This window comes from Barbatula barbatula (genome assembly GCF_947034865.1).
Source record: "Barbatula barbatula genome assembly, chromosome: 4".
Classification (NCBI taxonomy): Eukaryota; Metazoa; Chordata; class Actinopteri; order Cypriniformes; family Nemacheilidae; genus Barbatula; species Barbatula barbatula.
In genome coordinates, this window is record NC_136768.1 from 26,734,463 (window position 1) to 26,806,551 (window position 72,089).

Consider the following 72,089-nt stretch of genomic DNA (forward strand, 5'->3'; position numbering starts at 1 on the left):
AAAGATTTTAGAAAGTTTTGCTATTTTCCAAACGGTTCACTGCAGCAAGCCAGGTAGTAAATCTGTTTTGTTTTCATTTAAAAAAAAATTCATACATTTGAACATTAAGGGTAGATCTATGTTTTATGACTTTCAATGTATTTCACACTGATTTTACTTCTGTTTGTGCAAAAGCCTTTTATAAGTAACATACAGTAAAAATCCTAGTGTTAAACTCTATAAAGTAATGCATAGCGTTAATATTAAAATAGTGTCAGGAGCACTGCATCGCTACACAAAGAGCCTAAAGGTAACTTTTACACTGAAATGAACAACTTAGTAAATAGTGAATCAAATTTTACGTTGTTCATCATGGGCATAATGTCTAAACCTCTGCCCCCCCCTTTTGTTTGTATGATTCGCAATCACATTCCGGAGGGTCTGGAGTTTGCCCGAATGCTCCACCATTTTACGATGGCATTGTATGAAAACACTTTTCATGCAACTATTGGTGTGTCATGCGTAAAACAGTGTTTTAGTCAGCTGTGTAAACGCGGATTGTTTTGATAACGTTGTCGTGTGTACGTGAAACTTTTCATAAAACGCAAAATAAAAACGTTTCCGTTTTTCATCGTGTAAAAGTGGCCTAAGATGAGACGGTTTGTCATTTGAAGTCACCATTATGTTGATGAGTGTTTTCTTTAGTGAGCTCTTGACTCTACAGTGTTTTACTTCTCTTCCGCTGACTGCGGTAACTGCGTGTTTGCTGTAAAGAGTACATCTGCTGTATTGAGTAATGCGAGAGAAGTCTTAGATGATAGTATGATCATGGGTAAATGTTGTCTGTGTCCGAGTCCTGACTTGCTGAATTTGTTCACAGATTTCGGAGTATAACTCTTCCATCCCTGCTACTCTTTCCAAAATCTACTGTATTTAAGCCTGATGACCTTTAAATTAGTTGTTATTATGACTTTTGTAAGGTCGTCCTTACTGTGAAGGTAAGCGACGTCATCAGGTTTTGCATAAATGGTAATGAAAAGGAGTTTGCATTAGAAAAAAAACTGAATGTAGAGAGTATAGGATGATTCAAATACTCCTAAGAACACAGAAGCGTCAGTATGTAGGTAAAATGTGGTGATATATTATAGTAATTCGAAAGGGTTTTTCTTGACTTGGAATTTTTGTAAATGTATTTCATTATGTCACCATGAGGACATTTTTTTTGTTCCCACAGGTACATCTATCAACTACTGAAACGATGTTGCTTTTTATTTTTTTCTCAGGTCAGTGTGAATTTTTATTATAAAGATTTTAGAAAGTCTTGCTATTTTATATATTTTTACACATTCAGTTCCATATCTAATCACATAATATATTGAATATAAAATTACACATATTGTGACATAAAGTAAGTAAATATATATGTCACATATTTATAATATATAATATATAAAAAGCGTCAATTCCTCATATATTATTCAATATTTTGTCATATATGTACAGAATATTTTCTAATATACCATTATGCAATTGAATATGTTTTTAATTCATATATAAGGGAATATATTTTCTTTCCACACGGGCACACATCAGCTCTGAGAGCTCGAAGCGCTCTTATAGATTTTTTGCCATGCTCAATTCCATTTACTTTTGGCCGTATGTATAAGACTTGATTTAAAAAATATATATCAATAGTAGCGGTATCATTATAGATACACTATTGGAATTTTTAGATTGTTACATGTATCGATATTTTTGCACAGCCGTATTTGAAACATATATTTTATATTTGTGGAAACCATACATACACATGTGTTTAACATATCCATATATATATATATATATACACAGTGGCGGCACCAGGGGGGGTCTTGGGGGATCTCAAGACCCTTCCAAAAAACGCCTTGACCCCCCATCCCTTCCTGATTTAAAAAATATTTGATATATTAAAATATATATATCCGGGATAAAGATTTAAAAATGGTTCTCTTCAAACTACGCAGAACAATAATAATTAATAATTTAATCAACATATAAATAAAATATATAAACATAAGAATCAATGCGACGCCCCATGAACGTTGCTGCCGCTGCGCCTTGCGTCATTGCATTCAAGGCGCTGTCGCGAGCCCGCTAGAGCTGCGCGCACTTTATATCTTGAAGCTTAAAATTGATCGCTTTGTCATACCTAAAAAATGGCGGAAGAGACAGGTGAGCAGATGGAAAGAAATGGCGCCTCATTGAGCGCTACAGCGGACACGGATGGTGGGAATCCTGACGGCGGAGAGAATTTAACTGGGGATTTAATCCATGGCCCAGCCGAGAAACCAAGACAGCCTCAATTTAAATCATACCCGCGTCTGTCATGAACTGCTCCGAGACAGGCAGGTCAGATCCAAATGCAGCTTTAATAGAGGGTAATCCAAAGGCGTAATCCAGATAACAGGCAAGGGTCATACACAGACAGGCAGTCAAAACAAAGAAATAAACAAAACAAAGAAATAAACAAAACAAAGAAAAAAACAAAACAAAGAAACAAACAAAACAAAGAAACAAACAAAACAAAGAAACAAACAAAACAAAGAAACAAACAAAACAAAGAAACAAACAAAACAAGCAGGGACCAGAGGCAAAAGGGTAATCAGGGAATAAGGCAAGAAATCCAATAAACCAAAGACCAGGAACTAGGGAAACGCTCAGAAATGCAGTGTAGACAAAACAAGACTTCGCAGTGAGTGAATAAGTGCACATGGTATATATAGAGTGAATGTGAATGATATGCAGGTGTGTGTGAAATCAGTGCTGATGAGTCCGGGTAGTGGGTTATGGGAAATGTAGTTTGTGAGTGAATGATAAGTTTGATGTGGAGTGCCCTCTGGTTGTTTTCAAGGGCACTCCAGCTGGTGACCGTTACAGCGTCGTTCTTTTGGATTGTAAATATGTTATCTGTCATGTGCCGAAAATAGCGTAATGACATTTTTTTTTAAATCTTATATTATTTCATTAGGCTATAGAAAAACTATTAGGCAGGCAAATATTTTACTTTCTCTATTTTGTGTTCCTAGGTTTTATACTGCGATGCTGCTATTGTGTTATTGATTTTGAGTTATATGTTTGGTAATAAAAAGTTAAACTGGCAAATTTCAGGGTGGGGGGGGCATCATAATGGAATTATGCTTAGGGCACCATTATGGCTAGCAGCGGCACTGGGTGTGGATATGGCAATTAAAGTTCAAGCATATTGTTTGCAAACTACAATTGATTAATTAATTAAAAACAAAGTAGTTGATATGCTGTGTTGTTTTATTTGTTTAGTAGCATTAATATGCAGTTATTACCCGTGTCCACTGTATTTTCTGTTGGTTTTCATGAGACCCCCCTTTAAATGACCAGGATCCCCATTGACCCCCCCAATCAAAATTGTCTGGAGCCGCCACTGTATATATATATTTCTGTATGGGTCTAAACCTGACACAGTTCAGGTTTTGCTTCTATGCCTGTTGTTTTAAAATCACACAGAGAACATTTACAAATGTACAATCATATTTTGTATAACACTTTTCTCTCAACAGGACTTTGTCTGTTCATCCAGAGCATGTCATTTCAGTATGTTCTGATTCAAGAGCTGAAGACCTGGGATGAGGCTCAGGCTTACTGCAGACAGAATTACATTGACTTGGCCACTGTTCAAAACGCTGAAGACTGGACAAATGTACAAGATGCTGTTGAACGATTGCCTTTAGAAGCCTGGATTGGACTGAACAATGACATCAACAGCTGGAAGTGGTCTTATCAAAATGAGAACATAACATTCACCAGTTGGACCTATGCAGAGCCAAACAACTTCAATACAAAGGAGGAATGTGGTTCAATGTATTTGAACCAATGGGCAGATTTCCGATGCTTTAAACTATTTCCTTTTGTTTGTTACAATGGTAAGATCACTTCACATTTTCAAGCATCAACACACTCAGACAGATATGTATACATGTATATAAACATATATATGGAAAATATGTAATGCTCCACAGACCGTCACGGTGGCTAGTTAGGATGAACCCTCTCGGCTATGCGATCCAGCCACCTTAACCAGACAGCCTATGTGCTCTATCACGCTCAGCGGAGAGTGGCCACTCCACCCCCGCGCTGTCCAGCTCATTTGGGAGCAGTTCGGGCAGAGGACCTGTTCGCCTCCCTGGAAAGCTCCCATTGCCCGCTTTGGTACTCCCTGACCGAGGCCCCCCTTGGCACACAGCAGACTCTGGGACAAGCGGATGTATGGCTACCCCCCAGTGAGCCTTCATGGGACCTCTATGAAGGTTCTCGTGGGCCTTGGAAGACCCCATTGAGTCCCTAGGGGAAGCTGCTCTACCTCATCTCCCACTGGCGCTTGCCTCCATCAAGAGGGTGGGGGATCTGTATGTACTCTCTGTGTCCAACAAGTGCCTAGACTTGGGGCCGGAGAACCCCACATGGTTCTGAGACCCCTGCCTGGCTACGTGCCCACTCCCTTCAGGGACCAGGTGATGAACTTGTAGGCGACCTCCCCCTGCAATTCTAATTGCACCGCACGCAGAGCTTTAGAAGCAATTATTTGTCTGTTTTGGAGTCAGCAGATGGTAAGAGCTGTCTCCAAACAGAGATTGGCGCACTGGATCGTGGACGCCATCACTTTGGGGTACCAGTTTCAAGGCCTGTGCCCATTGAGAGCTCACTCCACACCCAGGGTGTAGCCTCCTTGTGGGCATTTGGCTAAGTGACCACCACCTGTACGGCCGTTAGTAAGAGCCCCTTACAGAAAAGTCACATGAGTTTCACACGTGATCACATGTTTTTTTACATGTGATCACGTGTGGCCACATGTGACCATGTGTGAATAACATGTGGAATTCATATGGACAACCTAACACCACAAACAGGCAACATGTGATCACACATGGGCAACATGTGATCACATGTTGCCCATGTTTTCACATGTGATCACATGTTGCCCACGTGTGATCACATGTGAAAACGTGGGCAACATGTCACCACATGTGGAAAAGATCTTACCATAGGTTATGACGTGTAGAGCACATGTGTAAAATTAGACTCTTTCTAAAGTGTAAATCACATCACAATACTGACCTTTCAGATTCACTCAGAAACACATTTTGTAATGTAAAACATATGCATGAATACATATGGAATCTGTATAAAGGCACAAATGCTGCAACGATTTTTAAAAATCTTTATTAAAATTATTGATTACAATATTGGCCAGATACATTTACATTTGGTATTACTAATACATTTCATACAATACAAAAAACATTATAAATTATTAACAAGCTACTGACCAAAAATGAAATAGTGACCAGAAACAGTTAACTTGTCAGAGTAATGCACTTAAAACTATTTAAAATTTAAGAACTGCAACAAATCCACACGAAACAAATAGTGCAGATGTATCACCGTGCTAAACGTGACGTGTGTGTGTGTTTAGATCTGTGTGCAGACCTAGGCTGAATGCGACTTATGTGTTTGTGTAGACCAGTGCTTAACGTCACTTGTGTGTTTGTGTTCATCTGCGCTGAATGTGCTTTGTGTTCATCTGCGCTGAATGTGCTTTGTGTGTTTGTGTTCACCTGCGCTGAATGTGACGTGTGTGTGTGTCTGTAGACTTCCACTGAATGTGTTGTGTGTGTGTAGATCCTGATCACTGTTTTCTACATCATGCCCATTCTCAGAGTCCATACTTGCACCTAGGCCATCACAGTTTGTATGTTCATCATGAGACTGCTGCAAAAAAGAAGATAGAGAATGTTTACTTTAAGCTTAATTTAAGCCATTATATGGGGAACCCACTTCATAAAATTAATAGTTTAAACCCCTCTTCCTCATCACTGTTCTCTATAATGTGCCCATTTTGTTGCTAAAACAGTTTATAAAGATAACTTTTTATTAAGCGTCACAACCACAACTTCTAAAAAAAAGAAACAGTATTTCTCAACAATTTGAATGGTAAAACACACCTTCAGTCCATAGTCCATAGTTGCATTTTGCATATAATGATTCGAATACAGCGTGTACAAATTAAATAACTTTGTAAAATCATTCATTACATTGACAACAGTTTTTCATCGTTTTGATATCGACTCGGTAGTATTTACGTGCAACTCGGGAAAACTGTAACGTTATTTTCGATTTCATTTGTCGAAAGCAACATGGCGCTGTTGACGTAGCTGCAAAGGGCTAAATCGACATTGGATCTATGCTAGCTGTTGTAGAACATTCTAAATGTGTCCCTGCGTGTTCAAAATTGGAGGGAGGCCAGTCAAAGTAAATCTTGAAGTTTTATTGATCAGAAGATTCAAAAAATACAACAGCCGTTGGGTTGCCTTAGACAAAGTGTCTTTACAGAAAACAACCCCGGAAAACAGTTCCGCATCATATTTATAGTTATTTCACGCCGTCTATCTTCTCTGTGGACCGGTGACGTGTTGCCTGGTATTAGTCCAATCAGCTCTCACCCCATCGTTCTCAGAATGTCTGCAAAACATTAAATGACAACCTACACAGCCCAATTCTACCCAGCAACAACATAGTTTAAAAGGTCAGACAATGGAATATTTGTGTGTGTACATTTTCTCCTTTTTTGGCGTTTCAGTTGCATGCATATATTCTGAGACTTCCGCTGTCTCCTGCTACTTCCTCTTATCTTTTGCATGCGACACCCACACTTCCTCTTTCAAGTGCGCTCAATATCAAACCTTAACTTTTCATGGTTAACTTCCAACACATTAAATGAGGTTAAGGGTTATCGTACGCAAGTAATAGAATAATAAAACACTTCTAAAAGTAATAATGCATATAGAATAATACTGCATATGAAGCATATGAATGAATAAAAGTAATAATGCATATGAAACATATTAAATGTAATAGCACTTCTAAAACATTAAAATCCCCACAGTCCCTCTCTTGACCTTTAAAAAAAGGTCACACATAATTGCATTCATCGTTGTCATCACCCTCATCATCGTCTATCAATTGGTTGTCTGACAAAAGTGGCATGCTGTAAGGGAGTGGGGTCAGGTCTCTCTTTTCAATTGCTGCCTACTATGACTCCTGAAATTATTAATAGGATCCCCAACAGCTTCCAGTTTTCCCACAGCTTCATCTCGTTACCCTCTCTAGTACTTTTAAAAGGAACAATAAAAACACTCTTGAATATTGAAATGGTTAAACACACGGTATACTTAACGAAATTATGCGATTAAGAAAATATATATATAGTTAAAATCACACAAAATGTACTTGACTGTAAGGAATAAGTGGTTATACGTTAATGAATATGAGAATATAAAAATCACAACAGCAATAATGAATATGAAAAATGATTGTAAAAAAATGATTAAAATATGAATGAGAATATGAAAATCACAACAGCAATAATGAATATGAAAAATAATTGTAAAAAATGATTAAAATATTCGTACCCCTTGATTATAATGAGTATATAGTTATCACTATCTGTACTCCTTCGAACACCTGTTTCAGTATGTTCTGGACTTTTTGAAAATCTAGTTTGTCCAATCCACACCCCAGCCGGGGTACGGACACACTCTTCACCTTATGTTCGACACACCAATTTCTCATCTGTGTTAAGCTTTTTGTGAGATTGTCATAGGTTGGTTTGTCCGTGCATTTTGCTTTAGTGACTAAGTGGAAAATAGTTCTACCGTCTTGCTCGTGAGTTACTGCACAGTCACCTGTTCTTTTGTTTTGCTGCTTCACTTTCTCCACTCCGTACCTGTTTTTAAATGTCACTGCAATACCTGCTCCGTATGCACAATCCTCACTTACACAATGTGCTAGAGGTTCACCCTGTGGGCTTGAAAAAATGTCACCTTTTTTACACAGAATTTGTAATGGCCCTGTGGTTGGTTCTGCTTCGCTGTTACCCTCCCTCTCTTGGACCTGAATCCTCAGGTCCACCGCAGTTTCAGCCAACGACCTGTTTGGTGGATCACAATTAACACAAGATGACAAATGATACCAGGTGTCGCCTTTCCCCAATAGGCGAACACAATGTGACGTCCTTGCTGTGACTTTCAGGGGTTCAGTCCAGCGTGGCTCATTCCACTTCCTGCGAAACTTCTTTAGGCGAACCCACTCTGACGGGGCCGGAATGGGCCCTTCGGCAATGTCAACTGGAGCCTGCTGGGAGAAATGTTTAATCATAGCAGTCAGTTTGTCATAATAAACACAGTGTGAAATTGGTGCACAGGCTTCTGGCTTCAGCGGCGTCGATGGTCCTGGAAATGAGCGACCTGTAAGCAATTCAAAGGGTGTAAAGCCAGTGATTCTGTTGACAGACGAACGTACAGACATTAAAGCCAACGGAAGAGCTGCAAGCCATGTCAATTTGGTCTGTGCACAGATTTTAGCCAATTTTAGTTTTAAATTAAGGTTCATCTGCTTTTGCTGCCAGATCTTCAGCATTGTTACCTTCAGTCAAAGGACCTTCTATCTTAGAGTGGCCAGTGCATTTAATTACTGCCACCTCCCTAGGGATCATCAGAGCCTCTAAAGGTCTCTGTCCGCATGCGCATGCTTAATTGGTCGACCAGACGATGTGATAAAGCCACATCGTCGCCTTAAGGGCATTTCAATATTTACAGCTGTGATAACATAATCAGAGTCAGAATAGATGTTCACACGGTGTTCACCAGCATGTTGCAAGGCTTTGATCACTGCTACCATTTCTGACCTCTGTGCTGACTGCTTCCCATCTAACCTTGCTGCATCCCTCTTAACCATTTCATGTCCTTCCTGCTCTACCACTGCATAAGCCGCTTTCAAACTACCGTCTGTGAATAATTTAATGAGTGCTGTGACAATTTTTTTAATTTGGGCAGTTCAAGTTAGCTGCATGGGCCAAATGGGACTCAAGGTATATAAACATGCGATCTTTTTTTTTTAAATGTTCAATTTAACACAACCTTGAGATTCTTCATGCCATGTGGCTTGATGAGGTGTCGCAATGGGGTTGTAAGAGCTACATATTTTGGATTTAATGTCTACTGTATCCTGTCAGGCCCAAAAATGGCAACATTTCTTACACCGTGGTTGGTTTTTGGATGACTCAGAATATCCTGCCTTGTGTTATAGTAAGCGTCAAGCCCTGTTAGGTGATCATGCGACCTGGAAATATAACATTAGGTCTGCATATCTGCAGCTTATAAAAATCCTTGGGTTAGTCTGTTGTAATAATATTGATACCCCCGGTATGTGAATGCCACACAGGGTTTACATTCTTCATTGGATATACAGGAAAAAGCGCTTGCCAAATCAATACATGTGAACCATTTGTTAAGTTGAGTGACCATTCATTATATAGTTTGGCGCTACACTATGGTCTAATACTACCCAATATATGTCTACGTCCCTCTCTTCCCCACATGAGGTGTGTTACCTGAAAGGTAACAATTTGCTTTGGTCCCATCTGGCTTCTGCTGAACACAATATACTAACTCAAATATAATTTAATCAGTATATGTTTCACTACTAAAGGGATTTGGGCGTTACAGGAATACAGGAATTAATGCGACAGACACTGACCTGAAACTTTCACTTGTAATGGTTTTAGTCATAGGCCATCTTTAATCACAACTTTGTCTGTGTGCCCTTTCAACATTGCTCCGCCCCATTCACCGGGCCCCATGTTAGGGTGCATAGGCGCCTGTAGGTTGGAGAATGACGAGAGATGTTGCCCCGGGTTATTTGGGGTGTGTGGTCCCCTGCCACGACCACTGGACCTACCTCTTTGGGGACCCCATCCCCCCTCAGGTAGTCCGTTTTGCTGACCTTGACCTTGTGACCAGTTGTGGACAATCTCTTGCCCAGTGTCCATATCTGCCACACGCATAACACTGATCCCTGCTCCGCCCGCCTCCCTGTCTTCCCCGTTCCCTCTTCAATTACCCCTTTGCCTATTGTTTTGTCCCCATGATTGGTTAAGGTTTGTGTATGGTTATAGTGCTTATGGGTACCCCTCATAGGGATGAGCACCATAGGGTGGGCCTGTATGTGGGGGTGGCTGCTGGGACATTTGTTTCACCTTCTGACTTGCCAGGATAACAAAGTCTGTAATAACAAAAATAGATTTTGACATTCACTTTTTCCAATACAAAATTATCAGAGCAATTTGATTCTGATGTTTTCCTTGGGGTCAATTTTATTCCACCTAAAGAATTTCAGGGAAATCACCCAAAAACAAAATATAATAATAATTGACAATTAAACTGAGAACTTTGAGTTGCATAACCTATAACACATGATGAATCAGCAAACTATAATAAAATATAATACAATTAATCTTTGCAGAAGTCAAAGTGTTTGTTTAAGAAAACTCTTTCTCTCTCTGTATACTGTATATATGCTCTCAGAACACCCATTCTACCTCTTCATCCAGCCACTGGCTTTATACATTAAACATACACCTAACTCTCATTGGTTTCCCATTAACACATACACAAATGCCTAAATGTTGCTGTTTTCTGTCTTTCGCTCCCTTTCTGGCACTTTCTCACTCGCCCTCTCTCTCTGTCTTACACACACACACACACACACACACACACACACACACACACCCCTCCCCTACACTGTCTCAAGCACAGCCACACACACACACACACACACACACACTCGTTCTGTCATGCGCAATCTTCACATAATGCTCCATTTAGCTCTTTCTGCCGCTGTTTAAACTTGCATGCGCTTTTTCCTCCATTTCCCTGATTTTTGTTGTTATCTTAATTAATACATTCTCCGATTCCTTCCATACAATTCTGACTCCATTGTAAAATTACCGGGGACACACCCGTATTCCTCACATTCTCTCTCAAACTCAGACATTCTACAAACTGATATTCAGTGCACAATACACAAGCAATATATACACTGTAATTGTCTTTCACTATTCTTTTAAAATAATATTCAATACACAATACACTCTAAATATACACAATTTACTTATGTTTTACTATACTTTTTGTATAATAATATTCATTACAGAATAAACTCTCAATATATACAGTTTACTTATTTTTGGCGTACTCACGACTGGTTACGTGTAGGCGTCCCAAAAGTATTTCCCAACAATAATTTTATCTTTTGGCGTACTCACGACTGGTTACGTGTAGGCGTCCCAAAAGTATTTTCCAACAATAATTTTATCTTTTGGCGTACTCACGACTGGTTACGTGTAGGCGTTCCAAGAGTATTTTCCAACAATAATTTTATCTTTTGGCGTACTCACGACTGGTTACGTGTAGGCGTTTCAAAAGTATTTTCCAACAATAGTTTTATCTTTAACTATTGTGACGCGGGCCTCTCACCCCGTCTTCAAATGTTCAAAACCAACAATAGTTCTCTTCTTAACTATTGTGACGCAGGAATCTAACCTCGTCTTCAAATGTTCAAAACCAACAATAGTTCTCTTCTTAACTATTGTGACGCAGGAATCTAACCTCGTCTTCAAATGTTTAAAACCCTCCTTTTATTCTGATCAACAAATATCAACAATTTCTATTTTGTAATCAATGACACGGATATACTTTTAAATTCAACACATGAATTTGGAATATTCAATTTGCAGAAATTAGTTTAAACAGGTTTTCTGCTTACCTTTTATATTGTCGGCCGTGTGTTGGACTCAAAGTTATCTCGTCCCAGTTCTCGGTCAATCCCCGACTTTTACAATTCTTCTAAATGCCCCTTTTCTCCAATCACGTCGGATGTCACCATCTGTAGAACATTCTAAATGTGTCCCTGCGTGTTCAAAATTGGAGGGAGGCCAGTCAAAGTAAATCTTGAAGTTTTATTGATCAGAAGATTCAAAAAATACAACAGCCGTTGGGTTGCCTTAGACAAAGTGTCTTTACAGAAAACAACCCCGGAAAACAGTTCCGCATCATATTTATAGTTATTTCACGCCGTCTATCTTCTCTGTGGACCGGTGACGTGTTGCCTGGTATTAGTCCAATCAGCTCTCACCCCATCGTTCTCAGAATGTCTGCAAAACATTAAATGACAACCTACACAGCCCAATTCTACCCAGCAACAACATAGTTTAAAAGGTCAGACAATGGAATATTTGTGTGTGTACATTTTCTCCTTTTTTGGCGTTTCAGTTGCATGCATATATTCTGAGACTTCCGCTGTCTCCTGCTACTTCCTCTTATCTTTTGCATGCGACACCCACACTTCCTCTTTCAAGTGCGCTCAATATCAAACCTTAACTTTTCATGGTTAACTTCCAACACATTAAATGAGGTTAAGGGTTATCGTACGCAAGTAATAGAATAATAAAACACTTCTAAAAGTAATAATGCATATAGAATAATACTGCATATGAAGCATATGAATGAATAAAAGTAATAATGCATATGAAACATATTAAATGTAATAGCACTTCTAAAACATTAAAATCCCCACACTGTCCAGGACAGCCTATCTTAAGTATTTTAAGCTGGCCACATTATTATTTTCACTCTCACTAAACTAGAGATATTCTTTATTATTTACCCTTAGTTGATAAAAGTTAATTCGCACGCGTGATTTAAATACATGTAAAAGTCGCTCGTGTGGAGTCCTAACGTTATATGGTGAAGATGTATTTCATATGCCAGACAATTAATTTACAATAGCCAAACCATATCTTGTGTCTGTGGTAAAGGCTCGTTGTAATCGCACAAATATCTGTAATATAACTTCCTCCTCTTTCTTGACGGCTCCATTTTGTGAAAACATAAACATCACCCGCACCTCACTGTTCTCATCCCGTCAGGTTGCGCTCGAGCAAACAAGAACTTGACTTTTGATTGGATGATCTGATTCACTCTGATCTGTTATGATTGGTTGCAATTAGCGCTGTAGTCACCATTCGTTGCTAAGGTAAATCTAGTCAGACAGAGACTACCGTAAGATACAGCTGCAACCATGTATGTGCTTATAAAATGGATTAAAGAAAATAAAGTAATGTTGAATGTTGAATGTTGAAAAATATGTTGAGTGATCCCAAGAGGATCGGCCTGGTGGAACACGGTGCATTGCAATGCCACCTAAAGGAGGTTGGAAAGCTTTTCCGGGCCAATGTTCTCCGTTTAAACGGTAAGTTATTATTTATAAATATTAACTAGCAAACACATTATGTAATTGCTTTTTTGTAGTTGTAATTGTATATTGGTGACGTAATATACTATAGTAATAAAGTACCATAGAGAAGTCAAAATAAATCCAGGCTGAATGGAAATAAGCCTGCTAATTATAACGTTAGAAGCGCGCGCTTACTCCGTTTCAGTCTCCAGTCAGGACTGGTCGTTTTAAATGACAGAAAGTTGTTCTGACAGGAAATTTCGTTTTTCTAGGTAAAATACATACTTCTAAACACACTAACTATTAAAACATATGACAGTGAAGTCTATGACGATGTTTTTTCAGCTTTATTGTATGCTTTTCTAGTTTTAAAGTAATAAACAATACTGGTATAGGGTTTGACAGGAAAATTATCATGGTAACTTTTGTCCAGTAATATGACAAGTCCAACAACCTTATCATTTTAAATAACTTTTTTGTTAATATTTGCGTTATTATTTACTGTAATTATTTAACTACAAAATGCTTTTATTATGCTAAATTAAAACTGCTATAATGTATATATAATGTTCAACATAAAAATGTATTAGGCCTACTCACGATAATGTGCAGACATTTTAATGCAGTGGTTGTGAATCCCTTCTTTATACAGAGAGCCTTGGGAAAATAAGAAAGGCAGAACGTCAGTGGATAGAGACAAACAGTGGACTGCATCAAAACCAGAGGTATGTCACACTATTATATGGCCGCCCCCTAAAATAATGAAAATCGAATATTCATTCCCCTTAAATAGGTATTCTCCCATTTTTTTGTCTCTTTTAATATATTTGTCTTTACTCCTTTTTTTCTCAATTGTTCTGCATTTTCAAAATGCTTTCTGTAGGACTTGCAGGGACAATCACTAAAGCAGTAAAAGATGCTTTTCAGGCAGCTCAGTGTGCCCCCTGCCACCCAGTGCCCACTTCTAGCATCCAAGAAGATTTTCTTAAACAGGTATAATATACATAGTCGGAAAAGGTGATATAAACTTTATACCATGTTGTTTTTGTTCACCCAAAATTAAAAGGCTGTCATCTAGTACTTACCCCCGTGTCATTCAGAATCCATAAGCCTTCTTGTCATCTGTAAAACAGAAATAATCATTTTTAAAGAAACAGATGAACATATTTAAATGTACTGTAATATCTTCTTTCATCTTTGCAGAACAAGTCAGTTACAGAGTTAATGAATCCTGTTGCCCTGGATTACACTCAAAGATGTGAGAGCTACAAAAAACTCACCAGATCTGTGATGGACTCTGTCTTCACGGTAGAAGAGATGACCAAATGCTCCGTCACAGGAAAAAAAGGGCTTGTTGGAGAACAAAAACCAAGCCTTGACCAACATAAAGTTAGGCTTGTAATAGGTGAGCCCACTTTAATTGCTCTGCAGGTCTAAAGATAGTTTAAAATAGCTTTTATACGATATCAAAACCTGTAATATGTAACATTGCAACATGTGATGGGTTTTCCCAGATGTCTGTTATTGTGTTGTATTTTCTTAGTTATTACGGCTTAAATCAAAACTAACCAACTGCAATGTGATTGATATTAATTGGAATGCACAATCAAAAAACATGATTCTGCTCTAATTTTTTATTTTCTTTTTGAATCCTAAAACAGGGAGCCTACTGGAGGAGATGCAGAAGACTAATGCACAAACACACAATGCACATACAAACACTCTATACAGTACTTGTACTTGGATTTTCTTGTTCTTAACACAATGTTCTTGCCCTCTACATGCACACACACAGACAGACAGACACACCTGTACACAGATGTTCTTTTTGCTCATTTTATGATCATTAGTTTTTAAGGATATTTTCAAATAAAATCTCAATTTTGTGCCTTTGGCAGTGCTGTTTAGTGTGTCATGTTTAGATGTCTTTCCACTCTACATCACAGCATGGGGCCTCCACTTTGCATACTACCAACAGCTTAACAATATAATGGCTTGCCCTTGGTGTCAAAGGTTATGGTATGATGAATGAATAAATACAAACATTACTTCTTACTCTGAAACAACTTAAACTAATTCTGCTTGCAGACCTATACATTTGTTTATTTTGTTTATTTAAGAAACATTGTTTTGTACTGTACACGCACCCACTTGAAGACACATGTCTTCATTTGTGAGCATAATCTTTTTTTCATGTAATTGTACAGATTAAAGGGTATGCTATGAGTTTATCTTTAATATTTAATTTAAGTTAATGGAATAATAATGGAATTTTACATGGGTAAAATGATCTTATTGGTTTTACATGTGTTTCACATGTGATCCCATGGGTTTCACATAGGAATATGCATGTGTTTCACATGTGATCCCATGGGTTTCCACATGTGATCCCATGGGTTTCACATAGGAATATGCATGTGTTTCACATGTGATCCCATGGGTTTCACATAGGAATATGCATGTGTTTCACATGTGATCCCATGGGTTTCCACATGTGATCCCATGGGTTTCACATAGGAATATGCATGTGTTTCACATGTGATCCCATGGGTTTCACATAGGAATATGCATGTGTTTCACATGTGATCCCATGGGTTTCCACATGTGATCCCATGGGTTTCACATAGGAATATGCATGTGTTTCACATGTGATCCCATGGGTTTCACATAGGAATATGCATGTGTTTCACATGTGATCCCATGGGTTTCCACATGTGATCCCATGGGTTTCACATAGGAATATGCATGTGTTTCACATGTGATCCCATGGGTTTCACATAGGAATATGCATGTGTTTCACATGTGATCCCATGGGTTTCCACATGTGATCCCATGGGTTTCACATAGGAATATGCATGTGTTTCACATGTGATCCCATGGGTTTCACATAGGAATATGCATGTGTTTCACATGTGATCCCATGGGTTTCACATAGGAATATGCATGTGTTTCACATGTGATCCCATGGGTTTCCACATGTGATCCCATGGGTTTCACATAGGAATATGCATGTGTTTCACATGTGATCCCATGGGTTTCACATAGGAATATGCATGTGTTTCACATGTGATCCCATGGGTTTCCACATGTGATCCCATGGGTTTCACATAGGAATATGCATGTGTTTCACATGTGATCCCATGGGTTTCACATGGATTTCACACAAAAACTGTTCCAAAAACACACATTTCCCATGTGCATTTCACAAGGGATTTTAACATGTTCTCATGGGATTTTAACATGTTTCCACACGTGAAATTTCACATGTGAAACTCATGTGACTTTTCCGTAAGGGGCCCCTCGTTCTGATGCCTTACTTCACCACTGGAGGACTACGATTCGCGGTTACGCTTTCTTGTGACTTGCCTAGGCCAGTCAGTGTCGCTCAATTTGGTCAAAATACACAAACAAATTATATACGAAGGTTTACCTGAGAAGGTCAAAGAGTTTTTCTAATGTTTTCTCTTTTTTGTCTTACTATGTATTAGTTCAGCAAAAGGCTAAGGTTTGTTGAAGTCAGTGGCATGTCAGAACTTAGCAGAGACTGAAGAATAAACTATGTGGAATATTCAGTGTAAAAGTAAATAACTTTATATCACATCTTATTACAGAGAATGGAGTGAATAAGTTTGTTTACGTCTCTACATGGATGACCTGGTATGATGCTCAGAGCTACTGCAGACAGCATTACACAGATCTGGCCACCATTCAAAACCAAAATGACAATGACCAGGTGATGCAATACACACAAATTGGAGTTGCATGGATCGGTCTGTACAGAGACACATGGAAATGGTCATATGGAACAAAAGCAAACTTTTCTGCTGTTAACTGGATGACTGGACAACCTGATATCACTGGGGCAAACAACCAACCTTGTGGAGTTATAGGCCCTGATGGTAAAATAAGAGATAAGCTCTGCTCAAAGGCTCTTCCTTTCATCTGCTTGACTTGTAAGTTTCATTTGTGACCCTACCAATCTTACAGTGTAATGCATTTTTTATGCATTTATATACTGTAGGTGGTAATGGTGTTTGTGGAATTATTTAATGGTGTGTTTTAAAAGATAAATGGGTTACCAGAAAACATATGTAAAAAGCTAAGGAATATCAGAAGTCTTTCTGACAGCATTATCTCTGGAAAAACTCTGGAATATCAGTTAATTTTATTGTGTTATTCACAGTTTTTAGTTCAAACAAGTATTGTAGTAGTTTACTGTAAAATACATACAGTGAGCTAGCAACAGCGTTACTGTAAAGAGCCTTGTACGATCTAAAAGTGTACAACACTCTTTCCATTCTTTCTGCGTTATTAAATCCATTTAAAAAGCAAACACTGATCACAGTAACGGTGGTTGATTTTTTACACCATTAAATGTGGTTACAAAAGTGATTCAATTTGAAAAAAGTGAATCACACCACAGTTTGTTTCAATTAAACCAAACGTGTGAACACACCAGGGGTCTCATTTATAAACGTTGCTGTTTTATAAATCTGAAACCTTTGTGCGTAAGCAAAATCTTCCTTTTGTGCCTGCCTGCACTTGAAGGACGAAATATATATGCAAAGGTTTATAAATGAGACCTCAGAACTATTCAAATAGCCTTGAGTAATACAACTTATAATCTTCCAACAGATTCAAAGAGACAAATTCTGAAAGTAGAAATACAAACTGGTCAGAATCTAAATGACGCTGCAGTTTTACAGGCGGTAAGTATTACATTTTGTCAATGTTCTACAAATTGACCTCTTTGTAAACAACAGTTTGTCCAGTCATGTCCGTGTCAAAACACAATTATTTTGTATGGATGTATGCAAGGTGGCTAGTTGTGTAGTTTCTTTAATCGTTCTGATTTCATTAATCATTAAAGATTGATTCTGTTTTCAGATAAAGCAGAAACTGAAGGATCATGGGATAGAGAAGGACACAAGAATTGCATGGAGAGTTCAGCGAGATGGAAATATTTTTGTTTACCAAAACATAACTGAGATGTTACGAAGGAACCAATTATAAGTCTTTAGACTATCCGAGTCAGTCAGACATCTATTAAATCATTTATCTTATTTTTAGAATCTGTTTAAGACCTCTCTTGAGTCATTGGGGCTGTTATTAATTTGAACTATCATTTAAATCATAAGTAGTAATATACTTTAATAATTTACTAATAAACCTAAAGACACTGTAATAACAATAGCAGTACAGACAAGTGCAGGTAGATGATGATATCTCTACTGACCTCTGAAGAAAAAGCCTCAGCTCTGTATACTGTATTCAAATTGCTTACATTGTTTACCTCATTTGTGAATCGCTTTGGAGAAAAAACGCCTGCTTAATGTAAATGCAATAAACATTCTCTGAGACTTCACATGTGCATTAATATTCATAAACTATATATTCCTCATAACCAAACCCCTGTTCTGGCTCGTTCTTTATGCTTTCGATTCTCTATGCGTTCTGGATGCATTATACTGGGATATATACTTTATTCTTAACCCCCATCAAGTAATGTTACACTGTTACAGTATATTCCAGGTTAATAACTGCATAACTTTCACAGCAATATTACTATAAAAACAATGAAAAGTGAACCACACTGTGATTTCACCATAACACTACTGTGATGTATTAAATTAAAAAAAATAATCTAATCTAACTTGAAATAAAGTTCAAAACAAACTGCTCAACTTAATTAAACTTTACACTTTACCATTTAACTTCAGTATATTTAATGACATAACATCAATAAATGTGTTCAATGACATAACATGTAAATATTAATATAAATCTACATAAATACTGAATCTTTTTTTATTAAAAATACCCAAGACCTGCGCAAAGCTGTCATTGCTAACATTGAGTGCTAATGAATAACAATACAAATCTCATGAATGGTGACTTTACAAGCACAAAGGCTTATGGGTAAGTATTACATGGTTTTCTACTGATCATTTTAAGTTCATTACACTTGAAACACTTAAAGGTTTGGTTTTGGTAATTTAAAAAATAAACGACATTTGTTATTTTTAATGTATAGCTCAGATGAACACAACATTTAAAGAGATGTTTATCAGTTGTTAATGTTAAAATACGGTAAAAAAAACACTGTAAAATTGTCTATAAAAACAACAGCGAAATTTCTGTTTTGACAAGTTTATTTGCACCTTCACTTACAGACACCACGTCAATTTATTTCTGTTGTGCGTCTACAAATGTTCTTTATGAGAATTAATACAAGTTTATATGTTGATGGTTTTTGTTGAGTCATTATTATGATGATGAGTTTGTGCTTTAATTGGGATCTTAACCCTTTACTTTAATTGTTAAGACTGTTCGTGTTTCTCTGAACGTAACGTCACGGCATGTAGTACAAGGGGCGGGGCAGAAAAAGGAGGAGGCAGCTTGGAGGGAAATTGACTGATTGGTTAAAAACTTTACTAGACTCCAACCAATAGGCGACAACCAGTCAGGTTTAAATACTGGCACGTTTCAGTTCCCATTCATTCTCCGTGAAGTACTTTCTGTTTGCTGACAGACTCATCCAAATCAACCATGAGCGGAAGAGGCAAAACCGGCGGTAAGGCGAGAGCTAAGGCGAAGACTCGCTCATCCAGAGCCGGACTACAGTTCCCCGTGGGTCGTGTTCACAGGCTTCTCCGTAAAGGCAACTACGCGGTGCGGGTCGGCGCCGGTGCTCCAGTGTATCTGGCCGCCGTGCTCGAGTACCTGACCGCCGAGATCCTCGAGTTGGCCGGAAACGCCGCTCGCGACAACAAGAAGACCCGTATCATCCCCCGTCACCTGCAGCTGGCGGTGCGCAACGACGAGGAGCTGAACAAGCTTCTGGGTAAAGTGACCATCGCTCAGGGCGGCGTGCTGCCCAACATCCAGGCCGTGCTGCTGCCCAAGAAGACCGAGAAGCCCGCGAAGTCCAAGTAAACGGGCGGAAAATCATCTCCCCTAAACCCAAAGGCTCTTTTAAGAGCCACACAATTACTCGACAAGAGAGCGAAGCCTGTTTATATAACAAACCTTGACATATCTTGTTTATTTTGCTAATGGCCGGTTTTTATTTGTAAACACTTTGGAGACAAACGAGGTTTGTAGTATTTGATAATGAATTAAAACATGATTAAGACCGTTGCTTTGAACAGCACTCGGTCCAACAGGCAGAATAGTGCTGCTGTTAGTCCGCCTGCTACAGTACCTCTGAATGTGCAGAAAGAATGTTTTTCTGCAGTTGGTTTGTCTTTAAGCCATAACTACATAAAACGCATACATTTCGATGTTTTAATGGAGTTCTCGTTCAACAATCTCTTCATATATACACCAACGTGTTAACCACATATACCCACATATGATCACATATAACTACATATGATCACATATATCCACATACACTCACATATATTCACATATATCCACATATGATCACGTGGCACAAATCTTTAGGACACAGTTTCATAGCGGCAGAACAAAGGGAACCCGCCACTTCTTTTGAACATATATCGCGCAGCCATTGGCCGTCTGTCATGAGCAGACGTCACGCATTAGCCAATCATACGTCTCTGTGACGTCCTACTCGCTGAAGCCTATAAAAACGCGCCGTGCTGACGGAACTGTACGCAGAACATACTGACGCAATGGCGAGAACCAAGCAGACCGCTCGTAAGTCCACCGGCGGCAAAGCCCCGAGGAAGCAGCTCGCCACTAAAGCCGCCCGTAAGAGCGCACCGGCCACAGGCGGCGTGAAGAAGCCTCATCGTTACAGGCCCGGCACCGTTGCTCTGAGAGAGATCCGCCGCTACCAGAAGTCCACCGAGCTGCTGATCCGCAAACTGCCTTTCCAGCGTCTGGTGAGAGAGATCGCTCAGGACTTCAAGACGGATCTGCGCTTCCAGAGCTCCGCCGTCATGGCTCTGCAGGAGGCCAGCGAGGCTTATCTGGTCGGTCTGTTCGAGGACACGAACCTGTGCGCCATCCACGCCAAGAGAGTGACCATCATGCCCAAAGACATCCAGCTGGCGCGTCGCATCCGCGGAGAGCGCGCTTAAGTCCCGCGTCTTCGACCACAACACAAAGGCTCTTTTAAGAGCCACCACATCCACTGAATGACGTGATTTCCAGCTTTTCTTAACAAACATAAATAGCAACGCAACATATGAGCCAGTGATTAATATTTTTGTCGTAATTAATAATGTAAGTAATCTTATCAATGGAGTTGTCCCGTGTTTATTTCATCCATTAATCGGCGATAAATCCTCTTTAAGGGCGAATGATCACATGTAAACTTTACTTCCTCACATGCTGAACATATAATTATCATTTTCATAAGAAGAGCTTAAAGTTCTGTTATTTACTAACCCTCGTGTCATTTTAGGCCTGTTTACAAACCAAAACAACTATTTGTAGGAATGTAAGAAATGTTCAGATATTTAGAAGAATTTAGGAAAATAAACATTTCTGAGGCTCTTTTGAATCATTAAATTGTTCCTCTTATGGCAGTGAATGATGACGTCACATAATTTTAAATGTTAACATTCTTTCAATGATCTTTATCTGAACAAATACATTTAAACTGAAGTTCTGGTCTGAAGTGACATGAGTCTGAAGAAATGATTACTTTTATATTTCAAAATCACTTTAAGTTTATTAGAAAATCTTCATCTTTGTGCTTTTTGTTAATTACAATTTAAGTCGAATTACTGAAATATGTGTCAGGGCAGAGTCGCGAAGAAAAGGGGTATGAATGACGTAGGCTGGTGCCGCCCTCGTGGGCATGTTTCTCCTCGGTCCTATAAGCACATGTTTAAGCCCTTCGCTTATTGGTTTGTCTTCACATTGAATTCAAGTATCTGAACATCATGTCTGGAAGAGGTAAAGGCGGTAAGGGACTCGGGAAAGGAGGCGCTAAGCGTCATCGTAAGGTTCTGCGTGATAACATCCAGGGCATCACCAAGCCCGCCATCCGTCGTCTCGCTCGCCGCGGTGGAGTGAAGCGTATTTCCGGTCTCATCTACGAGGAGACTCGCGGTGTGTTGAAGGTGTTTCTGGAGAACGTGATCCGTGACGCCGTCACCTACACCGAGCACGCCAAGAGAAAGACCGTCACCGCCATGGACGTCGTGTACGCGCTGAAGCGGCAGGGACGCACCCTGTACGGCTTCGGAGGTTAAACGCGACCCGGACTCTCATTGAAAACCCAACGGCTCTTTTAAGAGCCACCCATGACGTCATAGAAGGAGTTCACCGCTCACTATATAGCATGAACCAAAGCGATGTACTTTCAGGTAAAATAAAACGCTCTTATTAACAGCCTTTGATAAGCGTTTTACTCCTGATGTTTAAAAAAGAACGTACAAAGAACACGAAGAGGTTGGACCCTATATGAAGTTGCTTCGTTTTTAAAGTTATTGTGGTAACATAACATTGTATAAATAACAATTGCAGTTTTATAAACGAACTCAGTCCGGTCAACTACATGTCTCACAACATTCAAAACTATATAAACTCTTTTCTGTGAATACCGCTAGACATAAGAAAAACAACACCAACTCTCTCTGATCTCAACGGGGATTTTTTCTGGCTTTTATAGAAACCAGTAAGTTTGCTAAATAACTAAATGTTAATGTATTCATTGGAATGCACAATATAAAAAAAGAGCGCGATATTTTGCGAGTATATTTCTCAGTAATGGACTGTAAACGCAGACATGTGTGTTTTACCGTGTAGAATATTACAATAATAACACGCTTTAAAATGAGCCGGAAGTGAAAACAAAGGAAACAATCGCGTGGAGGGTTAAGTTTAAACTCGAGGCTATGGGCGGGAAACACTTTTATTGGCCCTTTCCATCCGCCCTTCTATCTTTCAGCTGACCAATAGAAACAGTTTAAGGGTTTGGCCGACGGAAACACGCAATTGGAGCGCGCACGCACGTTACGCTGAACGTTTGCATGCTGGAGTGTATAAATACCCCCGCGCGGTGACTCTCGGTTATTCTTCGTCTATTCTTCATCATGCCTGAACCCGTCAAGCCCGCACCCAAGAAGGGATCCAAGAAGGCCGTCACCAAGACCGCCGTGAAGGGAGGAAAGAAGCGCAGAAAGTCCAGGAAGGAGAGTTACGCCATCTACGTGTACAAAGTCCTCAAGCAGGTCCACCCCGACACCGGCATCTCTTCCAAGGCGATGGGCATCATGAACTCTTTCGTCAACGACATCTTCGAGCGCATCGCCGGCGAGTCTTCTCGTCTCGCGCACTATAACAAGCGCTCCACCATCACGTCCAGAGAGATCCAGACCGCCGTGCGTCTGCTGCTGCCCGGTGAGCTCGCCAAACACGCCGTGTCCGAGGGCACCAAAGCCGTCACCAAGTACACCAGCTCCAAGTAAAGCGACGCGTATCAAGCTTATACACCCAAAGGCTCTTTTAAGAGCCACCCACTGTTTCAGTCAGAAGGGAATTTCATGTTTAAGTTTGCGATCTGTTTTTGCGTTATTACGTCTCGAGTTCTTTGTAGCAGCATTTAGTAGAATGTGGCGGTAAAGTAACTGTTACAACCCATCAGCGCGTCTTCAACTGTTTTACCAGCACATGTTGATTTACATTACTTTCTAAATATAGCTGCAGTAAAACTCAATTAGAAGTGTTTAGAAAGTCAAATGTTTAATTTATTCTGACGTGTAAATAACCTTGATGGCGAATATGAATTTCATTCACAGATGTTTGAAGATGTCTTTACATATATATACAGATGGCAAACAATTGCTCGGCTTTTAATAACCTAAAAAATACATTTGATGTAGTTCTCGTTTATGCTGTTATCCAAATGTGTGAGAGTTGGTAACGCAAGAAACATGTCTTTTGACACAGCGACTGAAATACACATCTGTACTTTACGATTTATGATTGATGATACAATAAATGTAATCAATCGTATTGTATTAATCGTATGATCTCGTTTGAATGTACAAAAACACACAATATTATGCTTCAGTAAATTAAATGTGCTATATTTTCATAAGCACGAAACAAAATAGGAAAGAGCTTCAGATCTGCGCAGAGAGTCAGCTCTTAAACCTGCTGCTGTGACTCGTTACAAATGTTAATACAAGAAAAGAAGAAGAAATGCATGTTTGTAGCCTTAATTCTTCTGTATTTAGACTTAAGTTTTTGAGAGATTCATTCAATTTCTGAATACTTTCTACCTGTTGAACTACCCGTTATTCGTAGTGAATGAATATAAAAATGTATATTGGATATTCATGACTTTTATTTTGAAAGAGAAACGTCACCTTTTCGCAAAGCAGTGTATCACAACTTCCGTTTTGCACTCGTGTTTTCAGTCGATTTTGTTAAATTTGAGTATTCAAGACATCGGTAAGATTATTATTGTGTTTAGTATCAGGCATGTTCATATTTCTTAACGTCATTGACTGGCATAACACTTATTCGAGGACTTATCCTAGCACCTTCGCTAATGCAAAAAGAAAACAAAACACTTAAAACATTTCAGTGATATTTTCTGAGAGGGTCAAGTGTGACACAAGCTGTTCATTGAAAACATTTACAGAGAGGGGTGTCACTGTAAATACAATAGCTTTGAAGTGAAATAGATAAGATTTTTGATGTATAACAATAAAACATTTCATTTGACCTAAACAAACAGGGGAGAGAATTAAAGTGTACTGACTTCTGTTTTTTATCCACAACACTGTTTACACCGTACTACTTCAATTTGATTCCCTAAACAGGATTCAAGTGCAAAATACAGGCTAGGATTTACTGGCAACGGATGACTACAACAGGAAGTAACGTGCAGGGTTACTAAACAAGGACAATACCAACAACCAGGGAGATATATGACAGTACTCCTCTTCTCTAATGCACTTGGGGGTAGCCACTAATGAGTTAACAAGGAGCAGGGACACACATGGAGATCAAGGGTAACCTCTCTGGCCATGTCAGGGAGTGTAAGAGACCCTTTTTATTCAAGCTCCTCTGGACCACCGAGACCGAGTCTCTTGAAGGGCATTGGTTTCTCTTGCATGAATGTACACAACTCTAAAAATACTTGTGAATACTTATGTGTCAGCTTTACTTTTAAAGCAAAGTACAAGGTTTTATTAGGAGTTCAGATTACAGAAAGAAAATTTTAACAATTATAACTAACACATTTGTTAATAATATGTATACATCTAGTTTAGCACTTACATGCTGAATTTGCATTTCACAACCCACACCAGCAAAACATTTCTACATTTGAATGTATTTTAGCACTATATATATCAGGGGCGTTTCCTCCGAGGAGGCAAGGGAGGCAGTGCCTCCCCTCCCCTCGAAAATAATCGAATGAGAATATTATTAACAGTTCAGAAATAGAATAGGACAGCGGATATAACGTATTGAGCTAAATATGAGATCAATCAGCGTATAAAACAGTGTGAAACAGCGACCCCGCTCGAAAGAAATCCAAAGGGAGGCAGCGTTTCTCTTGCCTCCTCTAAGCTCATTGACTTTACATAAACCCGCTAAAGCGTGCCGTGAGTTTGAGTGGGGGTAATTGAAAAGAATGGAGAAAAGTCATGTGAGAGGAGGCAATGCCTCCAACGGGCTATGATTGGATTAACTCATCAGCGAGATCCCGCCTTCCTGCTCGTCTTCGTCATTCATTTTAAACTGCGGGCGCTAAATTAGATTGAACGTTAATTAAATTGTTTTCTTAGTTGTATTAATCAGAGTTTAGGAGTCATGTCGGAGATGGTGGAGGCAGAGGAGCTATCGATTGTTGACACAATATTACGTGGTTCAGATTCGTTCAAAAACGTTTGCTTGTGATCAGGCTTGCTCAGGATAGCAGCAAGGCTAAAGTAAGTCACATCTATTTGATTTGATCTCTTAAATGCTTTGAGTATTTCTGGGACTGCTAATAATTAAATTGATGGTATTGGTAATGATGTAATTCTTATATAGGAAATCCCAAATGTTCCAGAAAAAGATGAAAGTTGTGTGGATGTACCTTTTCCCAAAGCAGGGAAAATAAAAAACTAAAAAAATCAGAAGTACATACTGTAATGAACTTGTAGTAATTAAAAGGAATTTTTCACACATAAACACTGAAATGACACTGGTTTTCTGACAGTCGCACTTGTTAATAGTGCAGAGATGAACAAAAATGACATGGGTAGAAATCTGCCTCCTCATTTTTTAAGTCCACCGCACACCACTGATATATATATATATATAACATGATTAAACATGAAATCAAAATTAACATCAACTATTTATGTTCCTTCATCCGAACGCAATTGTATAATATATATCAACTAGGGCTGTACACCTAAAGAAATTTCACAATGTTTTTTATGGGGTGTGGGGATGTTAATTGCTGGACCTTCACAGAACATTCAGGACGTCCTTTGAACGTATAGGGGACCAAACTACAAATGACAATTATTTATTCGTCCTTTTGGTAATTGTGTGACTTATCATCTGGCAATGTTACTGTGATGTCCCGGGCATTTCATTTTAGTATTTTTAAATGACAAACTTACACTCAATATCACCTTTATTTCATTATTTAACATTAATTGCAGGTGTAAAGTTAATCAAACCACCATTATTGTGATTTAGTAAAGATATAGCAAATTTATCAAAGCATGTAACTTAAAATAGCAAAGCATGTCTAAGATGGTTGGTCAAAACTAACAGCTAAAGAGTTGAGACTCAGCAGTAAAATATTATTTATATAACAGTTTTACAACAGCGAATCATTTTCAAAACTTCAAAGACGGCTCTAAATATGATGTCTACAGATGACAAAATTTGAAGGCATTGTTAAAAATAGACCCCTGAACAGCCGTCCTGGTTGATATGAATCTCTTCGGCAGCATCTTTACGATCATATTTTGTTGAGAAAACATTTCCATCTGGCTGCAGTCTCCACTTCAAACTTGTGTCCTTCTCTATCCCTTGATCCTTCAGTTTCTGATTGATCTGAAGAAATGAATATGGTGATACTAAAACGTGTATCATATTCATAAGATTTGTTTCAACCACAGTTTGCACAGTAATGCACAGAGGACTGATCACAAATCATTTAGTACAGTGGTTTTGGGGTCACTCCCACATTAATATGTTGAAATTGGAATTTGGTTGAAAATGAAAATCTGATGGACATCAAAATCCAACACGACGAAACGAATGTTCACTCTCTTCTATTTGACGACTGCACGGTAGATGGCGCTGATGAAGAATATATATCACGCCTAAACAATGATCCAGGAGTTAAAGCTGCTTTATTGTATATAAATATAAATAATGACTTTTGAAGAAACTGATTGTATTTGATGACTTTGTATTTGTAATATCCCATACAGCATAACATGTGAATTGTATTTATATGAAATAGTATATATATTAACAAATATATATATAATGTTTATACTTTTATATTTGAATGCCACCTCAAATTATGCCACAGAACGTATTTTTGAGAAAAAAAAGTTCTGTCTGTTCTGACGCCCACGACAGTAATAAGCCGACTCTCTCGACAGCTTTCTGAGACTGAAGTGCCACCACGCTGCCTTCAAGGGCTATAGGCGTGTGACGTAAAATGCTTGATTCTAATTGGACGGTACGTTTAATCGCTTTGCGAATGGTGAAAAATTGGAGTATGACTAATGTCATCATTGTTGAGATTCATATGATGATTCTTCATGTTTGAGTGTGAATAAATAAATATCACTTGCTCGAGTGCATTTCAAAATCCCTTTGAATGAGATTTTATTAAAGCAATGTTTTTTTCTAGAATCATTAAACAATAGTAATGCCACATTATAATGTCACAGCAAGTCCTGCGAGTTTTAAACCAATATAATGGAATTTGAATGAGAATTTGACGTTGAAATTGTGTTTAGGTATCAAATGAATCTGTTGTGTTTAAATACTCACCCACTGTAAGACGGTCTCCATCACTGCAGCATCATTTACAGTCAGACCAGATTTCACCTCCACTCTGACAATCTGCTTCTTTCGATCTGTTTGAACATGACAAGTTGTAAAGAAACCAGAACACTTAAGGAAAACATAATAAATATATTATTCATTTGAGTAAAAGGAAGAAAAATGCTTATCCGTTCAAATGCAAGCTTAATATTTGTTTTGAAATTCACCATCATGATCTTGACTCTTAGATATATGGAGCGCTGTAACTGTGTGCTATGAAAGTACCTTTTGTTATAGTTATAACAGTAATGTGGTGTTAGCTGTAGCTTGATCTATTGATCTCGTCTAAATTGCCTGAAAAAACATTGCAATGGCAGGAAGTGTTACTTTGTTTTGATGTCTTAAAAGGATCCTTGGATATAGAGCGATGTATGGTGTAATATACGAACAATGGCATTAACTTTATAATTGTGATGTCAAATAATATTTTGACTTAGAGGCTGCCTTTTTTTGCGTCAAACGCTTTGATGTCAAATGGTTGCAACCTAAACCTGTTCTCTTTTCTGAACTGCGAAACACACACGACGATTGATCATTAATGATGAACACCTGCTGATAAGAAACACAATCAGTGAAGAAACCACGAACCATAAGAAGTCACCATAATAGTGTTTGGTGTTTTCTTCCGTTTGGCTCTTATCCTTGACTTTGATATTTTATTTATTTTTGGTTAGCTTTAATAGTGGGTTAATAATGCACATTAATAACAGCTAAACCAAGCTAGTTACACACTATTACAGCTAACTAGAAAATATCACAAATTTCTAAGGGGTCTATTTACTGAAGTTTACTGTTTGAGAACATCGCTTCTGCACATGCTCCCTGTGTCACATAAAGGGATTTTACAAGCTGCCATAATGCATGTTCTAACTGTCCATAAACAAGACACTACACAGAGATCAAGAATCAGAGTATGATTCTCAAGAGGGGTGACAAAAACAACAGCAAAAATAAATGCATTTAAAACCAGTAGCACGTATGTCCATGTGAAATGCTTGCTGGGAGTCCTGAATGAGATGCATCGCATCATGAAGCTTTACATTTGACTGTCACCATTCTTGAGATTCATTCTCTGATTCTTGACTCGGACTGGATTGGTTTAAGGTAACTTACAATTCTTGCAGATGAATGGAAGGGCATCTGTGCAGGGACGATCATCAATCTGACCACCAGGATCTGCAGCAGCACAAGTTCGTATTGGACCAGTCAGGTCAGGTTGACCCGTGTTCCAGAAGATAGAGGAAGGATTGGCAATTTCTCCATCCAACCATTTCCATGAGTCTCTGCACAGACCCATCCAAGTATAATAATTTCCTCCCATTATCTGCAGCACCTGATCCAGTTCAGCCTGATTGCGGATGGTGACCAGATCTGTGTGATGCTGTGCGCAGTAGCTCTGCGCTTCATGCCAAGTTGCAGTGAAATGATAGATGACAAATCTGTCTGGTCCAGTTTGCTGCTCTGTATGAAGACATGGAGGAGTTGACTCAATCATCACTTCATTATCTCATTAACATGTTCATGTTTTCTCATGACCACTCATCACCATAACTTTATTTGAGCGAAGCTGCATAAACTTCACACCAGGCATTAAATGTAACATCTCATTTGTACAGTCACTATTTAATCTATTTTGTAGAAACACCTGCTATTAACCTGACTTCTAATTACTCAATTGGTGTTAGAAATAGCTCATATGAAAAGCTAAAACCCTCCCGAATGATGTTTAACGTACTGAACTAAATTCGTTTCACTGAAAAAAGATTGATAATTTAAGCAAGACAGAAAGGTCAAATTTTGGCAAGACAAAAGTTTTGTCGCCTATACAGAAATTGACAAATTTACTTCAAATACAAAAATGTGTCAGGAAATTAAGTAGTGGTGTTGTGAGATCCAAAATTAGTATCTTGTTTGACTTCCATGAGCTTGAAGTAATCAGGAATAGCAAAGAAAGCAGTCTTGCATGCCTCCCGGAGTTCATCAATATTCTTTGATCTTCCATGCTTCCTATTTCATCCTACCCCACATATGCTCAATGATGTTCATGTCTGATGACTGGGCTGGCCAATTCTGGAGCATCTTGATCTTCTTTGGGGAGATGGAAGTATGCGATGGAGCACCATCCTGCTGCAGAATTTGCCCTCTTTTATGGTTGGGAATATAAGAAGTAGCTAAGACTTCTTGGTATTTTAGACTATTGATGTTGCCTTCCACCCTGCAGATCTGTCTCACACCCCCATACTGGATGTAACCCCAGAACATGATTTTCCCCCACCAAACGTCACTGTTTTCTGGGTGAATCTCGGATCCATGCGGGCTCCAGTAGGTCTCCTGCAATATTTGCAGCGATTGTGGTGTAATTCAACAGAAGATTCATCTGAATTATCCACCTTCTGCCACTTTTCCAACATCCATCCTTTTAGCAGGCTGTGGGCCTCGGCAAATGCCACACGGTTTTTCAAATGTATTTTGTTTAGTGCTGGCTTCTGGGCACTGCTTCGACCATGGAGGCCACTGAAACATTATTACAAAAGTTGTTGGGATTAAAATGAGCCATTTCTTGTGAAAGAAATCTTGATTAGAAATATATTTCAGCAGCACTTCAGGTCAATTTGTACACAAGCGACAAGACTTTTGTCAGGGGCTGTACATGAATTGCTCTCGGTTAAATAAAGTGTATTAATTAAAGCAAGTGAGCGTCTGTCTCGTCTCCCTTGAGATGCTCTGCTGCAATGACAGTCCTGCACGCAATTCTCCAAACGGCCACAGGAAGGCGACGCCGATCGGAGAATCCAGTCAATGTTAATACGAAGTAATAACATGCAGAAAGTTCGAAAAATGTCTATTATCTGGTTAAGACCAGTTACTGTGAAACAAATGTTTATATGGAGAGAATAATATTTTTGATTAATTATACATTTATAAGAAGGTATAAAATGCGAACCCAAACGATGGCTATTGATATCTACCAGTAGAACTCTGAATAATCCACTATCCTTATTGGCTGAGAAATGTCCTATCGGTGCGTCTCTAGTTAATTTATAATTAATATTTTGACCGTACTTGTCAGAGACATATAGATATACTATGCTCACAAACGTATTGTTTCGGATCAGAAGACATTTATTAACTTCCTGGAGTTGTAAGGAACTATGTTTTAAGGGAAGCTATCTGATATCTGAAGCTAAATTAATTAATTCCAGGGTGAACAAGTATTATTATTTTTACTAATGAAGAAGATTCAAGAGCACATCTCTAGGAAACACTAAACTCTATTAGGGGGACTTCTTACTGTTCATGTCTTCTTCCGTGATTGTGTTTGGTAACAGCAGGTGTTCATCATTAATGACTCAATCATCACTTCATTATCTGATTCATTTTTAACACTCTATAGTGCGGACACATATAGAGACCCAGCAATGTTAATTTAACACTGGTTATTTTACTTTGTTATATATCTAATATTACTATGAAGAAAAGTCCATTATTCATTGAGAATATCCACATTATTACTGTCTTACCATTGTAGCAAACAAAGGGATACATTTTGTCGCATGAATTATCATTAAACGCCCCATCAAATATGAATCCACATTCCTGTTTTCCGTTGTTGTTGTTTGGCTCTCCAGAATTCCATGTTGAGAATGTCAAATTCTCATCTTGATAAGACCACCGCCAGCTACTGATGTCATTGTAGAGTCCAGTCCAGACAGCTGAAGTCAATGCAGGTTGAACTGCTCCCTGTACACTTTCCCAGTCTGCACTGCTTTTAACAGTGACCAGGTTTCCAAAGTAATTCTGTTTGCAGTAAACTTGTGCCTCATCCCAGGTCTTCGGCTGCTGGATCAGAACATACTCAAGAGAAAAGCTCTGGGAGAAGAGTCCTGTTGAGAAAAGTTTACAGAAATACTTATGTTAGCCCTAAATACTTTATTTGATGTGCTTTGCAAACAATTGAATTGCTCAGGTATTCAGGAGACAATGTGTGTGGTAGGAGATATTTCTCAATATTAATTACTTAAAATTGGAGTAATATTAGTTTATATAACCAACAACAGTTCATCTACTTATTGTGAATAATAAAAACGGAATAATTAAACAATAAATGTAACTTATTCCGCGAATCTTGAATTGACCTAAAATGATCAGAAACAGGAGATTTCTTTTTTATTGACCAGATAACAAATGTCTACAAAACCTCTTTTTGACAATCAACACTAGATTATTGTGAACGTCATTGAGCCCATGACTCAACAAAGCAATTTCTCTTTTATCAATCACACCACTGTGTTAATAATAGGGCTGGGGCAAACGATTATTTATTTAACGATTAATCGGGCGATTATTTTAACGATTAGTCGACTAGTCTAACGACAAGTTTGTCGATTCATCTATCGATTATTTTTCTACTGCTCGATTAATAAAAACCATAATGTATCTCAAATAAATACAAAAATATTCTTTTTTAAACAGTTTAAACATTCTGCTTTACACAAAATAAAATAATTTAACTATTATACAAAATGAAAGGCCAGCCTGTTTAGCAGCTGTGCACTTTGGTGGTGCTAGGCTAACCAAGTGACCACCCACGCATTTTAGTTCTCTGTGCCATTTGTTTGTGCTAGGTTAGTAGCTAACGTTCACATTAGCTAACGTCAGCTACTAGAGATGCAGCCGTAAGCTAGCTTCCATTCAAGCCGACATTAGATGATAACTAACGTTAGCTAAACACAGCTGTCTAGGCGCCAGTAGCTACCTAGCACGAAAAAACTGCACGGAGAGCTAAGATAGTTAGCTAGCACCATCGAAGTGCGCAGAGCTCAAGCGACTCAACACACTACACAAACACTTAAGTAATTACGTTGGCTAAATAAGTTTCTTGTTATTGTCTCCTTCGCGAGTGACAATGGGGTGCCTCCGTTTCAGATGCTCCAACATTGCCATTGTGCTGGGACCCGTTTCAGAAAGCAGGGTAAGTGCAAACTCAGAGTAAGTTAACCCCAGAAAACGGGATACTCTGGGTTTTAAGTTTCAGAACGCGAGGTATATCAAACCCGTGACCGCGGGGTAAGTCAAGTCCGTTTCAGAAATCAAGGTATCTTATACTTAGAGTGAGTAACCATAGTAACCTACTCTGTGAACCTAACCTGGTCAGGAGCAGGTTTTATTCCACTAACCCGAGGTTTGTTACAATCTCCGCCCCTTTTAGAAGCGCGAGCGGTGTTGAAATTGCCTTCGCCGTTTGTTTTTTCATTAGTTTTCCTTAATCGCGCACAAGTTCGTAACACAGACATTAAATGTCCTGCATTCATTCAGAGCATGGACCGCGGAACGCATCTGAACAAGGGGGGGCCATAATTTCAAGTCACGCGGAGGGGGTGTGGGCGCAAATGCATTGAAACAGACAATATTAGGCCTACTATTAAATAACGTTGCGGAGCACTTTATTTTATTCCGACACCACACAGTCACATCTACAGTACACACATGATGAACACGCACACATGTTTCCTCAGATTCACCCCTCTGATCCCACTTACATTCACACACAACAGGCCAAGCCTATTTACACATAAACGCACAGATGAAACTATAGCAAACACATAAAGTACATCCAGTCCACAACCACAACTCATCTTGCTGCCTTGAATCTAAATCAACATCATAGTCATTATCATCACAAGTTAGCACTCATATCAGATTGATGTGCAGAGCTGCACAGACACACACACACACAACAAGAAAAGTTTTCCGCTCGTGTCACAAAATGTCAGCCAGTTAAAATCTTTGAACCACTGATATTGAACTGATCTTGCTTGTTGTGAAGACCCAGTCCCCTGTACCTTTTTGGTCTTCATAAGAACAGCAGGGTTTTGTGAGATCCCCCGCAGCACTCACTTGTACAGTGGCTGTCGGTAGCTTGGCTTGAAGCCGGAGGAGAGCAGCTAGCGGGCTCGTCTGAGTCAGTGGTGGAGATGGACGCTCCGGGTCTGTTGTTGAGGCGATAGTGGAAGCTGGAGTAGTTTGCTCATTTTGTTTTGCCAGTTTATTTGTTAAAAATCTGACATTGACTTCTGTCCCTTCATTGTCGCAGCCTGGTAATGCCGCCAGCGGTTAAACAGGTGCCCGCCGTTAGCTCGCGACGACGCTCTCACATGACAGACCTAGTAACTACGTCGACGTAACGTCGTAGTTGATAAACAATGCACACTAATTTCAAATCAAAATGCAATAGTCAGTGTGAGTATTTTTTATCGCAGCAGTTGGTGAGAGTGAGTGAAGCTGTGTGGTGTCTAGTATTGTTTGGCTCGTAAAAACACGGATACAACTTAGGCTTTTATTCATATAAGATAGTTTGTCCGAGTACAAAAGTTGCCCGGGCCGTGGCCCCCCTGGCCCCCCCAGTTCCGCGGTCTATGATTCAGAGAGAGTTAAATTTACGTTGGGAGAGAATATATGGTGAAGCCACGTTTGGATGTTTTATCGTATGCGGAGGATTCTTTATTTGAGCGGCACAGTTTTTCTTTACAGTCCATTAAATATATTCATAATCTACTTCATCCTTACATCACAAACCTCACTCGTCGTGGCTGCGCTCTTACATCTGAGCAGATTGTCTGTATGGCCTTATGTGTCTTTGCTAATGGAAGCTTTCTATATAACACCGGGGATGCAGAACATGTTAGCAAGGCAACTGTATGCAGAGCAGTAAGAAAAGTGTGAATCGCTCTCAAGCACTTTATATACATGTGTGTTAAGTTTCCTGTGAGAACCATCAAAGAGGAGTTTCATAGGATTGCAGGTGAATGGTGAACGTCTTTCTGAATAAGCTGATTAAATAAATTTGCTCTTGCTGCCAACTCTAATAATTCAAATACCCTTTAGGATTTCCCAATGTGATTGGGTGCACATTTAAAAGGTCCCACTCGCCCCGCTCTGCACGGGCTTCGAACTGCCATCGGTCAGAACGAGAGACGGGCGCTCTAACCACGAGCCTAACGACCTCAGTCTCTGTCCCTAGAGCATCTCTAGCTGGCCTCCATTACACATAATGGAGCAGGGGCAAGCATGGCCAGTTTTTTGTCTTCTATAGCCACAGTACTCGGTTCTCATATCCTCATAACTTTCAAGGCCAGTTTATTAAATATATCAAACATTTCCCAGTCAGGCATCCTACAAGCAAGAGCATTTAAACTCACCGGACTGAATGATGTTTTTATATTTCATTTTCAGCTGCTGCCATGTTCTTTTTATTGCAGAAGGATTGCACCTACATGACAAAAATCTTAGGTATATATGTGTTTATATATATATATATATATATAATATATATATATATATATATATATATATAATATCTCTTACATGTAAATGTGTATATATATACACATATATATATATATAGTGCCTCCAATTCGACTGAAAGGAAATAAACGGAACGCTTTTTGTCACATGACGTTGCCATGGTGAATCCTGATATCTTCGCTCAATTGATGATGGCTTTTTAAAGCCGCGATGAACACGCGTAACCTAGAGTAAACTTACTCAGAGTGGATTGAACTGATTAAAACCAGCTGTTCTGAAACAGAAAACTCAGAGTAGCGATTATCTGAGTAAATCAACTCAGAGTTCATATTTTAACTCAGTGTTGCTTGAACCTCCTTATTGAAACGGGTCCCAGGTGTGGTACGCAAACTCCATTTGGCAAAGAGCACAAATAACGACACCTTTACATTTAAGACTAAATTGAAAGTATTCCCATACCTTCTAAGATTTAGGGCGAGCTGTTTTTTAGACTTTTTTTTCTTTCACTGGGGCTTTGTTCGATATTATGTGAGGAGGTTGCTGTTCCGTGTGTGGGAATTAAGATCAATATATGGATCGATATAAAAATGGATGATTGATGTTGTTTAAATCAGATGTATTTTCCTACATGACATGATTGTGAACAAAAGCTTGAAGCTGAGAGTTCTACAGTTGCTAGATGTTGCCAGAGATGGGAATGTGGTCAGTAAGTGGGGGGTGCATGTTCTGCTTATGTGTGTGTGTAACAAGAAGCATCTTCTTTTTGGGGGAAGAAATGTGTACACTGAAGGATCTTATTGTGGTATTAAACGTGCCTTTACATTTAATATGCTTTAGGATTTCATTATTGTTTACTAACTGTGCATAATATGTTGAAAATATAACCAAGTGTGTGAGTTGAGTTAGCCAAGAGTTGGGGATGATATTGAGTGTATTTTTACACAGGAAACCAGTGTGTGTGTAAAGATGAGATTACACATTGAGCCCCATGGATTGTGGTGATTTGAAAAACAGGGCAGTGAGCTGGTTGGCTGGAGACCAGACAAAGAAGAAAGAGCTGATTGGACCCCAGCTGGAGAAGAGACTCGGCGAGAAATACCATATAAAAGCTTGTGAATGTGTTTTTCGGGGGTCGGTTCTGTGTATAAGACTTTACGTCTGAGCAGGCCTGTCGCGACAAGGCAAGCAAACCAAGCAATTGCTTGGGGCCCCGAGCTGGCCGGGGGCCCCGAGCTGGCCTGGGGCCCAAAGACAACAACTGGTTAAGAATAAAATGCAACGACAAACTGAGCGCCCCTTTGACAGTCAATGCAGTAAAGTGCAATGACACTTTTATTGGGATCCCCCTCAAGGGGCCCCTTTCGTGATCTCTGCTGCCGGCAAAAACAAAACCTCCGTCGGCAGTCATGAAGCGGAATTATGCTTCAGGATCCCAAAACAGAAAGAAAAGAAAGGAAGAGGAGGATAAGAATAAACAAGATAGTGGTAAGTGATAAATTACACTGGATAAAATAGCTCTTCTTGTCTTGGTGTCATTTTGCAGCAGGTAGGCTTGCAAAAATATGTTAGCTAACGTTACCTGTAACCTGCCTGACGGCAAATGCTGCTTGTAACGAACAGTTAGTGCAACTTCGGACGGAATATGGTTACATACTACTGTAATATGTTTTTTAACGGGATAAGGAAGATGCAGATCTGTTCCAGAATCACTGTTTATCGTATTTAATGACATGACATTGCTATAGCTTTGTAATAGGTTTTGATGAAAGTGGCATAACGTTAGCATGCTATACTAACTATTCCACCGTGATGATCTATTTACCAAATGCGGGGGTTAGGAAAACCACACAATAAATTCCGTGCATCAAACATTAGCTTGGGATGTTTTTAAGCATTAGTAACCCTTAACAAAGTGTTAGGAATATCTGGTCGTCTATCTATGTAATGTTTATAGATATTTTAAAATGGTTTCTTAAAGGTTTACAAAAAATGTTTAATCATTACCCGATACCTAATATATTATATGATAGATATAATGTGTGTTACAATAAACTGTTAATTTACAGCACTACTAATAATTAGTAAACATATCATTATAATTTCCTCGTTTGTTAACAGTAAAAAGACTGTTTGCTAACAGTTAAATGACAGTAAACTAAAGATTAATTAACTATCAATTTACCATCTATTAATGATCGTTATTATTAAGTGTTACCATCTTTTCTTTCTCCCTCAAGGTGCTTTGCTTAAATTTCTCAGCCCTCAGGCTCTTCCTAAGGAGACCTCCACTGATGAAGGTAGAGTGAATTTCTCTCACTGAGCTGAGCTGTTAATAGTGACCTCTTTCAATATGCTAACAGTGAAATGGTAAAACGTACTTCACAGGTAATTTCAGATTTTTTTTTCAATTATTTTCCCAGCTACACCATCAACTTCATCCTCAACATCAGATGCATCACTTCTCAGTGCTGATGTTTCCTCTATAGCACAAGGTACCACCACAAGCTCTAGAATTACAGCTGATATCCTGCACAGCCCAGAGTTTAAACTGATAAGTGTGTGCTGTCATATTGTTAGAAAAACAACAGTGCAAATCACTGTGCACTGTAATTTTATTTTATTTATGCACAGTATATGCAACATGAGTATTTGAACTTTAAACATGTTTTATTTATGCACTGTTTATGCAACAGCAGTTTATGAACTGTAAACCTTTTTTATTTATATAAAGTGTGGTTGAACTTAAACTTTATAGCTATGCTGTGGTTCCTGTAGGCTTTGCGTGTGTGCGGGCGGGGCAGGGGGTTGGGGGGGCCTCCATGTCCATTTTGCTTGGGGCCCCCAAATTCCTTCAAACGGCCCTGCGTCTGAGAACTCACCCAGCGGCTGTATTGTTTGAGACTTCTGATCAATAAATTTCAACATTTTCTTAACTGGCCTCTCTCCAATTTTGAACACGCAGAACATTGTTTTAATGTTCAACACGTGTCAGTTCAATGTTTTGGTCTCCTACGTTTGTGTGGCGATGCGTTGACGCTAAAATTTGATGTCGATGTTAATCAACGTCATTGACGCATCGCTACAGGCCTAGTTAATAACAACAACAACATGTAGTTTAGTCGTGCATTAGTTGTATCTTCCTGCTTTTATTATTAACAGAGTTTTGGGGGGTTTGAGGAAGATTCCAAAATGAGATGACGACAATGATCCCATAACACGTGCTATGGAGACATTTCTTATTACTCCTTCAGATTACACTTAGACATCAACATTCATCATACAGACCAAGAAACAATGAAAATAAGTGCAATCCACGCTGGGAGTCATGAATGAGGTTTGTACGATGATGTTACCCAACACGCATTGTGGCATGAAGCTTTCTTTTATTGATTGTCACCATTGTTGAGTTTCATACACTGATTCTTGACGTGTCTGGGCATCTGCGTGTCTCAGCACTTTTAAACTTCTTAACATCACTTATGACAATAACAGAAGGTTTGGTAGGATCAAGGTTATTGCAATAAAACAAATTAAGATCAGAAATTCACAACTCAACACCATACCCTGTATTTAATTTCCTACAGCAAATGCATCCGTTAAAAACCTTCACATCGTGACCGTATCATTCCTAACATCTGAAGGATTTCCCAGATCGCATTACAAATGACTAAAAACAAGATACATAGAGAACAAGACAGGGGATCACAGACTGGGCTTGTGACAAATAAAACTTTAAGGACATTTGGCCAAAATAAGACACAATGCAGAAACAAGACTTAGTCAAGAGGCAGGGAAATTCTCTCTTGGTTCATTTGGTTTACCTCATATTTAGCTACTACTGTATTTATATTTGTGAAAATAATGCAGCATTTCCTTAATGTTACTGATGTTATGATCTCTAATGTGGTATTTTATAATTTATTTATATTCTGTTTTATCAAATAAACAGGGCTTTTAACTTTTCAAGTGTTTTGCCTGTCCGTTTACATTTGGCACTTCGGGGCCTAAGAATGCAAACTTGAAACTTGTTTTGTTATGGGTACGGAGCCCGTAACCTGTCACACGAAATTTTTTATATATATCGTGGCCACGAATTAAGAATTCGTTCCCACGAATTACTTATTCGTGTGAACGTTTTGCTTATTCGTTACCTCGATTTAAGTAAATCGCGCGCACGTTTTATTAATTCGTTCCCTCGATTTACATTAATCGTGCCCACATTTTATACATTTGTTCCCACAATTTAATGAAACCATCGGTATTTTACTAATTTGGACGTTGCTACTGTTATGGACAGAGAAACTTTAATTGATATATATTTTAAGCTGGTATTGCCCCTTGCCCTCAATATGCGATGCAGGTGCCTTGTTGTAGGTTAAAATAAATATTTCATCTTTGTTTTATAAAATCATTTATGTAAGTTATGTAATCATTTATGTAATTGATTCATAAATGACAAGAGTGTGCATAAGAAACATTTATGTACTGCTCAATGTCTGGCAGTACACATACGTTTACTTAATAATTTTCATCCAAAATATTGTTTTTATCATGACAAACTATATATTGTCGGAAAGGTCTAGGACTCAAGAATGCATATATGATCAGTATTTTATGAAATTCAGAAAATGACAAGATTGTGCGTATAAAAGGTTTTAAAAACGCCCAGCGTGGAACCATGCGATGGATCCAGAAAGGGCTATCGATCTCTGTTTTACCACTTTGTGGTCGATGCCTTTATATTGCACCAGCAACTGGCTGCACAAAAGAACCGAAGGCAGATGACACAGAAGGAACTCCGGGAGGCGCTGGAGCTGCAGACTGGAGGCCTCAGAATGAAAGCTGCTCCACTTCTGCTCCTTCCACCTCATCTCAGGCCATATCTGCCCATCACAGAGCCAGGCAAAGATGAAAGGAGAAGATGCCAAGTGTGCCATCAAAAAACCCCAGTAATGTGCCCTGCATGCAATCTGTTGCTGTTTCCAAGAGACACGTGATTGTTTCAATTACTGGCATGATGAACTGTAATAATTGTTAAAATAGTTAGAATGTTCTCAAATGCTGTAAATACTTCGTAAAATGTTGAAAATTGCTAATTGTTTATTTTGTAATGTTTTTTAAAATCCATATCATATCCATAACTTTACTTTTATTATTATTTTGTGTCCATTTGTCACTGTTCATTGTGTCTGCTCGTGGACAAAGTAAAAAGAAAGTGAAAAAAGCATCTCAATCTGTTTCTTTAATGTTAAATGTCATACCAAGTAACTAAGTTTAAAGAGCAAACATTGGTAAGCATTGAAGACCCCTGGTGGATTTATGTGGTAGAGCAGCTAAAAGAGTCATTGAAAAGTGTTATTATGTTATATTGGATTAGTATTATATAACTGTTTACGGGTAACAGATTAAACCACTTTTTATATTATATATCAAAGTGAAACTTATATAACCTCACAGTATACACACTACTGTCTCCAGACTTCTTAAATGTATGAAAAGATGATTAAAATGATGTCAGTCTGGCCATTAGATCCGATTTTGCAGCTCACCATGAGTGTTTAAAATCGCATGTTTGTATTTGACTGTGGAATCTATCTGAGAGCGTTTGGACACGGAAGCGGTTTGCCCTTCCTTATATGGTGGTGCGTGACGTCAAGCTTAACAAGCGGATTGTTACTAAATACATGTGATGGAAATTTTCATGACGTGGGTTTCTTCATGCTAATCTCTGTAAAAATTGATTCAAGACTGTCTATCTTGTTGTTCTTAAATTTCTGAGAAATGTTGTGCTACGTGGCAAACCACTCAGCTCCTTTGCCCTTGAGCAAAGACCAAGAGGTTCTGGTGAAGATAAGAAATGGCGACACATTTTTGTTACCAAAGATACGTTCTTGCTCAAGGGAGGGGAGAAGAAGAGGGGGGGGGGGGTCATGTATGGATGATATAAAAGCCCCTGTAAATGAACAGGTAGGGGCCTTCTGTCTGCACCATGCTTGTGATGCAGACTGAATGACAATAAAATATAAAATACCTTGCAAGGTAACTCATGCTCTCTGTGTGTTGCATTTGTCTAAATTATTTAAAAACTCACCTTGATTAAGGAATAAGAAAATTCCACAACAATTTGGCGACGAGGATGGGATCACAAGGCTGACGGAGAACGGACTAGAGTTGACTGATCATCCTGGACATAGCAAATCCAGCTCTAACCCCATACAGGGACGAGAGAACTTTACTCCGGACTCCAAGCTGACGTGATCCCAAAAGAACTCAGTGCAAGGCACAAAAGTGAAAAACGGTGAGTTGAAAATATTCTAAACAGTCTGAAAAGAGAAGTGACTACTCTAAATCGAGATAGATTTTAAAGAGTCTGAAAAGAGAAGTGACTACTCTAAATCGAGATAGATTTTAAAGAGTCTGAAAAGAGAAGTGACTACTCTAAATCGAGATAGATTTTAAAGAGTCTGAAAAGAGAAGTGACTACTCTAAATCGAGATAGATTTTAAAGAGTCTGAAAAGAGAAGTGACTACTCTAAATCGAGATAGATTTTAAAGAGTCTGAAAAGAGAAGTGACTACTCTAAATCGAGATAGATTTTAAAGAGTCTGAAAAGAGAAGTGACTACTCTAAATCGAGATAGATTTTAAAGAGTCTGAAAAGAGAAGTGACTACTCTAAATCGAGATAGATTTTAAAGAGTCTGAAAAGAGAAGTGACTACTCTAAATTAAAAATGGGACAAGGAAGGTCCCATATGGATATGGATAAACCAACATACAGAGAAATGAGGAAAAGGTGGGGAACGGGAAGTTTACAAGGTGTACCCTATTTAATAGAAAAAGCTAACTTTCCAGAAAACGGTACATTTAGTACCACAAAATTAGGGAAAATAAGAGAACACATGGGGAAAAAAAACATATTTAAAATGTCTACAAAAGAAAGGGAAAAATATGACGAAGCGTGTAAGTGTTTAGAATTATGGGAAAAGGAAGCAAATAGACGTGACCATGTTTTTAAAAAGAAGGCTTTGGAAGAACTTCCACCGCCGTGTCATACACCCCCACCGCCGCATGCTCCATTGTACCCTGTTTTGCCTGAGTATATTGATTTAACCCCTCTGTCTCCTTTACCCCCATCTATGACTTGTTACAAAAACCAACCGGAGGATGATTGTGTCCCTCCTCACCGACATCTGAACCCGATCGAGGCAGCTCCAGTGCCCCCACCAGCACCAGTGCCGCACATGCCACAGCCCGTGGTAACCCCAAAGCAGGATAAAGACTATCCAGCCCCTCTGGTCGCCAGAGTTCTCGTGACGAGAGGAGCGGTAAAAAGACAGACACAGACGGATACTTCACCCGCATGGCAGAATACGTCTAACGACCTTTATCGCAAAGAATCTTTCGATGAAGATGGACAGCAGTTCCCTATGGTCGAGGTGGCAGGTCCAGAGGGACCCGAACTGGTTTTTAGACCCTGGACCAAAGCCGAAATGAAAGAGGCAGCGGAACATCTAAGTTCAGCAGAGAAAGGGGGAGTTTTGATGGCTGACGAACTGTTGACATTTTGCAAGGAATTCTCCCCTTCAACGAGAGAATTAGAGAGACTGTTGAAAGTCAAACTAAAACCATCTGACTTAAGAAAGCTACAGGGTAAATGGCCTGTGGAGGATAAGAGAAGGGAACATGTCGATTGGTCGCACGCAAGCAATGCTGAGTACAGGAGAATTCTGGAAGAATTCTTAGAAGGACTAAAATCTACTTTTCCCAAAGCTCTGAATCTGGATAAGATCGCTGCTTGTGTGCAAAAGACTGATGAAAGAGTGGAGGATTTCTTAGCCAGACTGGAGGAAGTATTTAAAGAACATTCTGGACTTCAGCCTGATGCAGACGGACCAGACATTGGTCCGTTCGAAGGACATCTCAGATCCACTTTTCTGCGGAACCTCAGAGAAGAGCTGAGACGAGAAGTGGAAAAATCATGCATCGAGCCAGATCGCGCGAGAATGAGCGAGATCGTCCGTCACGCTGTGCACGCCGAAAGACAAACGGACAAGAAACAGTTTCAAAAGAAAAACACCCAAGATAAAGAACTCCACATGGCTCTAATGAATATCGGAGTACAGCACGGAGGAAGAGGAAACGGGAGGAGAGGAGGTCAGTGGCGTGGACGTGCTCAAGGAAGAGGAGGTTTTAAACCCTCTAGCACCTATGATCCAGAGAAATGTTTCAATTGCGGAAAGACGGGGCACTGGCGCAATGATTGTCCTGAGCCTCGAGGAGCGCGGAGGTCAAGAGAAAAGGTAGATGGAAGTGAGGAGGTGAGGCATCATTCCGAGGGTGGTGAGTATGATTTCCCTTAGCATATGCAATGAAGAAATGCTTTTTCCTACTGTATGCAATGAAGATCTGCTTAGCTCACATTCCATGATGAATGAAAACTGCTTTCTGAACTTTGCTAAAATGCACAATGCTTGTGTGCAACAAACCGCTTGAATTTTTGATAGATTCAGGGGCAACAAATAACCTACTGTGATTCACAAGAAGTGTTTAAATTTGCCAGAGTCTAAACTAGCTGTGTTTTCCCTAAATGCTAGTGGCTCTAATGTAAAATAATTGATGTCAAAAGGGTGCAATGTGAGTTGGGGAGTGTCAAATTTCAACACAGGTTTCTCATGTCTGACTGCTGCCCGATTCATTTGCTGGGCAGAGTCATAATGTGTATGATGACAGATTGAGCATGATACCAACACGACCCGAGTGCAGCGCTCGTACAGCTGTACGATGTAATATTGAATTACGTAAGTATGATGTAGAAAGTATTGCCTCACAGAACCTCATGACGTTGATTGTAATGGTGTGGGGAGATGCGGGTGTTTTGCTGACAAATATGCGCACCCCATAGAATGGGTTAAAAGGGATGACGTGCAATATTCAAATTTGTTGCATGCCCATCGTGAGAATCATGCCTGTCTGTCAGCAACAAGGGGACTTGAAGTGTTTTCACACACAAAAAGATTTATGAAGAAATTTTGGGAAAGGTGCCCGTACAACTGTTGATAACAGGAAAATATTATGTTTGGGGATTAGGAACTGTGAGCCTGCTGTGATAACACCCAAGGGTAATTTTCGTCCATGCAAACAGCAATACCCCCTCAAAAACAGAAGCCTCAAAACAGAAGCCCTCAATGGCATAAGGCCAATATTTAATGAGTTTAAAAAGATTAAAAAATAAAGGCATAGTTGTGCCATGCCCAAATTTACCGGTGCGCAGGCCTTTGTTTCCAGTTTGAAAAGATAAGAGAAAAGAACACAAAGTAAAATGTCTCCAAAGTCCAGCTGGCAAAACGATTTGTTCATTTTTTGGGTCACGAAATTACTGACCGCGGCAGACAGCTGTCCGCAAAGCGTGTCTGCAATTACAGACATTGCAAGTCCAAAAGCAAAGAAGCAATTGATATCATTTTTAGGGACCGTTTCTCTGCTCAGACAGCAGAGCTCATTGCACTCACACGCGCATGCGAATTAGCAAAGAATAAAAATGTAGACATTCACACAGATAGTAGATATACATTTGGTGTAACTCATGATTTTGGCACACTGTGGAAACACAGAAACTTTTAAAAGCTGATGGTAAAAACATTCTTAATCAACACAGGTTGCTGATATGCTATCTGCCATTCTTCTACCAGCAGTCATTGTTGTGTGTGACTATGCCACACACACTTTTGTATCTGAAACTATTTTTTGCAGGAAGCCGACGAGCTGACCTTGCAGCAAAGCAAGCAACATCAGAGACAGATAGATTGTCTCCAGAAATCACTAACAAAACTTTTTCTCTTGCAGAGATGCAAACATTTTGCAGAACCAGCTGAGCGTGCACTCTGGGAGGAGTGCTCATGTAAATACACAGACAATGTTTGGGGAGGCCCAAATGGCCTCACCTGTTTGCCAAAACATACTTTCCCTGCTTTTGCGATTTTGACGCATGGCCTAGACCACGCGTCAAAAGGGGGGATGTTACAAGGCAATGTGTTTTTGTGTTTTTGCTCTCAAAATGTTTGTGCAGGTCAAAAGAGCAGTAGCAGACAGAGCTGACAAACCATTACACAGCTCCAGCCAGTGGGCTTCGTGGTAGTCAAAGATTTCAGGAGGAAGTCATGGAAAAGACACGCCTCCCACTACAAAAAGGTGTCCAAGGAGTGGCAACTCCAACCGTAGGCCATCAAAATGGCATCCACAATGGCTCTTCGCAATGGTCGTGCAAGCGACAAGAGGAGCGACACTGCTGGTGCTCACAAAGGGAATCCACAGTTCGAGAATTATAAATTAGAGATTATAGAATTTTGTTTTTGTGCAACACTATATTCCAAGTTTAATAAAATGGTATGGGGAGGGACAGTGTTACCCTAATTCTGCTAGGTACTGGGGAACAAATATGTATTTGTGTAGAGGTACGTGTATCTGATGTTGTGGATAAGGCAACAAAATTTAAAATGTGGGCCATTATGTCCCCTGGGACGGCCAAATAAAAAGGCAAAGGAGAAAGTTTTAGACTAGCTCTAACTCAGAAAATTTTAATTATGAGGGAACGGGAGCAATTTCACAAATGAGAGTAAGAATATGGAAAGTGACGAAGTTTGAGCAGGTGATGAAGGTTTAAGCAGGTCAATATTGGTGGATGTGGTGGACGACGGGGAAAGACACAGGTCAGAAGCTTCAGATATAATTTCAGCCAAGTAATTTTCAGGCCGCAGAGCAGGCAGAAAAAGAGGCAGGAAAAGTCACGAGAAGCAGAGCTGGAAGGTAGATACGAGAATGGCAATATATCAATGCAAAGGCAATAAGGCATGTACATTGGCACTGATAGAAAAGAAAGAGGTTGGAGTGAATGACAGTTGTTGGTGGTGTACGCAACTCGAGCAGGCATGGAAAGTTAGTCTTCTGAAATTAGAGGACCGGAAGAGGCTAAAGGGTCAATTACCCTGCAAAGTCACAACCCTGTTGACAGTTGCAAACAGCACCAACAAGGCCGAAGAAAAGACAGAGTGCAGAGAACCAGGTGGTAAGTAAAGTACAAAATTGAACAGTTTGGAAGTAGGAAAGTAGGATTGCAGAGTGGGTTAGTTTTAGATGTGCTCACCGCAGAGAAAAGCTGTGTGTGTGCAAAATGCTCAGTTGTTGTTTCTACATTCTGGATTATGCTGATAATGTAATAGACATCATAACGCACAGGACGAATGCTATCAGGGAGCCGGATGATATGACTAACAGTCTGTTGAAATGGTGGAATAGCCAAGGTTGAGGGGCGTGGGTGAGGCAGGTGGCATTGCCACTTCTAGTGGGATTGTTATTTCTTATAATTATGTTACCATGTTTAATTTACTGTTCTTAGAACTGTTTAAATAGAATGATGATAGGGAGCATGGCTACAGGCCATGAATCTCATGGAAGGAGAATTTATTGAGTACGATGACAACGGCCTATGAAATCTGTAGGAGAAAGGGCAGTGCTCATCTTACAGGTTGAGGCATAAAGATTTTGGTTATCATATATGATAAAAGATGGGAATGTGATGGAAATTTTCATGACGTGGGTTTCTTCATGCTAATCTCTGTAAAAATTGATTCAAGACTGTCTATCTTGTTGTTCTTAAATTTCTGAGAAATGTTGTGCTACGTGGCAAACCACTCAGCTCCTTTGCCCTTGAGCAAAGACCAAGAGGTTCTGGTGAAGATAAGAAATGGCGACACATTTTTGTTACCAAAGATACGTTCTTGCTCAAGGGAGGGGAGAAGAAGAGGGGGGGGGGGGTCATGTATGGATGATATAAAAGCCCCTGTAAATGAACAGGTAGGGGCCTTCTGTCTGCACCATGCTTGTGATGCAGACTGAATGACAATAAAATATAAAATACCTTGCAAGGTAACTCATGCTCTCTGTGTGTTGCATTTGTCTAAATTATTTAAAAACTCACCTTGATTAAGGAATAAGAAAATTCCACAACATACATTTCCCCTTCAGTCGGTCTCTCGACGTTGTGAGAGACTGACTGGGGTTTGATCTTGAGAACCTACCTTCTCCGAGATAATTAATTAATAAAACGCCAATGGGCTTGGCGAATGGCACGCCAGTCTCCGCCCCGTGCATACGGGTATAAAGGAAGATGGCGGCGGTCATTCACTCATCCTTTGTTCTTCGGAACCTGTGTGTTTGCTGATGCTACACGCGATACTCGACTTCGAGAAAAACCTGCTGGATTTATGACGCGGAGCAGCGGACTTCTCCTTTCGGTGGACTTCCCCTGGGCGTTTCGGCAGAAGGCTACAGACCTTAAGAGGTAAGTCCCTCCGGCTACGAGCATGTTTCGTAGCTGTATCCTTGGGTGCGACAGACTCATCCCGGAGTCTGACGGCCATGATTCCTGTGTCACTTGCTTGGGGCTCAAGCATGCTGAGGCAGGTTTTCACTGATGCAATGTCCCGTGTGTGCGGACATAGCAATCAGGGTGTTGCGGTCACGGTTGGCTACGTTCTTTCGAGCGCTGCCACCACCCCGTCTGTTTCCCAGGCGTGTTCAGCTGCCGTTTCGGCGAGGTTGACCGCTTTGGCGAGCGGCGGGGGTGATTTAGGGACGCGATAGATGTCGCTCCGTCAGCTTCACGCTCGCGGACCATCTATACCCCTTCACGCTCACCTGGTTCGTCCCCTACGAGCGGCAGACGGCCGTCTCATAGTGGTAAGACTTCGCACACGGATGATGACGCTATCTCTGTCGCTGCGTCGGACAGCTGCCTGCTGGCATCGGATGCGGAAGAGAGCTCCGGAGGAGACTCAGGCTAAGATGTCGGCCATGCTTTCCCGGGCAGCCGCGTGCATCGGGTTGCAGGGTGTAACAACATCCTCGCCGGAACGCTCGCAGCTAGATGCGCGGTTTCGGGGGCGTGGTCAAAAGCCACGCCCCGCTCCGTTACCATTTTTCCCGGAGGTGCATGACGAGCTCGCCAAGTCCTGGAATGCGCTCCTTTTGGCGCGTTTCAGGCCGGAGGGCTCTGTGGCTGTGACTTCCCTGGTTGGTGGGGCGGCTAGAGTCTATGTTGACGTTCCCCGCGTGGAGCGTGCAGTCGCGGGCCACTTGTGCCCGCAGACAGCTGCCACTTGGGGGGGCTCGACCTAGACTCCCGTCCAGAGCACGTAAGCTCTTCGACACTCGTCGAAGACTTGCAGTGCTGCTGGACGAACCGCCTCCGCTCTCCACGCCATGGCGGTCCTCCGGGTTTTTCAGGTAAGTCCTGAAGGATTTGGACGGCGGGAAGTTCGACCCAACTCGTATGAGAGCTACGTACTGCCACAGACCGCGCGCTACGAGCGACGAAGGCCACGGCACGTGCACTGGGTCGGTCGATGTCCACAATGGTGGTCCAAGAGAGGCATCTGTGGCTTAGTCTTGCGCAGGTGAGCGGCGCCCAGAACGTCGGTTCTGGATGCGCCCATCTCGCAAGCAGGGCTGCTTGGTGATACCGTGGAGGACGGCAGTTCTCCGCGGTCTGGCAGACTGAGGCGATCGAACAGATCCTGCCACGCGGCAACGTGCCCGCCAACAGGTCGGCATGGTCTCGGGCACAGTCTGGTTCCCAGCAGCCCTGCCCTCCCGCGGCGGCCCTCCGGTTAAGGAACCTCCCAGAGGACGACCCACCAGAGGTGGACCTCCGCGGAAGAGGGCATCTGTTCCCCGTCAGCAGCCCGCCAAGAGGTTCTTTAAAGCGGCCCTGACGGGACGAACCAGGGGGAGATTTTACTGGGCCCGAATCCCGGCCTTTCCAATGCCGGATCGGAAAAGGACGCTGCCTGCCGCGTTCCATCGAGTCTGGGCCCTTTTCAGGGTCCGGCGCCCACATACTCACAAAGAGACAAATCTCCCCTGGGTTTTCCTCCACAACACTCTCGTCCAGACGGTGTATGGGATGGATCGGGCCGCCGACCGCAATCTCCTCCGGACATTGCGTCGGGCCGCCTGAAGCAGGTAAACATACAGAGCCGTCAACCTCCCTGGGGGTCCCCCCTGTGCGAGGTGACCGTACTGTCAGCCACCGAACCAGCCTCCCCCGGCACGGTGAGGCAGATTGTCCCTCTGGTCCCGTTGTCACGGTTCTTGGGCGCTTGGTAGCGCACCAGCCCGTCACACTGGATAGAGAGGACGGTCCGTCTCGGTTACTCGATCCAATTCGCCAGGCGCCCCCCCCAAGTTTCGTGGCATTCTGTACACCTCGGGGCGAGGAGAGAATGCTTACGTACTTCGGCAGGAGGTCGCCGCCCTTCTGGCGAAGGGTGCGGTCGAACCCGTCCCTATAACCGAGATGTCGTCCGGGTTTTACAGCCAGTACTTCATCGTGCCCAAAAAAAAGGGCGGGGGGCTGCGGCCCATTTTTTGGATCTGCGGCACCTGAACAAGCACCTGCACAAGCTGCCGTTCAGAGTGCTGACGCAGAGGCGCATCCTGGGCTCGGTACGTCACCAGGATTGGTTCGTGGCGATCGACCTGAAGGACGGGTACTTTCACGTCTCTATTCTCCCCCGACACCGGCCGTTTCTACGGTTCGCGTTCGAGGGAAGGGCGTATCAGTACAGGGTCCTGCCATTCGGTCTGGCCCTGTCTCCACGTGTTTTTTCAAACAAGTGGAGGCTGCCTTATCTCCTGTCAGGGAGCAAGGCGTGCGAGTGCTAAACTATCTTGACGACTGGCTTATCTTGGCACACTCGCGAGATGTGTTGTGCACGCACAGGGACCTTGTGCTTCGGCACCTAGACCGTCTAGGCCTCCGGGTCAAACAGGAGAAGAGCAAGCTCTCCCCCGCGCAGAGCACCTCTTACCTCGGTATGGAACTAGACTCTGTCCGTATGTCAGCACGTCTCACCAACGAGCATGCACAGTCAGTGCTGCGTTGTCTGAGGTTGATCAGTCAGAATCCCTCGACGCCGCTGAAGAATTTTCAGAGGCTCCTGGGGCACATGCCGTCCTCGACGGGGGTAAACCCTCTCGGGTTGATGCACATGCGGCCGCTTCAGCACTGGCTACAGAGTCGGGTTCCCTGGACGGCGTGGCACGCCGGCACCAGGCGGATTACGGTAACGCCTCAGTGCCTTCGCACTGTCTTACCCTGGTCAGACTTGACCTTTTCTCCGAGCGGGGGTCTTGCGGTGTGCAAGTGGGCACGCAGTATCGGGTCGGTGGACAGGTCCCCGACTGCGTTGGCATATCAACTGCCTAGAGTTGTTGGCAGTCCTTCTGGCACTGAGGAGGCTCCAGCCCCTCGTGCAGGACAAACACGTGCTAGTCCGGTTGGACAGCACGACTGCCGTAGCGTACATCAATCGCAAGGCGGCATACGCTCACCGCAGTTATCACAACTCGCCCGACGCCTCCTCCTTGGGAGTCAGCAGGTGAATCCCTGCGGGCCACGTTTCTTCTGGGCAACCTGAACCAGACAGCCGATGCGCTCTCTCGACAGTGTACTCCCCACGGAGAGTGGCGACTCCATCCCCGTGCAGCCCGGCTCATGTGGGAAGCGGTTCGGCAGGCACAGGTGGACCTGTTGCCTCCCCGGACTCCACCCATTACCCGCTATGGTATTCCCAGACCGAGGGTCCCCTCGGCACGGATGCCCTAGCACACAGCTGGCCGCGGGACAAGCGGAAGTACGCCTTCCCCCCAGTGAGCCTCCTTGCACAGGTCCTGTGCAAGGTCAGATAAAGGGGCATCAGGTTCTGGTGAGTGGTGCCATACTGGCCCAACCAGACCTGGCTCTCGGATCTGGTAGATCTGACGACAGCCCCCCTGGCCCATTCCCCTGACGAAGGACCTTCCGTTGCAGGGGAAGGGCACGTTGTGGCACCCCAACGCAGGCCTCTGGAACCTCCATGCCTGGCCCCTGGACGGGACGAGGGCTTGCCCGTTAGCGGTCCGGGAGACTGTCTTACAGGCTAGAGCCCCGCCTCTAGGCGGTCATACGCTTATAAGTGGCGCCAATTGTCCTGGTGTTCTCCCCGGGAGGAGAACCCGCGGAGTTGCCTGATCGGATCAGTGCTGACCCGCAGGTAAGTATCCCCGTCAGCACAACCTGGTCACCAGGTTCCTCAGGAGCGCAAGAAGGGTGTGTCCACCCTGGCCGCGCTCCGTACCCTCTTGGGACCCTAATGTGGTCCTACAGGGCCTTGGTACGGCCCTGGTGAGCCCCTAAGTATTGCCAATCTTCCTCAGTCGGATGAAAGATGCACTCTTTGTGGCGCTCACCTCCATCAAGAGGGTGGGGGACCTACAGGCATTCTCTGTGTCCCAAAGGTGCCTGGAACTCGGGATCGGTAATTCTCACGTGGTCCTGAGATCATATCCCGACGACGTGCCCAAGCTTCCCACTACTCCCTTCCGGGACCAGGTGGTGAACCTGCAGGCGCTCCCCTCCGGAGAGGAAGACCCAACCTTTCTATGTGTTGTGTCCAGTACGCGCGCTGCGCCTCGGTCTGGACCGCACACAGAGCCTCAGAAGCTCTGAGCAGCTTTTTGTCTGTTCTGGGAGACGGCACCCGGGGGGGGCTGTCTCCAAACAGAAGTGGCGCACTGGGTACCAATCCCAGGATCGCCGTGCCCGCTGGCAGTGAGAGCCCACTCCACTCGTGGGCACTGGCACAGGGCGCCTCTCTGGCAGACATTTGTAGAACTGCGGGTTGGGCTACGCCCAGTACCTTCACGAGATTTTACAATCTCCACGTGGAACCAGTTGCAGCACATCCCTTAAACGCCGCCAACGTTTAGGGTGGGCTCCTGGTTTGGGCGTACGCCTGCGAAAGCGCCTTCTCCCCTCACCAGGTGAGACTAGTGCGCTATTGTAGCCTACCTACTTTCCCCTCTCGGGCGAAGTATAGGCATTCCATCCATCACTAAGCATTGCACTTGGTAACAGAATGGGCGGAGCCGTCTGTTAGAACCAGGTCCGTTACAGGTAGAGTCATCCCTGCTCAGGCAGACCCCTGTATTAGGACTAGTGCCCCATACGTAGTGACTCCCCTTTGGGTCGTCCCGTGTGTTGAATTCCTCACTCAGGATTTCCCGATTGGTGAATCTGTGACCTCCCCGCCGGTGGTAATCCCACCTGGATTGTCCCCCTATTCGGGCTAACACCGTTCCGCATGTTGTTCTCCCCGCCGGGGAGACCATGTCATGTCTCCACATGTACCTCCCCTCCGGGTAGGATGTGGCCTCCGTAGCACACTCTTCTAAGAGGAGAGCAGTGTTTCCCCAGTGTTCGGCTCCGGACAGCTCCTCGCTACTAGAGGCGTACGCCACTGTCCGTGAGGCCGTCAGTAGAGGCTTCTCGGTATGACCAATACTATATGACTGGAAGATTACGTCTCGCGGTAGCACTCTGGGACTCGCTAGCCCAGTCAGGGTCGCTCCGCTAGAGGTCGTGATATCGGTGCAAGCGCTGTGGCGTTTAAGATTGATCCCCAGTCAGTCTCTCACAACGTCGAGAGACCGACTGAAGGGGAACGTCTCGGTTACGTCTGTAACCTCGGTTCCCTGATGGAGGGAACGAGACGTTGTGACTTCATGCCACAACGCTGCACCGAATCACTGCAGTGAACGGGAGTGCCCTCTCAGGTTCCTCAGTACAAAGGGTGAGTGAATGACCGCCGCCATCTTCCTTTATACCCGTATGCACGGGGCGGAGACTGGCGTGCCATTCGCCAAGCCCATTGGCGTTTTATTAATTAATTATCTCAGAGAAGGTAGGTTCTCAAGATCAAACCCCAGTCAGTCTCTCACAACGTCTCGTTCCCTCCATCAGGGAACCGAGGTTACAGACGTAACCGAGACGATTTTATTTCAAATTCACTTGAATTAAATATATTTTAATTTTTATTAATAAATTAAATCTTTAAAAACTTTCCAGTTTGTTTAACATTTCTAAACTACAATTAAATAAAATGCATTTAAAAAAACACAGCAAAATAGCTGAAAACTAAAATACTCATTGAAAATAATGTAAAATATTAAGGTATTAATTATACTAAAATCAATACTTTTTGTATTTGTAGCTTTAACTGTCATAACGTTAAATTCTTAGTCTCGTGCAGAGAAAAAAAAACAGCCAACAAATGAGTTGGGGTCTGTAGCCAGCACGCGCACAGCTCAGCTCCAGCTGTATCCGAGTCAGATCGCCAGAGAGTTTTTCTCAGGTAAAACATTTTTATTTAAACTGATTTTATTGACATTTATTTGAAAAAATGTTGATAATAACCCATTTAGAAATATTACTGCTGTTTCATTTAATGTCAAAAATCGTCTTATTACTGTAACTGTAAAGGTTTCAGTTGATTTTTTTCTGACAGAATTTTTCCCAAAACAAAATACATAACAGCCACTTTCACTCATAAATAATCAAATCAAATGTAGGCTCTGCCTTCTAAAGGTATAGCATTTGTTTTTATACGAGACAAACTCGTTCCAGATATATCAAATTTGACGAATAACAATGATTTATTTGAGACTAAAGTTGAATTAAACTGTGACTGACACACACACACTGAGGTAAACTCTCCCCTTTGCACTTATTCCTCTGCTGCACAAGCCACCGCCCACAGTTCATATGCACCAATCATTGCACCGCGTGTACTGCATATATTTGGAGTTTGATGACATGTCCAGTTTTATTATGTGGGAATGGGAATCCCTATAGTCCCTTACAGTTACCCGCTTATATTGCATGCAAGCATTCATGTGCAGGTTTAAGTTTTATCTGAAGTTGGATGAAATAATCATCTGGTATGTGTATAAATAGAAATACATTTGTAACCACATTGGAGTTGATTTTCATGATATGATTTTCCTTTTCAGTAACACTATGATAAACTCATATTTCTTCCTCTTATTTCTTTCATTTCAGCTGTCGTTTCGGATTGCTTTAGATCGCCGTTTACATTCAATACCAGTACATAAAAACCTCAAACTGAAATCCCGTCTCCACGCTCAACCAATGTACACTTACAAGGACAGTTCACCCAAAAATGCAAACTCGTCATCTCCTCTTTTGATGTCACACATGTATGACTTCCTTTCTTATGCAGAACTCAGAAGAAGCTATTTCAAAGAACGTTGGAAACAAAAAAATCTTAGTATTAATAGTTTTTTCCTAATAGATTTAGTCAGAGACGAGTCAAAAGCGATGTTTTTATTAGCACAGAGTTATCATGACCTTGAGCTACACTAACAAGTTTAACTGTTGTCTACACCAAAGCTTTCATAAACTTACATTCTTATTTCTTTCATTTCAGCTGTCGTTTTGGATCGCTTTAGATCCACCAGTCATTCACATCTAAGCAGTAAGTTCATTTTGATTGTGAAAATTACATTAAATCACAAGTCCTGTCAATATTCTTAACCTTCACATATTCTCTCTGAATGGCTCACGAGAGTTAAATGCATTTATTTAGAAATTATACTTAAGGGTTTAAACATATGGCAATCTTGTAAAGTGTAAATGAATGAACATAACCAAATAATTTTCTCTATGATATTAAAGTTGCTCGCATCTTATTTTTAACTTTTGCTATATTGTGTTAGTAGGAAATATCATCTTACATCTCCAAATATTCCTTTTGGCATTAATTGTAATAATCCAGGACAATATAAATAAACCACGGCCAGTGATCCGATCTCATCATCCGATCTCATCATACAGTCTGTCTGATATGAAGAAACGGAACAATCTGAGACAGATAAAATCCAGAAGAACTGTGGCAACATTTCCAAGATGCTTCAAGAGACCTACCTGCAAAACTACATGAAAAACAATGCACAATTGCACCTAGGGCATAATCTGCTTTAACCACAAAGAATGGACACACCAAATATTGATTTTATTTAGTTAATATAAGTTAATTGATAAATAAAATCTATTTATGACAATGTTTTTGACGGCATCATCATTTTACTGGGCTGTGTTTCCCGATTTCTAGTCTCTTGGACTGCTAGGAATGCTAAAGGTACACCGTAACTACAGGTACACTTTAACTACAGGTTCACCGTTACTACAGGTAAACCTTTCTAGGCGTATTCACTGAAATAGCCTAGCTCACTTTCTTATGCACCACGTTACCAGGTGCTGTTCATTGCTGTGGTGCTGAATGAATGGATATCGATCGCTTGAAGAAATAGCATTTATTAGAACCAATTAGATAACTATAAACCACAATGCAAACTAAATACAACCCTGGATATTGTATTTAAGTCTGAATATGTGTGTTAACCTTTAACCCAATTTGTATCATGCCTAAACCCTCTACACTAATCTCATATTATGCCTTCATTAGTCTTCAAAAGGGTCATTCATATCAGGGCTCCACAAACTGTGGGCCATAAAGAGGGGTTATATTAAAATAAAGAAAAAAATTCCAACAACAAACAATTACAGTTGTTTGGCATCTTGTTGTTTAGTATTGAGCACATGCACTAGCAATGTTTTTTTGCAGTAACCCCTTTTATTTTGAGTAGGCTATTGAGCACTATTGTCAAAACCATGGTTTTATATTTTACCAGTGCTATGGCTTTTACAAACCACGATTCACACACAATAAACAATTAAACAAATGTACAATGTATTTAATTAAAACAATTAAATCGTTGTGTAATATTCATGTAATGTAATTCTGTAATGTAGTCCATAATTGTCATGATTCTGCCTGCTCTTGTCTTGATTTTCTGGTCCAGGGGCAGAATCATGACAGACCCACGTGTTTTATGTGGAGAGGAACATATTATGGTCAATCAGGACATAATATGCGTTCTCTCCAGGCCTGTCGCGACAAGGCAAGCAAACCAAGCAATTGCTTGGGGCCCCGAGCTGGCCGGGGGCCCCGAGCTGGCCTGGGGCCCAAAGACAACAACTGGTTAAGAATAAAATGCAACGACAAACTGAGCGCCCCTTTGACAGTCAATGCAGTAAAGTGCAATGACACTTTTATTGGGATCCCCCTCAAGGGGCCCCTTTCGTGATCTCTGCTGCCGGCAAAAACAAAACCTCCGTCGGCAGTCATGAAGCGGAATTATGCTTCAGGATCCCAAAACAGAAAGAAAAGAAAGGAAGAGGAGGATAAGAATAAACAAGATAGTGGTAAGTGATAAATTACACTGGATAAAATAGCTCTTCTTGTCTTGGTGTCATTTTGCAGCAGGTAGGCTTGCAAAAATATGTTAGCTAACGTTACCTGTAACCTGCCTGACGGCAAATGCTGCTTGTAACGAACAGTTAGTGCAACTTCGGACGGAATATGGTTACATACTACTGTAATATGTTTTTTAACGGGATAAGGAAGATGCAGATCTGTTCCAGAATCACTGTTTATCGTATTTAATGACATGACATTGCTATAGCTTTGTAATAGGTTTTGATGAAAGTGGCATAACGTTAGCATGCTATACTAACTATTCCACCGTGATGATCTATTTACCAAATGCGGGGGTTAGGAAAACCACACAATAAATTCCGTGCATCAAACATTAGCTTGGGATGTTTTTAAGCATTAGTAACCCTTAACAAAGTGTTAGGAATATCTGGTCGTCTATCTATGTAATGTTTATAGATATTTTAAAATGGTTTCTTAAAGGTTTACAAAAAATGTTTAATCATTACCCGATACCTAATATATTATATGATAGATATAATGTGTGTTACAATAAACTGTTAATTTACAGCACTACTAATAATTAGTAAACATATCATTATAATTTCCTCGTTTGTTAACAGTAAAAAGACTGTTTGCTAACAGTTAAATGACAGTAAACTAAAGATTAATTAACTATCAATTTACCATCTATTAATGATCGTTATTATTAAGTGTTACCATCTTTTCTTTCTCCCTCAAGGTGCTTTGCTTAAATTTCTCAGCCCTCAGGCTCTTCCTAAGGAGACCTCCACTGATGAAGGTAGAGTGAATTTCTCTCACTGAGCTGAGCTGTTAATAGTGACCTCTTTCAATATGCTAACAGTGAAATGGTAAAACGTACTTCACAGGTAATTTCAGATTTTTTTTTCAATTATTTTCCCAGCTACACCATCAACTTCATCCTCAACATCAGATGCATCACTTCTCAGTGCTGATGTTTCCTCTATAGCACAAGGTACCACCACAAGCTCTAGAATTACAGCTGATATCCTGCACAGCCCAGAGTTTAAACTGATAAGTGTGTGCTGTCATATTGTTAGAAAAACAACAGTGCAAATCACTGTGCACTGTAATTTTATTTTATTTATGCACAGTATATGCAACATGAGTATTTGAACTTTAAACATGTTTTATTTATGCACTGTTTATGCAACAGCAGTTTATGAACTGTAAACCTTTTTTATTTATATAAAGTGTGGTTGAACTTAAACTTTATAGCTATGCTGTGGTTCCTGTAGGCTTTGCGTGTGTGCGGGCGGGGCAGGGGGTTGGGGGGGCCTCCATGTCCATTTTGCTTGGGGCCCCCAAATTCCTTCAAACGGCCCTGGTTCTCTCCTGTCTCGTCATTTGGCCCTGCCCCTCTCGTTTCTAGTATAGCTCTCCTCCTGTGTCGCATTACCCACACCTGCCCATCGTTATCCCCTTTGTTAGTCTCCCTATATAATACCCTCTTGTCTATTGTCTTGTGCTCGTTGGTTGTACGTATTCATGTATCCTGCCCTGTTGGAGTGTTCATGTTTGGTAATAATTCTATTGAGTGTTTGCTAGTCTTGTTTAGTTTTCAGTTGGTATCTTGTTTAATAGTGTTTTCCCCATCGATGGTGTTTATGTTTTATTCCTGTTTTATTATTAAAGTCTATTTGTTAACCCCTTCATCTCTGCTGCCTTGCAATTGGGTTCTTCCACTACCACGATCGTGACAGAACCAACGAGCCACTACAGAACCCAGCAGGCACCCATGGACGGTGCAACCGTTCCCCGATGGCCATGCACCTCTGATCCCGAGTGGTGGAGGGATATGGTCTCCCAGTCCCATGCCGGAGGAGGCCCATTCCCTGCCCAGTGCCAGCGTCCCTTCCTGGAATATGCCCGGGACATTGAGGCCAGGAGGGCCTCCCTTCCCGATGTGCTGGTCCGGGCATACCTTGTGGCTGGGATGGACGATCCTCCACCTTTTCCGGAGCGGGAGGAGATGGTGTACCAGCCGTTCCCGCACTTGGTAGAGCAGCTGCAGCTTCGAGAGGAGCTAAGTAGAGGCTGCTCTTCCATTTGCTGTCCAGCCTCCCGTTCCGGTCTGGCGTCTGTCCCGGAGCACTGTGTCCTCGGTGTGGTCACCCGGGGAGGCTCCACTCCACCACCTACAGCCTCCCCACCCGCAGTCAGTTTTGGTGGCAAGCGGGGGAGACGGGAATCCTGGGGGTCCTCGTCCGAGGCCTCCAATCCCGAGCTGTCCATCCCATTCTCGTCGTTCCTGCAGCCGACCACCAGGCAGGTGGCTCGGCTGAGGAAGAAGAGGCAACAGAGGGCGGCTCGGAGTCCGGTGGTCCCGTCAAGTCCGGTGGTCCCAAGTCCGGTGGTCCCTCCTGCACCCAGTCCAGAAGCAAGTCCTGCTCTGCCGGCCTTTCAGCCGGCCTTCCAGCCGACGTCAAGTCCTGTTCTTCAGCCGGCCTTCCAGCTGGCGTCAAGTCCTGTTCTTCAGCCGGCCTTCCAGCCGGCGTCAAGTCCTGTTCTTCAGCCGGCCTTCCAGCCGGCGTCAAGTCCTGTTCTTCAGCCGGCCTTCCAGCCGGCGTCAAGTCCTGTTCTTCAGCCGGCCTTCCAGCCGGCGTCAAGTCCTGTTCTTCAGCCGGCCTTCCAGCCGGCGTCAAGTCCTGTTCTTCAGCCGGCCTTCCAGCCGGCGTCAAGTCCTGTTCTTCAGCCGGCCTTCCAGCCGGCGTCAAGTCCTGTTCTTCAGCCGGCCTTCCAGCCGGCGTCAAGTCCTGTTCTTCAGCCGGCCTTCCAGCCGGCGTCAAGTCCTGTTCTTCAGCCGGCCTTCCAGCCGGCGTCAAGTCCTGTTCTTCAGCCGGCCCCTCCCAGAACCTCTGGGCCTCCGCACTCTCGAGCGCCGCCCCCCAGGGTGTACCCTGGTACTCCGCGCTTCCGAGCGCCAGGGACAAAGACTGTTCCCCCTTGTGCCAATCCCTTTGGATTTACCCTCCTGGACTCTTGTGTTCCCCCACCCCCCCTCCCCTGTTTGTTATTTTTATTATGTCACCCCAACCCATTGATTATTCTTGCCTGTCTGCCCTTGTTGTTTTTTACCATGTTTTGTTGGATGTTGTCCGTTTCCCAGTCAGTCTTGTCTCGTTAGTCTGCTCCTTTGGTGAACGCCAGGGGGCGTTCATTAAGGGGGGGTCCTGTCATGATTCTGCCTGCTCTTGTCTTGATTTTCTGGTCTAGGGGCAGAATCATGACAGACCCACGTGTTTTATGTGGAGAGGAACATATTATGGTCAATCAGGACATAATATGCGTTCTCTCCTGTCTCGTCATTTGGCCCTGCCCCTCTCGTTTCTAGTATAGCTCTCCTCCTGTGTCGCATTACCCACACCTGCCCATCGTTATCCCCTTTGTTAGTCTCCCTATATAATACCCTCTTGTCTATTGTCTTGTGCTCGTTGGTTGTACGTATTCATGTATCCTGCCCTGTTGGAGTGTTCATGTTTGGTAATAATTCTATTGAGTGTTTGCTAGTCTTGTTTAGTTTTCAGTTGGTATCTTGGTTAATAGTGTTTTCCCCATCGAGGGTGTTTATGTTTTATTCCTGTTTTATTATTAAAGTCTATTTGTTAACCCCTTCATCTCTGCTGCCTTGCAATTGGGTTCTTCCACTACCACGATCGTGACAATAATAGAGATTCTTCTGAGGACGGCAGGATTGTAAGGGTTTAAATAAATTTAAATGAAATGTAAAGCATTAAAAAGCACTAAATAATTAAATTATATATTTTAAATATCTTTTTGTATTTTTATTGCTAATGTTATATTCAATTCAATTTTATTTATATAGCTCTTTTCACAATGTACATTGTTCCAAAGCAGCTTATTGTTTTCAGCAAATATGAAAAACACAAAAAAGGGTAAAACACAGTTCATGAATAATTTAACTTGTTATATAAACACCTAGTAAATGATATCTAATGTCAGCAGTGTCATGTCTTATTATTTTCAGGAGCTTGCCTGCGAGCATATAAACATGCAAAGATGCCAGAGGTTCAGGGAGAAGAGTTTCTGAAGCATGCCCCACATAAAAGAGGAGGGCAAGTATTTATCATGCAATATTAATTGGTTTAGTATGTGTGTGTTTTTGTGAATGTAAGATTTCTCAGATTAATTGTTGTTAATTGTGTGATTCAATACATTATAAAGTCTAAGTATTAGTAATCAAGAAATCAACTTTTGTACAATGACTTATGTGTTCCTTTTTAAGACTCAAGTGCCAGCTGATGATGACGATGAGGTAATATTACATTTTTCTTCCTTTCAATTTAATACTGTTAGACCAGGATCGGAAACATATTGCTTGTGAGCCAGAAACTCTTTTGGTGAATCCTTAAATAAAACAATTATTATTTTTACTGTTTGTTTTACTTGTTTAATACTTATTCACAATGTATTTGTTTTATCAACTAGCATTTGGAAAAAATTACACTCTGCATCATTTCTCAGCAAACAACAGTAACAAAATTAGTTCATATTTTAACAATTTTCTTTTAGTTTATGTTTTCTTTTCAGCACCATTATCACAGTCTTCTGTGTCAAATAACAGTCAATAAAGTGTGTATATTATAATTAATTATAAAATTGACATTCGACGAAATTCAGTACGTAATTGATTAACTCATGAATCATGCATGATGTGTAGAGCCATAAGAGGCCAGAATATGAACGCAAGTTTGCAGTAAACAGCGTCATCTGCTGTTCAAAACATATATAGCGATTCAAATACAACCAGCTTGATTCGTCACATTTTATAATAGATTTTCAACCGGCTCGAGGTGAATCGTTATATCTCTACTCCAAAATACATTCAACTTTTTTTATGATTTCCGAAATTACGTTTTTAATAATTTAATTTGAACAAAGTACGTACTAAAGTTACTGGAGACTACAACAGTGATCAATTTGTTCATTATTAGTTGTTTTGAATGTTTTATGAAAATATTGTATACATTTACCTCAAAGTATGTTGTAATATCAAGGGGATTAATAAGAATTATGATTTTTGCCAAAATATTGCAGTTCCAAAGTTGAATATCCATAACAAAATTCACATTTATTTTTACCATTACATGCTTTTAAAGAGTCTCTGGAGTTGGACGATATAAGATTTGGCAATATTTAGATCCTGCAGGTCAAAAAAGCCACCCGTTTCTTTATGACAAAAGATAAAAGCATCCCCGGGTGCCCTATAGGGATCAGTTATGTTCAATCTATTAAGTTTTGCTATGCACAGGTCTATGTCTTTTTAATTCAAGTGCGCAGATTACGCCGTTGCCTTGAAACTCATGCTGGCTCCATTCAATTCATATTCGCTCCTGGCTGTTCTTGGCTGCCAGCATGGCGGTGTAAACAGAAAAGGTCAAGTAACTGCCGGAGCGCTATTGGCAGATATTTTTGCTTGTTTTAAACATATACTCATGAAACAAGACATCTGGACGTCAAGACATTTCTTAGGTGACTTTTTGTCTGTTATGTTTATGCTTCAAGGTGGAGACAGGCTTCAGCCAGAAAATACCAGATACAAAATGGCAAAATTCTTATTCAATCCCGCAAGATGTCGAAAGGTGACTCTGTTAACAAATGCTGTAGTGACTGCGTGAAACACACATGAAACTGTCATTTAGGGGATTCACTCTCGCATTTAAATGCGGTTATCACTCACAAAACATTGCAGTCTGTACGTGACCTCCGTGTCTTACACAATAGATGTAATAGATTAAAATGCATTGAATACATTATGAAAGTCTTGTTCAATGTTAAACTGTAGTTCATTGAACACACGACACTAATACTACTAAAAACTTAGCTTTGAGATTTTTTTAAAAGCTGCTTTGCCACTACCTGGTCAATTTTGAGAATTTAACATTAAAGAGCAAACAGCTCAACAAAAATGAAAACTGATCCCCTAATGGTGACCTACAAAAAGCAACATTTAAACTTCCGTAAGAGCTTTTGTAGATGTATGATCAACTGGAACTCGCTGTTGCCATTACATTACTGTCAAAATGCCTGGTAAGGTCTACACTTGATGTTAAAATCCAGATTATACAAACAATGTTGAAGACATAGTTTATTTAATCTCAGATTATACTAATGAAATATACAAAATTTCGAACAACCAGAAAAAAATCCGAAATAAAAAAGAATAAATCAAAACACATTTACTGACCTGAGAAAAGCAGGAGAAGGAGCAGCGTTTCCATTGCTGATGGAGTTAAAGTATGAAATCAATCTTAAACAATGGAAAAAAGACAATTGAATTACGAGAATTAGCCTGCAAGACAAGGGATAAACCTTTTATTATAACAAAAATATAAAATATTACCTGCAGGAACAGTCAGGACTGAAGATGATATGGTCTAAACTTTATCAGTCTCTAAATTCTTGGTTTTATGTCCTACAGAAAAGCTTTTATGCAAAACCTGTTTCAGTTTGGATGTACCGAGACTGATTTACATTTAATTTTGTCTTCAATTAACCCTTTGACGCACAACATGGGTCTAAAGTGACCCGACTGAGTTTCGAGCTTGAAGCACTAAAACCATATCGTAATTGTCTGTATTCTTAGTCGAGGATTATCATGTCATCGATTCGGTTCAATTCCATATCAAGAAGCATTGACGACTCAAATTTAAATTTTACTAGTTCACATATACGATTTTGTCAATAAATACAAGCATATATATGAACTGAACCTTTAATTTGACCTGCTCTTCTTCAAAGTATCGAAGTCCGGACAGGAGCAGGAGGAATAGGAGGAAATACACAAAAGTAAATACTTAAAGTGCATCATGCAAGGAGTGTACTAAAGTACTTATATAGTGCCATGTACATGTAAAAAATTCAAATGTAAACAAATCCATAAACATTAAATACACCATTTTACACCAGATAGTCAATCTTCAAAAAAACTAACTTTTTAATAAATATAAAAAAAAATGTACTGAACAAAGGGAAGTTCCTGAAACATCACAAACATTATGAGTGTTTACTTTTGTTTTCATTTGATATATTGTACGGAAAAAAAACAGAATACCTTCAAGGATGCAGTAGTGCTCCGTATAGCCCTAATCTCTCCTCTTCTGTGAGAAAAGGCATCACCTTAAACCTCGGATCCAAAGCAGTGGTAGTATGAAGGATCCTCTACTCTGACTCACTGTTATATAACTTCAGGGCCCGGTTTTTCAAAAGGTTTAATCTGGATAAAATTGATCTGGATTTAGTAATCCTTTTTTTGCGATCCGTGATCATGTAATCCATTTTACTTTTGGAGCCAGTTTTTAGTAGAATAGCCAGTGTGGGGTCAATATAAGTTTATTTTTATTTTAAATGAAAACACACACATTTAAAAAAAACTAAATACAAGAAAAACCCCACCCCATCCTCTTCCTGCAGTCCGCTCATCTGAGACCTACAACACAAACACTGTACATTGAGGATATTTATATATTGAATTAAAAAAAAGGACTTAATGTCAAATACTCCACAATAATTTCAGACTTCCTCATCTGATGTGGAGAGACCAGCTTGTCTGAGCGTAGCCTTTAGGAGGCAGATCTCAAGTCTGGCCTTGGTTTGCTGCAGTTTGGTCAGAGTCAGTTGTTCCTCTGCCAGAACGAGCAAACAGGACGTGCAACAAGGGACGCAATAGTTAGACACTATTTCTGATTTGGATTTGTTTTGGATTTCAAAAATCAGAGATTGCCATTCTTTGCATTTTTGGGGTTTTTCTGTAATCCTTGCATGAATCACTAATAAATATTCTAAAAACAACAATATTTTCGATTGTGATGAATATATATATCAATTAGTGACAGAATAAAATTGATTGTTTTTGGTCAATTTTGACAGCTGTTTGGAGGATATTTTATGAGGCCAAACTCTTTCTAGTTTGCTTTAGGCCTATACTGAAAGGCTGAATACGTTAAAGCCTACCTAATCACTGTAGCCTGACGGATGAACAAATCAAATTAAAACCTTATGAATAAATAGGATATCTTGTAAGATACTGCATGATCCAAATATAGTATTATTTGATACATTTATAAAGTTTTCATTACATTTTGGGCATGAAATCCACGCTGAATCCACCCTTCTAATGGGATCAATTAATTTAATCCAGATATTTTGGATCAAAGTAATCCAAATCCTACAAAAAAGTTCAGAAAAACCCAAACTAAAGGTTTGATCCGGATCAAAACTAAAATTGGATTACGTGATCTAATCCGATTATGTAATCCGTTTTTCATTTGAAATCAAATTTTCAAGATGTGATCCAATCCGTTATCCAAAATCCTAGTGGATTACTTTTGAAAAACCGGGCCCAGGAGATCTGTTCTGGTTGCATTTTTGATCTCATGGATCATGTGCCAGTCTCCAATTGTGTCTGACATGTTCTGGAGGAGTTGCGCATTTAGGGGAGCAATGAGAGATTGTGCTCTTCTGACCTTCATCGGTTTAAATGCCCTCACAGCATCCTGTTTCAATAAGGGTGCACAGATCTGTCAGAAACTTTCATTCTGGTTCCTCGGGAGACGTCTTTTCAATTTCATCAACGCCACAGAAAATACGTCTTTTGGACATTCTTTTGTTTGGTGGGTAGAATTGTCCATTCGATGCCTCTCGGGGAAAATGGCCTGTGGATGTGAGTTGGGGTAAAATGTCCCCGTCGCCATACTATAAAAGTGCCTGCAACACTTGTTGGACAAAGTGGCAAATGACAACAGGGGGGGGCGCATAATATCAATGTTATGATTGGCCGGGTCGCCTGTCAATCAAACTCCCGGCGAAGGGTCAATTGAGGCATACGAGCCCTTCGTGTGACTATATTGGTACAATGGCTTCTTTTATTGATTAGCTTTTGTCCATGGCATTAACAATTCAACACGTTTTAACATTGATTTAATGCAAGCTATCAGGGTTTATAAGGATCATGAGCTTGTTCATGTGATCATTCGATTTGTTTGATTGGAGCTAAACCCTGCAGGACACTGGCCCTTGACGGCCAAGTTTGGACTTTTCTGATCTAACCTAAAAATATTGAGAACTTTTTAATAAGAAAAAGTCTGAGGGTTTTTACTTTTGCTCAAACTAAAAGTGAAAGTATCTTTCTCCCTCCACTCTTAAAAAGATCCATGCAAATAGTTACCTTTATTTTTGAAAGTTTAGCCGGTGGATATTTTTTAGACTTGAGTGGGTTTATATAAAAATGTTACATAAAAAAACATCTGCAGAATAATTTTTCAGTCATATGTACCTGGATCTGTGCATTGCAAAGCCAATGGTTGTTTCTTCACATTGTAGAAACAAGGAATTACAACCTCACAAAGCAAATTGGCCAGTGTTAATTTAACACTACTGGGTGTCTATGGGGCAGTTTCCCAGGCAGGGATTATCTTAAACCAGAACTAGGCCTTAGTAGGTTTAACAAACATGCCTTATTAAAAACATTACTTGTGTGCATATAAAACAACAAAAAGGCACTGATGTATTTTAAAAACTTTAGCTCTTTGAAATCTAGAATCAAGCGCCCAACTCAAGATAACAATATCATGGTGACTTCTTGTTGTTCATGGTATTTTTCTGTGCTAGTGTGTGAAACAGCAGCTGTTCATCATTTTGTATCAATAAGCTCTTAATCGATCACTTCATTATCTCTTTATCTTCAACACTGCTTCAGTGTGGACACATATGTACACCCAGCATTTAACACTGGCACATTTGCTATGTAGAGCCATTGTCACAAAACTAATGCTTAAACAGGTTATTCTTTAGGCTGTGAAGCTTGTTTGCATCTGATTTATTAAAAGATTCAGTTGGTAACGTATATGGCTGTATTTGCCATTACCTACTCACTCTCATTACCCAAACACTTTAATATCACAACATTTTAACATGTGTTTTGGTGGTGTTGTTTTGCATATGCAAAGACTGTTCAACCCCATTATTCCAATTGTCTCTGATACCAATAGAACAGATGAAAACCATTGAATCAATGTTAATAAAAGTGATTTGTCAATGTTAATGGCATTGAATCTGTCACTTCACCAATAACAATCCACCTTTATTCTGATCAGTGTTAGTTGGGCTACTAATGCTTGTAAAGGAAGTCACTCAGTTTCTTCTTTCAATGCTTACTATATACAGTCATAAGAATGCTTGTACATTGGTAAAGAGAGATCTCTTTCAGAAGTTGAAAAGCTTCCTTTGTGAGACCTGTGTCAAGATATTTAAATTTTAAATTTACATTTGGTAAATTAAGAAGCTTTTGAAGTGATGTAGGTCTTGATTTGTATATTTTGAACTAGGAACATACATTTGACTCTAAATGTAAACCAAGCCATCATGTCCGAATCTCAAAACTGGGTGCAGAACACTCTGGGTGTGGATCATACAAAGGCTGAGTATTATTAACTTAATATTTGGGGTTTTCCCCTGGGAGGGGAAGTATGCGTAACGTAAGTAATACTGATCTACAGTATTTGATCTGAACAATTCAAGTCCTAAACCTGATCAAATAATTTGCATTAATGGCTTTTGCAGGTTTGCTTTTCGCAGAATGTCCTGTTCCTTCCCACACGTCCAAAGTGTATTGTGATCACTGGCTGTCAATCTCTATTTAAATTGCATTAAAGGTTGGGCTTATTTGCAGATCTAAATCATAGTCCCCTCACACGCAATACACAAAGCCTGATGTGACAATGTGAAGGACTACACCCAAAGTCTGGGATGATTCAGGTCACTATGATGATTTTCATCGCTGGTAGTTGTTTCATCATTGTTTGGTTTGGTTTTGCATTACACATGTGCTGTATAAACACAGTTTCAACTTCCAACAATCGCTTGAGGAAAGGCCACCACCTGTAGCTACTTCTAGCAAGAGCGAGCTCACACCCTTGACGGAACAGAGCCTTACTCAACACACTGAAAGATAATTCTACGAGACATGCCTAAGGTTGCTTGAGTCTGCACTGCTGTGCCTTGTGACACAATGTTCAACATCATGAAAGCAACGTCTGTTATGATTGGGATATCTGTTTCCCTTATGAGATGTCTTGCCACAATGCTAAACTGATTGTTGTATGGTCAGTATGTTTAGTCAGCTTGAAAACAGAATATGTGTACACATTTGTTATACATGTAAGACACATAGGGTGGCCATTTCCATAACACCAAAAAGGAGGTGAGGCTAGAATAACTGCATCTGGTGTGCTCGCAAATACAATGTTGTCTATCATATCTATGGTATATGATACAGTGATTCTGAAATAGCCTACTCTATTCATTGCCAGACTATTTGATCAACAACATATCTTGATGTAGACCTATGTGTGACAGAAGAGGCAAAAAAGTGTTCACAGTATTTGTATTTATTCAAGACACTCCTGTATGACTGGTGATGCTTGACTGCATGATAGTACGTACCAGCAGCGCATCGGTTACCTTTATGTTTTTCAGTGCTGCTGCGTCCCAATAAAGGTTTTATAGCGCATGTTTTTTAAGGCCGATTCAGCGCAACTCCGAAAAGGAGGACAAATGAGTGTCCGGCTTGAGGCTGTGCCGGACAGGGGGCTTAAAATCCGGACTGTCCGGCCAAAAACCGGACGTATAGCCACCCTAAAGACACAGGTTGGCGTGTAAACTCCACTTAAATTATATAATATATTTAGTTGTTGATTCATAATCAAATCAGAGGTGATCTGTCAAGAACAAACATGGTACTATATCATTGATGCAATATATATTTCTCTCATGTTACAAGCTTAGCAGACAGAGAAAAATAATATTGAAAAGAGACAGTAGGCTGTCAGTGCAGGGCCTCTGAGAATGTGTTCACTGCCGCTGGTAAAACGTTTGCCCTCACTTGGCCCTCACTTGGCCCTCACAGGCCCAGACAGCAAGCTACTGGAACAGGTTCAAACCATTGAATCAATGTTAAAAATGTTGATTTGTCAAGGTTAATGGCATTGAATCAATATATGATGGGTGGTAAGAGAAATAAAGCACACCCAGAAAAAAAGAAAAGTTATAATTACAGGGTTTAATCTGACTGCTGTTTACAAAAAGTATTACAGCGGTCGATGGGAGCAAAGAATTAACATAGAGTTTTACAAAATAAAAATAAAATAACCCCTTACATACACAAAATGAAACAAAATACAAGAAAGTACTACAAAATACGGTAGTGGCTGTGCATAGAAGAACATAGCATACCAGTTAGCCACTTTACAACCGAATCAACATTAACGATCAAAAACACATGATACATTTATCTGATCAAACATATGCTTCTGTTAACAGCTTTTATAAAAATAATATTATAAAGAAAGCAACATACTGCTGTAATATATTTAAACAAAATTACATACCCAAATGCTCGCTAGCATTCACCACGAGGTTAACTCGCCATGCGCACACTGAATCCACCGCAGCAAAATTACCACAATGCACAGAATCTGCAACCACGATGACACGCAACGTTTATATGCACAACACCAGCGATGACACGTAACACTCCTAGCTGCTTCTTTACAAGAGTGTAATGTTTTCGGCCTCTCAGAGCCACGCAGCACACACAGTGCTTCGTCTCCACCAGAGCGTAACGTTTTCTTTTTCCTGATCTGTGTTACGCATGCGTACCAAGAGTGAGCGCACCGCATCACGTGAACAGGAGACAAATTTCTTAAAGGGCCATACACAGATTGTTTAATTTTCTTTACCACCTGGCCACACTCTCCCCTGCTGGGAGTCATTGTCCTCAATGACTTAATACATACTCTTCACCTCTTTAACAGCCTCTCTGAAGAACACAGTACCAAGGCTTGTTAACACCTGTGAAAAAACTTCAGGACTAACAGAAACGGAATTACAAACCGACCTTGGTTCGTTAAACAGGTTTGAATGCACACCAGCATTAGGCCGGCTGGTTCGTCTGGGTGTAGGCACTGGTCTCCTAGACACAGGTCTGTCTACCTTAGCAATTACCACAGACTCTGACGGTTCACCTGACTCAGAAGTGTGTTGTTCCAAATTCTCCAAAACAGGATAAGAGCCAACAATAGACACCTCCTCAACTGGCCTGGACATCTCAACATTCACACGCTCTGTTTCTGCAATATTTGGAAATGTGACCTCTTCCAAAACAACACAATCAGAACCCCTCACTTCAACCTGCTCAACCTGACACTCAGGTTGTGGAGATGCTGGGCTACTGTCTGTTACCACAGGTTTAACAACAGGCGCTTCACAAGGACACAAATCCACTCTGTGAACTCTCTTACTGGGGCCACCCTCAAGAGGCTCAACAGTGTAAGTAGTACCTTGCACTTCTATGACCCGGTGCACCGTAGGAGCCCACGCATCCGGTATTTTGTTTCTGCCAACCGGTCTGTGACGCAAGTACACGGTCTGGCCAACATCAACAGTAGGACAGTATACCTTGTCATTCAAGGGAGCAAGTCTCTCGCGAGCTTTCTGCTCAGCATATTCTCTTGCTCGTTCATGAGCTTCCCGGAGTCTGTTCTGGTGAATTACCAACCAATCCTGCCGTCTATCCCCAGCTTGGTCCTGACCCAGAAGAGCATCTACAGGAAGACGTGGATCTACACCAAACAACAAGAAATAAGGCGAGTACCCTGTTGTGGCATGTGGGGTTACGTTATACGCATAGACTAACTCAGGAAGGTACTCTGGCCAACGTCTCTTCTTTTCAGGGGGAAGAGTTCTCAACAACTCATGGAGCGTCCGGTTAAACCGCTCACACTGAGCATTGCACTGGGGCCGGTAAGGGGTAGTTCGCGTTTTCTGCACCCCATACAATTTACACAACTCCGCTATCACCTCACTCTCAAAGTTTCTCCCCTGGTCCGAGTGTAACCTCTCTGGAATGCCATACTTCATGAACCACTCTCGGAGTAAAACCTTGGCGGTAGTGTCTGCCTTCTGATCTTTGGTAGGGAAAGCCTGTGTAAACTTTGTAAACACATCGGTCACTACCAACACATTCTCACGACCATCTGAGGCCGGTTCAAGCAGCGTAAAATCTACAGCCACCACCTCCAAAGGCCTTGACGCTAGAAACGGTTTCATTGGAGGCCGAATCCTCGGCTGAGGCATTTTAGTCAAAATACACCTTTGACACCCTTTGATCCACCTCTCTACATCCTCATACATGCCAACCCAGAAGCATCTCTACCTCAACAGGTTAAGTGAGCGCTCAATACCCTGGTGTCCCATCTCGTCATGGACACTTTTCAGGATTCGTTCCTGCAAACAAACAGGTACAAGCAGCTGCTGACACTCACCATGACGAAGATCATTCGCAACTCTATAGAGCAATCCGTCTGACTCAGTAATACACTTCCTCTGTTTCAAAAGGGACAATACAGGCTTAGGCAAGCTCCGCCTTTCCTGATAAGTGGGCTTTCGGTTTCCATCCCAGAATTTTCTGAAAGAACTGAGAAACAGATCCTTTAGCTGAAACTCTCTCAACTCTGCTTTTGTATAGCCTGGGAGAGTAAACATACCTCCTTGAGTATCAGTCTCTTCTACTCTGACTTCACACTCTAAAGCCCGAATTTGCCTCACTTTACAACACCGATCCCCAGTGGATAACAACTCTGAGTCCAAAGGGGTACCCCTAGTTACCACATTACAGATGGCAATACAGTCATCGTATTCTGCATCATCCAAGTTCACAGGCTCCCCTGCTAATGGGTGTCTAGAGAGTGCGTCGGCGGCAGCATTCGCCGTCCGGGCCTGTACTTGACCTCAAAGTCAAAAACGGCTAACTGGGCCACCCACCGTTGCTCGATGGCACCTAGCTTTGCTGTTTTCAGATGACATAATGGATTGTTATCCGTGATGACTACAAACTTTGAGCCTAACAGATAACCACGGAACTTCTCTGAGACAGCCCATTTCAGAGCTAACAGTTCGAGTTTCATACTGCTATAGTTTCGGTCATTCTTTTCTGCATGGCGCAGTCTCCTACTAGCATACGCGATTACTCTTTCACCGTCACCTTGTTGCTGACTCAAAACTGCTCCTAGACCTTCATTACTCGCATCAGTTTCCACAATAAACGGAAGGGTGAAATCGGCATAGCCCAATATAGGAGCGGATGTAAGCTTCTCCTTCAGCAACTCAAAGGCTGACTGACACTCAGCTGACCATAGTGAGCAAAACTCAGGCTTCCTAACTGTACCCTGCTGTTTTAGGCACAAGTTCACCAAGTCGTGAAGAGGACCTGCGATCCCGGAAAAACCCTCCATGAACTTTCTGTAATAACTACAGAAACCCAAAAATGATCTTAACTCCTTCACTGTACTAGGAGTTCTCCATTGACTCACAGCCTCAACCTTTCTGGGGTCAGTGCCAATTCCTTGAGCAGAGATCTGGTGA

General features: G+C 41.0%; 5 protein-coding genes across 5 annotated transcripts; 4 read left to right on the plus strand and 1 right to left on the minus strand.

Moving 5' to 3' along the window:
- Positions 1-19,671: 19,671 nt before the first annotated feature.
- Positions 19,672-20,058, plus strand: LOC306893468 (histone H2A-like; the record flags this gene model as incomplete). The annotated part of the gene is made up of 1 exon (XM_079455303.1): positions 19,672-20,058. The coding sequence occupies one exon, from the start codon at positions 19,672-19,674 to the stop codon at positions 20,056-20,058; it is 387 nt and encodes a 128-aa protein (XP_079311429.1).
- Positions 20,059-20,762: 704 nt separating this feature from the next.
- LOC306893278 (histone H3.2) lies at positions 20,763-21,173 on the plus strand (the record flags this gene model as incomplete). Its single annotated transcript, XM_079455051.1, has 1 exon — positions 20,763-21,173. One exon carries the CDS (start codon positions 20,763-20,765, stop codon positions 21,171-21,173), a length of 411 nt encoding a protein of 136 aa, XP_079311177.1.
- Positions 21,174-21,983: 810 nt separating this feature from the next.
- Positions 21,984-22,346, plus strand: LOC306893556 (histone H4; the record flags this gene model as incomplete). The annotated part of the gene is made up of 1 exon (XM_079455458.1): positions 21,984-22,346. One exon carries the CDS (start codon positions 21,984-21,986, stop codon positions 22,293-22,295), a length of 312 nt encoding a protein of 103 aa, XP_079311584.1. The 3' UTR covers positions 22,296-22,346.
- A 792-nt stretch (positions 22,347-23,138) lies between these two features.
- On the plus strand, positions 23,139-23,644 carry LOC306893400 (histone H2B-like; the record flags this gene model as incomplete). Its single annotated transcript, XM_079455189.1, has 1 exon — positions 23,139-23,644. The coding sequence occupies one exon, from the start codon at positions 23,139-23,141 to the stop codon at positions 23,511-23,513; it is 375 nt and encodes a 124-aa protein (XP_079311315.1). The 3' UTR covers positions 23,514-23,644.
- A 1,281-nt stretch (positions 23,645-24,925) lies between these two features.
- On the minus strand, positions 24,926-32,009 carry LOC306893359 (C-type mannose receptor 2-like). The gene is made up of 5 exons (XM_079455145.1): positions 31,650-32,009; positions 29,242-29,589; positions 28,075-28,160; positions 26,349-27,117; positions 24,926-25,400 (listed from the first exon to the last, which is right to left on the minus strand). The coding sequence occupies exons 1-4, from the start codon at positions 31,672-31,674 to the stop codon at positions 26,959-26,961; spliced, it is 618 nt and encodes a 205-aa protein (XP_079311271.1). The 5' UTR covers positions 31,675-32,009; the 3' UTR covers positions 24,926-25,400; positions 26,349-26,958.
- Between the last annotated feature and the right edge of the window lie 40,080 nt (positions 32,010-72,089).

Bases quoted from the DNA above. Each gene is read 5' to 3' on its own strand.
- LOC306893359 (XM_079455145.1), bottom strand. From the start codon at position 31,674: ATGTATCCCTTTGTTTGCTACAATG. The intron at 29,590-31,649 runs GTAAGACAGTAA...GTCTTCATACAG, and splicing joins TCCCTTTGTTTGCTACAATG to AGCAGCAAACTGGACCAGAC. The intron at 28,161-29,241 runs GTAAGTTACCTT...ATGTTCAAACAG, and splicing joins TCCATTCATCTGCAAGAATT to ATCGAAAGAAGCAGATTGTC.